This window comes from Dromaius novaehollandiae, chromosome 9 (assembly GCF_036370855.1).
Source record: "Dromaius novaehollandiae isolate bDroNov1 chromosome 9, bDroNov1.hap1, whole genome shotgun sequence".
Lineage (NCBI taxonomy): Eukaryota > Metazoa > Chordata > Aves > Casuariiformes > Dromaiidae > Dromaius > Dromaius novaehollandiae.
In genome coordinates, this window is record NC_088106.1 from 33731914 (window position 1) to 33804002 (window position 72089).

Genomic DNA, 72089 nt, shown 5'->3' on the forward strand with positions numbered 1-72089 from the left:
GGCCTGCCACTGCCCTATAGGGCACTGAGGCTTCTCTGACCTCAGAAGCCCACCCAGCAGTGGAACTGGCCTCGAACTGGCCTATCAGGCACGGAGGCTGCTGTGACCTCACAAGTACAACCAGCAGCCATGGGCATCCCACTGGCCAATGAGGCACTAAGACAAAGGTGACCTCAAAATGCAGCCAGCAGCCATGGGCCTCCCACTGGCCTATCAGGCAACAGGACTGCTGTGACCTCACCAGCACAGCCAGCAGCCAGGGCATCGCACTGGCCTATGAGGCACTGAGGCTGCTGTCACCTCACAAAAACAGCCAGCACCCAGAGGCCTGCCACTTGCCTATCAGTAACTCAGACTGCTGTGAACTCAAAAGGACAGCCAGCAGCCAGGGGCCTGCCACTGACCTATCAGGCAATAGGACTGCTGTGACCTCACAAGCACAGCCAGCAGCCAGGGCCCTGCCACTGCCCTACAAGATACTGAAGCTGATTTCACCGAACAAGTAAAGCCAGCAGCTGTGGGTATGCCACTGGCCTATGAGGCACGGAGGCTGCTGTGACCTAACAAGCACAGAAAGCAGCCAGTGGCCTGCCCTTGGCCTAGGAGGCACTGAGGCTGCTCTGACCTCACAAGCACAGCCAGCAGCCATGAGCCTGCCACTAGCCTAGGAGGCACTGAGACTGCTGTGACCGCACAAGCACAGCCAGCAGTGAAGGGCCTGCCACTGGCCTGTGAAGCACTGAGGCTGCTGTGACCTCACAAGCACAGACAGCAGCTATGGGCCTCCCACTGCCCTTTGAGGCACTGAGGCTGCTGTGACCTCACAAGCACAGCGAGGAGCCAGAGGCCTGCCATTGCCCTATAAGGTACAGAGACAAATGTGACCTCAAAAGGCAGCCAGCAGACAGGGGCCTTCCACGGGCCTATCAGGCACTGAGGCTGCTGTGACCTGACAAGCACAGCCAGCAGCTATGGGCCTGCCATTGTCCTACAGGGAATGGAGGCTGATGTGACCTCAGATGCACAGCCAGCAGCCAAGGGCCTGCCACTGTACGATCAAGCACTGCGGCTGCTGTGACCTCACCAGCACACCAAGCAGCCTTTGGCCTCCCTCTGGCCTACAGGAAAAGGAGGCTGCTGTGACCTCACAAGCACAGCGAGGAGCCACGGGCCTCCCACTGCCCTATAAGGTACAGAGACAAATGTGACCTCAAAAGGCAGCCAGCAGACAGGGGCCTGCCACAGGCCTATCAGGAAATACGACTGCTGTGACCTGAGAAGCACAGCCAGCAGCTACAGGCCTGCCCCTGGCCTATGAGGCACAGAGGCTGCTGTGACGTCACAAGCACAGCCAGCAGCTGTGGGTCTGCCACTGGCCTATGAGGCACGGAGGCTGCTGTGACCTAACAAGCACAGCCAGCAGCCATTGGCCTCCCACTGGCCTATGAGGCAATGAGGCTGCTGTGACCTCACAAGCACAGCCAGCAGCCATTGGCCTCCCACTGGCCTATGAGGCACTGAGGCTGCTGTGACGTCACAAGCAAAGCCAGCAGCTGTGGGTCTGCCACTGGCCTATCAGGCTGTAGGAGTGTTGTGACCTGACAAGCACAGCCAGCAGCCATTGGGACTGCCACCACCCTCAAGGGCAGGGAGGCTTCTCTGACCTCACAAGCACAGCCAGCAGCCAGGGGCCTGCCACTGACCTATCAGGCAATAGGACTGCTCTGACCTCACAAGCACAGCCAGCAGCTATGGGCCTGCCACTGCCCTATGAGGTACAGAGACAAATGTGACCTCAAAACGCGGCCAGCAGCCAGGGGCCTGCCACTGCCCTGTAAGACACTGAGGCTTCTCTGACCTGACAAGCACAGCCAGCAGCTGTGGGTCTGCCACTGGCCTATGAGGCACGGAGGCTGCTGTGACCTCACAAGCACAGCCAGCAGCCATTGGCCTCCCACTGGCCTATCAGGTCCTGACGCTGCTGTGACCTCACAAGCACAGCCAAGCAGACAGGGGCCTGCCACTGGCCTATCAGGCACTGAGGCTGCTGTGACCTCACAAGCACAGCCAGCAGTGAAGGGCCTGCCATGGCGCGTCAAGCACGGAGAAAGAAGGGAACACCCAAGCAGACCAGCAGCCATGGGCGTGGCAGTGCATGCCATGCATGCCATGCATGCAATGGCATGCAGGTCAAAGTGACATCATAAGACACAACCAGCAACCATGGGCCTGCCACTGCCCTTTTTGGCATGGAGACACAAGTATCCTCACAAGCCCAGTCAGGAGGCATGGCCCTGCCACTGCCCTATCAAGCACAGAGGCAGAAGCAACCTCACAAGCAGAGCAAGGACTGATGGGCCTGACTGGCCTACCAGGCCGTGAGGCAGAAGTGACATGACTATCTCATCCAGCAGTGGTGGACCTGACAATATCATTTCAGGCAGAGGGTAAAGTGATATCACAGAACACTGAAGGACCATAACAGAAAAAAAGGCACTTGGAGGCATGAGCACTGGGAAAAAAGGGCACTAGGAGGCGATGCACTGCAAAAATATGCACATGGAGGACACTATACTGGAAAAAAGGGCACTTTGGGAGCCTGCATCACAAAAATAGGCACTTGGAGGCCACTAGGCCGGAGAAAAAGGCACTTAGATGCCCCTTCACTGCAAAAAAAAGGCACTCAGACAGCAGTGCACCTCAAACAAAGGCACTCGGTGGCCCCTGAACCACAAGGAAAGGCACTCGGTGGCTCCTACAGCACAAAAAAAGGCACTCGGGGGCTGCTGCAATGTGAAAAAAGGCACTCAGAGGCCCCTGAACCACAAGAAAAGGCACTTGGTGGACCCTACAGCACAATAAAAGGCACTTGGGGGCTGCTACAATGTGAAACAGTGCACCGGAGGGCCCAGCACCACCAAAAAAGGCACTCGGAGGCTCCTGCACTGGAAATAAAGGCACTTGGAGGCCCCTGCACCACAAAAAAAGTCACTCGGAAGCCCCTACATTGCAAAAAAAGGCACTTGGAGGCTACTACACTGCAAAAAAATGCACCCTGAGGCCCCTGCACCGCAAAAAAAGGCACTTGGAGGCCCCTGCACCACAAAAAAAAGGCACATGGAGGCCCCTACACCACAAAAAAAGGCACTCGGCTGCCCCTACAGTGGAAAAAAAGGCACTCGGAGGCCCCTACACCACAAAAAAAGGCACTTCGGGGCTGCTACACTGGAAAAAAGGCACTCGGAGGCCCCTTCACCAGAAACAAAGGCACTTGGAGGGCCCTGCACCACAAAAGAAGGCACTCGGAGGCCCCTACACCACAAGAAAAGGCACTCGGAGGCCGCTGCATCACAAAAAAAGGCACTTGGAGGCTAATACACTGCAAAAAAGGCACTCGGAGGACCATGCACGGCAAAAAAAGGCACTCGGTGGCCCCGACACCACAAAAAAAGGTACTCGGGGGCTGCTACAATGCGAAAACAGGCACTCCGATGCCCCTACACCAGAAAGAAAGGCACTCAGAGGGCCCTGCAGCACAAAAAAAGGCACTCAGCTGCCCTTACACTGGAAAAACAGGCACTCGGAGGCCTCTACACCCCAGAAAAAGGCACTCAGTGGCCCCTACACTGCAAAAAAAGGCACTCGGGGGCTACTACAATGTGAAACAAGGCACTCGGAGGGCCCTGCACCACCAAAAGAAGCACTCAGAGGCTCCTGCACTGGAAAAAGAGGCACTTGCAGGCCTGTACACCGGAAAAAAAGGCACTTGGAGGCCGCTACACCACAGAGAAAGGCACTCGGAGGCACCGGCAACGGAAAAAAATGCACTCGGAGGCCCCTACACCACAAAAAAAGGCACTTGGAGGCCCCTACACTGGAAAAAAAGGCACTCGGAGGCCCCTACACCACAAAAAAAGGCACTTGGGGGCTGCTACAATGCAAAAAAAGGCACTTGGAGGCCCCTGAACCACAAGAAAAGGCTCTCGGGGCCACTACACCGCAAAAAAAAGGTACATGGAGGACCACACACCCAAAAATAACAGCACTCGGTGGCCCCTGAACCACAAGGAAAGGCACTCGGTGGCTCCTACAGCACAAAAAAAGGCACTCGGGGGCTGCTACAATGTGAAAAAAGGCACTCAGAGGCCCCTGAACCACAAGAAAAGGCACTCGGTGGCCTCTGAACCACAAGAAAAGGCACTTGGTGGACCCTACAGTACAATAAAAGGCACTCGGGGGCTGCTACAACGTGAAACAAGGCACTCAGAGGGCCCAGCACCACCACAAAAAGCACTCGGAGGCTCCTGCACCACAAAAGAAGGCACTCAGAGGCCCCTACACCACCAAGAAAGGCACTCGGTGGCCCCCACATTGCAAAAAAAGGCACTTGGAGGCTACTACACTGCAAAAAAATGCACCCTGAGGCCCATGCTCAGCAAAAAAAGGCACTCAGTAGCCCCTGCATTGCAAAAAAAGGCACTCAGAGGCCTCCACACCGCAAAAAAAGGCACTCGGAGGCCTCCACACCGCAAAAAAAGGCACTTGGAGGCCGCTACACTGCAAAAAAAAAATGCACCCAGAGGCCTCGACACCGCAAAAGAAAGGCACTCGGAGGACCACACCACAAAAAAAGGCACTCGGCTGCCCCTACACTGGAAAAAAAGGCACTCGGCTGCCCCTACACCACAAGAAAAGGCACTCAGTGGCCCCTACAGCACAAAAAAAGGCACTTGGTGGATGCTAAAATGCAAAAAAAGGCACTCGGAGGCTGCTACAACGCGGAAAAAGGCACTCAGAGGGCCCTGCACCACAAAAAAAAGCACTCGGAGGCTCCTGCACTGGGAAAAGAGGCACTAGCAGGCCTGTACACCGGATATAAAGGCACTTGGAGGCCCCTGCACCACATAAGAAGGCACTCGGAGGCCCCTACACTGCAAAAAAAAGGCACTCGGAGGCCCCTACACCACAAAAAAAGGCACTCGGCTGCCCCTACACTGGAAAAAAAGGCACTCGGAGGCCCCTACACCCCAAAAAAAGGCACTTCGAGGCTGCTACAATGCAAAAAATGGCACTTGGAGGCCCCTGCACCAGAAACAAAGGCACTTGGAGGGCCCTGCACCACAAAAGAAGGCACTCGGAGGCCCCGACCCACAAGAAAAGGCACTCGGTGGCCCCTACAGCACAATAAAAGGCACTCGGGGGCTGCTACAATGTGAAACAAGGCACTCGGAGGGCCCAGCACCACCAAAAAAGGCACTCGGAGGCCCCTGCACTGGGAAAAGAGCCACTTGCAGGCCTGTACACTGGAAATAAAGGCACTCGGAGGCCCCAGCACCACAAAAAAAGGCACTCGGAAGCCCCCACATTGCAAAAAAAGGCACTCGGTGGCCCCTGCACCGTAAAAAAAGGCACTCGGTGGCCCCTGCACCGCAAAAAAAGGCACTTGGAGGCCTCTACAACACCTTCCACTGCCCTATCAGACACAGAGGCTCATGTGACCTCACAAGGAAAGGAAGCCGCCAGGGGCCTGCCACTGGCCTGTCAGGCACTGGTACTTCTGTGAGCTCACAAGCAGAGTCAGCAGCCATGGGCATCCCACTGCCTGATGAGGCACTGAGACAAAGGTGACCTCAAAATGCAGCCAGCACGCAGAGGCCTGCCACTGGCCTATCAGGCAATAGGACTGCCATGACCTCAAAAGGACAGCCAGCAGCCAATGGCCTCGCACTGGCCTATCAGGCAATAGGACTGCTGTGACCTCACGAGCACAGCCAGCAGCTATGGGCCTCCCACTGGCTATCAGGCACTCAGACTGCTGTGACCTCACAAGCACAGCAAACAGCCAGGGGCCTGCCACTGCCCTATAGGGCACAGAGGCTGCTGTGACCTCACAAGCACAGCCAGCAGTGAAGGGCCTGCCACTGGCCTATAGGGAACGGAGGCTGATGTTACCTCACAAACACAGCCAGCAGCCATTGGCCTTCCACTGCCCAATGAGGCGCTGACACTGCTCTGACCTCACAAGCACAGCACACTGTCACGGGCCTGCCAATGCCATAAACGGCACGGAGGCTGCTGTGACCTCACAAGCACAGCCAGCAGCCAGGGGCCTGACACTGGCCTGTGAAGCACTGAGGCTGCTGTGACCTCACAAGCACAGCCAGCAGCCAGGGGCCTGCCACTGCCCGATAAGACACTGAGGCTGCTGTGACGTAACAAGCAAAGCCAGCAGCTGTGGGTCTGCCACTGGCCTACCAGGCTGTAGGAGTGTTGTGACCTGACAAGCACAGCCAGCAGCTATGGGCCTGCCACTGCCCTCAAGGGCAGGGAGGCTTCTGTAACCTCACAAGCACAGCCAGCAGCCAGGGGCCTGCCACTGGCCTGTGAAGCACTTAGGCTGCTATGACCTCACGAGCCCAGGCAGCAGCTATGGGCCTACCACTGCCCTATAGGGCAGGGAGGCTGCTGTGACCTGACAAGCACAGCGAGGAGCCAGAGGCCTGCCATTGCCCTATAAGGTACAGAGACAAATGTGACCTCAAAAGGCAGCCAGCAGACGGGGCCTTCCACGGGCCTATCAGGAAATAGGACTGCTGTGACCTTACAAGCACAGCCAGCAGCTATGGGCCTGCCACTGCCCTATAGGGCACTGAGGCTTCTCTGACCTCAGAAGCCCACCCAGCAGTCATTGGCCTCAAGCTGGCCTATCAGGCACTGAGGCTTCTGTAACCTCACAAGCAGAGCCAGCAGCAAGGGGCCTGCCACTGGCCTGTGAAGCACTGAGGCTGCTGTGACCTCACGAGCCCAGGCAGCAGCTATGGGCCTCCCACAGGCCTATGAGGCACGGAGGCTGCTGTGACCTCACAAGCACACCAAGCAGCCATTGGCCTCCCACGGGCCTATCAGGCACTGAGGCTGCTGTGACCTCACAAGCACAGCCAGCAGCCAAGGGCCTGCCACAGGCCTACCAGGCAATACGACTGCTGTGACCTCACAAGCACAGGCAGCAGCTATGGGCCTGCCACTGGCCTATAGGAAAAGGAGGCTGCTGTGACTTCACAAGCACAGGCAGCAGCTATGGGCCTGCCACTGGCCTATGAGGCCCCGAGACAAACGTGATCTCACAACGCAGCCAGCAGGCATGGGCCTGCCACTGGCCTATAGGGAACCAAGGCTTCTGTGACCTCGCAAGCACAGCCAGCAGCCATTGGTCTCCCACGGGCCTATCAGGTAATAAGGCTGCTGTGACCTCACAAGCACAGCCAGTAGACAAGGGCCTACCACTGGCCTATGAGGCAATTGGACTGCTGTGACCTCACAGGCACAGCCAGCAGCTATGGATCTGCCACTGGCCTATAGGAAACCCAGGCTGATGTAACCTGACAAACACAGCCAGCAGCCATTCGCCTACCACTGCCCGATGAGGCGCTGACGCTGCTGTCAACTGAGAAGCACAGTAACAGTCGATGCCTGCCACTGCACTAAAGGGCATAGAGGCTGCTGTGACCTCAGAAGCCCAGCGAGCAGCTATGGGCCTGCCACTGCCCTATAGGGCACTGAGGCTTCTCTGACCTCAGAAGCCCACCCAGCAGTGGAACTGGCCTCGAACTGGCCTATCAGGCACGGAGGCTGCTGTGACCTCACAAGTACAACCAGCAGCCATGGGCATCCCACTGGCCAATGAGGCACTAAGACAAAGGTGACCTCAAAATGCAGCCAGCAGCCATGGGCCTCCCACTGGCCTATCAGGCAACAGGACTGCTGTGACCTCACCAGCACAGCCAGCAGCCAGGGCATCGCACTGGCCTATGAGGCACTGAGGCTGCTGTCACCTCACAAAAACAGCCAGCACCCAGAGGCCTGCCACTTGCCTATCAGTAACTCAGACTGCTGTGAACTCAAAAGGACAGCCAGCAGCCAGGGGCCTGCCACTGACCTATCAGGCAATAGGACTGCTGTGACCTCACAAGCACAGCCAGCAGCCAGGGCCCTGCCACTGCCCTACAAGATACTGAAGCTGATTTCACTGAACAAGTAAAGCCAGCAGCTGTGGGTATGCCACTGGCCTATGAGGCACGGAGGCTGCTGTGACCTAACAAGCACAGAAAGCAGCCAGTGGCCTGCCCTTGGCCTAGGAGGCACTGAGGCTGCTCTGACCTCACAAGCACAGCCAGCAGCCATGAGCCTGCCACTAGCCTAGGAGGCACTGAGACTGCTGTGACCGCACAAGCACAGCCAGCAGTGAAGGGCCTGCCACTGGCCTGTGAAGCACTGAGGCTGCTGTGACCTCACAAGCACAGACAGCAGCTATGGGCCTCCCACTGCCCTTTGAGGCACTGAGGCTGCTGTGACCTCACAAGCACAGCGAGGAGCCAGAGGCCTGCCATTGCCCTATAAGGTACAGAGACAAATGTGACCTCAAAAGGCAGCCAGCAGACAGGGGCCTTCCACGGGCCTATCAGGCACTGAGGCTGCTGTGACCTGACAAGCACAGCCAGCAGCTATGGGCCTGCCATTGTCCTACAGGGAATGGAGGCTGATGTGACCTCAGATGCACAGCCAGCAGCCAAGGGCCTGCCACTGTACGATCAAGCACTGCGGCTGCTGTGACCTCACCAGCACACCAAGCAGCCTTTGGCCTCCCTCTGGCCTACAGGAAAAGGAGGCTGCTGTGACCTCACAAGCACAGCGAGGAGCCACGGGCCTCCCACTGCCCTATAAGGTACAGAGACAAATGTGACCTCAAAAGGCAGCCAGCAGACAGGGGCCTGCCACAGGCCTATCAGGAAATACGACTGCTGTGACCTGAGAAGCACAGCCAGCAGCTACAGGCCTGCCCCTGGCCTATGAGGCACAGAGGCTGCTGTGACGTCACAAGCACAGCCAGCAGCTGTGGGTCTGCCACTGGCCTATGAGGCACGGAGGCTGCTGTGACCTAACAAGCACAGCCAGCAGCCATTGGCCTCCCACTGGCCTATGAGGCAATGAGGCTGCTGTGACCTCACAAGCACAGCCAGCAGCCATTGGCCTCCCACTGGCCTATGAGGCACTGAGGCTGCTGTGACGTCACAAGCAAAGCCAGCAGCTGTGGGTCTGCCACTGGCCTATCAGGCTGTAGGAGTGTTGTGACCTGACAAGCACAGCCAGCAGCCATTGGGACTGCCACCACCCTCAAGGGCAGGGAGGCTTCTCTGACCTCACAAGCACAGCCAGCAGCCAGGGGCCTGCCACTGACCTATCAGGCAATAGGACTGCTCTGACCTCACAAGCACAGGCAGCAGCTATGGGCCTGCCACTGGCCTATAGGAAAAGGAGGCTGCTGTGACTTCACAAGCACAGGCAGCAGCTATGGGCCTGCCACTGGCCTATGAGGCCCCGAGACAAACGTGATCTCACAACGCAGCCAGCAGGCATGGGCCTGCCACTGGCCTATAGGGAACCAAGGCTTCTGTGACCTCGCAAGCACAGCCAGCAGCCATTGGTCTCCCACGGGCCTATCAGGTAATAAGGCTGCTGTGACCTCACAAGCACAGCCAGTAGACAAGGGCCTACCACTGGCCTATGAGGCAATTGGACTGCTGTGACCTCACAGGCACAGCCAGCAGCTATGGATCTGCCACTGGCCTATAGGAAACCCAGGCTGATGTAACCTGACAAACACAGCCAGCAGCCATTCGCCTACCACTGCCCGATGAGGCGCTGACGCTGCTGTCAACTGAGAAGCACAGTAACAGTCGATGCCTGCCACTGCACTAAAGGGCATAGAGGCTGCTGTGACCTCAGAAGCCCAGCGAGCAGCTATGGGCCTGCCACTGCCCTATAGGGCACTGAGGCTTCTCTGACCTCAGAAGCCCACCCAGCAGTGGAACTGGCCTCGAACTGGCCTATCAGGCACGGAGGCTGCTGTGACCTCACAAGTACAACCAGCAGCCATGGGCATCCCACTGGCCAATGAGGCACTAAGACAAAGGTGACCTCAAAATGCAGCCAGCAGCCATGGGCCTCCCACTGGCCTATCAGGCAACAGGACTGCTGTGACCTCACCAGCACAGCCAGCAGCCAGGGCATCGCACTGGCCTATGAGGCACTGAGGCTGCTGTCACCTCACAAAAACAGCCAGCACCCAGAGGCCTGCCACTTGCCTATCAGTAACTCAGACTGCTGTGAACTCAAAAGGACAGCCAGCAGCCAGGGGCCTGCCACTGACCTATCAGGCAATAGGACTGCTGTGACCTCACAAGCACAGCCAGCAGCCAGGGCCCTGCCACTGCCCTACAAGATACTGAAGCTGATTTCACTGAACAAGTAAAGCCAGCAGCTGTGGGTATGCCACTGGCCTATGAGGCACGGAGGCTGCTGTGACCTAACAAGCACAGAAAGCAGCCAGTGGCCTGCCCTTGGCCTAGGAGGCACTGAGGCTGCTCTGACCTCACAAGCACAGCCAGCAGCCATGAGCCTGCCACTAGCCTAGGAGGCACTGAGACTGCTGTGACCGCACAAGCACAGCCAGCAGTGAAGGGCCTGCCACTGGCCTGTGAAGCACTGAGGCTGCTGTGACCTCACAAGCACAGACAGCAGCTATGGGCCTCCCACTGCCCTTTGAGGCACTGAGGCTGCTGTGACCTCACAAGCACAGCGAGGAGCCAGAGGCCTGCCATTGCCCTATAAGGTACAGAGACAAATGTGACCTCAAAAGGCAGCCAGCAGACAGGGGCCTTCCACGGGCCTATCAGGCACTGAGGCTGCTGTGACCTGACAAGCACAGCCAGCAGCTATGGGCCTGCCATTGTCCTACAGGGAATGGAGGCTGATGTGACCTCAGATGCACAGCCAGCAGCCAAGGGCCTGCCACTGTACGATCAAGCACTGCGGCTGCTGTGACCTCACCAGCACACCAAGCAGCCTTTGGCCTCCCTCTGGCCTACAGGAAAAGGAGGCTGCTGTGACCTCACAAGCACAGCGAGGAGCCACGGGCCTCCCACTGCCCTATAAGGTACAGAGACAAATGTGACCTCAAAAGGCAGCCAGCAGACAGGGGCCTGCCACAGGCCTATCAGGAAATACGACTGCTGTGACCTGAGAAGCACAGCCAGCAGCTACAGGCCTGCCCCTGGCCTATGAGGCACAGAGGCTGCTGTGACGTCACAAGCACAGCCAGCAGCTGTGGGTCTGCCACTGGCCTATGAGGCACGGAGGCTGCTGTGACCTAACAAGCACAGCCAGCAGCCATTGGCCTCCCACTGGCCTATGAGGCAATGAGGCTGCTGTGACCTCACAAGCACAGCCAGCAGCCATTGGCCTGCCACTGCCCTATGAGGCACTGAGGCTGCTGTGACGTCACAAGCAAAGCCAGCAGCTGTGGGTCTGCCACTGGCCTATCAGGCTGTAGGAGTGTTGTGACCTGACAAGCACAGCCAGCAGCCATTGGGACTGCCACCACCCTCAAGGGCAGGGAGGCTTCTCTGACCTCACAAGCACAGCCAGCAGCCAGGGGCCTGCCACTGACCTATCAGGCAATAGGACTGCTCTGACCTCACAAGCACAGCCAGCAGCTATGGGCCTGCCACTGCCCTATGAGGTACAGAGACAAATGTGACCTCAAAACGCGGCCAGCAGCCAGGGGCCTGCCACTGCCCTGTAAGACACTGAGGCTTCTCTGACCTGACAAGCACAGCCAGCAGCTGTGGGTCTGCCACTGGCCTATGAGGCACGGAGGCTGCTGTGACCTCACAAGCACAGCCAGCAGCCATTGGCCTCCCACTGGCCTATCAGGTCCTGACGCTGCTGTGACCTCACAAGCACAGCCAAGCAGACAGGGGCCTGCCACTGGCCTATCAGGCACTGAGGCTGCTGTGACCTCACAAGCACAGCCAGCAGTGAAGGGCCTGCCATGGCGCGTCAAGCACGGAGAAAGAAGGGAACACCCAAGCAGACCAGCAGCCATGGGCGTGGCAGTGCATGCCATGCATGCCATGCATGCAATGGCATGCAGGTCAAAGTGACATCATAAGACACAACCAGCAACCATGGGCCTGCCACTGCCCTTTTTGGCATGGAGACACAAGTATCCTCACAAGCCCAGTCAGGAGGCATGGCCCTGCCACTGCCCTATCAAGCACAGAGGCAGAAGCAACCTCACAAGCAGAGCAAGGACTGATGGGCCTGACTGGCCTACCAGGCCGTGAGGCAGAAGTGACATGACTATCTCATCCAGCAGTGGTGGACCTGACAATATCATTTCAGGCAGAGGGTAAAGTGATATCACAGAACACTGAAGGACCATAACAGAAAAAAAGGCACTTGGAGGCATGAGCACTGGGAAAAAAGGGCACTAGGAGGCGATGCACTGCAAAAATATGCACATGGAGGACACTATACTGGAAAAAAGGGCACTTTGGGAGCCTGCATCACAAAAATAGGCACTTGGAGGCCACTAGGCCGGAGAAAAAGGCACTTAGATGCCCCTTCACTGCAAAAAAAAGGCACTCAGACAGCAGTGCACCTCAAACAAAGGCACTCGGTGGCCCCTGAACCACAAGGAAAGGCACTCGGTGGCTCCTACAGCACAAAAAAAGGCACTTGGGGGCTGCTACAATGTGAAACAGTGCACCGGAGGGCCCAGCACCACCAAAAAAGGCACTCGGAGGCTCCTGCACTGGAAATAAAGGCACTTGGAGGCCCCTGCACCACAAAAAAAGTCACTCGGAAGCCCCTACATTGCAAAAAAAGGCACTTGGAGGCTACTACACTGCAAAAAAATGCACCCTGAGGCCCCTGCAGCGCAAAAAAGGCACTTGGAGGCCCCTGCACCACAAAAAAAAGGCACATGGAGGCCCCTACACCACAAAAAAAGGCACTCGGCTGCCCCTACAGTGGAAAAAAAGGCACTCGGAGGCCCCTACACCACAAAAAAAGGCACTTCGGGGCTGCTACACTGGAAAAAAGGCACTCGGAGGCCCCTTCACCAGAAACAAAGGCACTTGGAGGGCCCTGCACCACAAAAGAAGGCACTCGGAGGCCCCTACACCACAAGAAAAGGCACTCGGAGGCCGCTGCATCACAAAAAAAGGCTCTTGGAGGCTAATACACTGCAAAAAAGGCACTCGGAGGACCATGCACGGCAAAAAAAGGCACTCGGTGGCCCCGACACCACAAAAAAAGGTACTCGGGGGCTGCTACAATGCGAAAACAGGCACTCCGATGCCCCTACACCAGAAAGAAAGGCACTCAGAGGGCCCTGCAGCACAAAAAAAGGCACTCAGCTGCCCTTACACTGGAAAAACAGGCACTCGGAGGCCTCTACACCCCAGAAAAAGGCACTCAGTGGCCCCTACACTGCAAAAAAAGGCACTCGGGGGCTACTACAATGTGAAACAAGGCACTCGGAGGGCCCTGCACCACCAAAAGAAGCACTCAGAGGCTCCTGCACTGGAAAAAGAGGCACTTGCAGGCCTGTACACCGGAAAAAAAGGCACTTGGAGGCCGCTACACCACAGAGAAAGGCACTCGGAGGCACCGGCAACGGAAAAAAATGCACTCGGAGGCCCCTACACCACAAAAAAAGGCACTTGGAGGCCCCTACACTGGAAAAAAAGGCACTCGGAGGCCCCTACACCACAAAAAAAGGCACTTGGGGGCTGCTACAATGCAAAAAAAGGCACTTGGAGGCCCCTGAACCACAAGAAAAGGCTCTCGGGGCCACTACACCGCAAAAAAAAGGTACATGGAGGACCACACACCCAAAAATAACAGCACTCGGTGGCCCCTGAACCACAAGGAAAGGCACTCGGTGGCTCCTACAGCACAAAAAAAGGCACTCGGGGGCTGCTACAATGTGAAAAAAGGCACTCAGAGGCCCCTGAACCACAAGAAAAGGCACTCGGTGGCCTCTGAACCACAAGAAAAGGCACTTGGTGGACCCTACAGTACAATAAAAGGCACTCGGGGGCTGCTACAACGTGAAACAAGGCACTCAGAGGGCCCAGCACCACCACAAAAAGCACTCGGAGGCTCCTGCACCACAAAAGAAGGCACTCAGAGGCCCCTACACCACCAAGAAAGGCACTCGGTGGCCCCCACATTGCAAAAAAAGGCACTTGGAGGCTACTACACTGCAAAAAAATGCACCCTGAGGCCCATGCTCAGCAAAAAAAGGCACTCAGTAGCCCCTGCATTGCAAAAAAAGGCACTCAGAGGCCTCCACACCGCAAAAAAAGGCACTCGGAGGCCTCCACACCGCAAAAAAAGGCACTTGGAGGCCGCTACACTGCAAAAAAAAAATGCACCCAGAGGCCTCGACACCGCAAAAGAAAGGCACTCGGAGGACCACACCACAAAAAAAGGCACTCGGCTGCCCCTACACTGGAAAAAAAGGCACTCGGCTGCCCCTACACCACAAGAAAAGGCACTCAGTGGCCCCTACAGCACAAAAAAAGGCACTTGGTGGATGCTAAAATGCAAAAAAAGGCACTCGGAGGCTGCTACAACGCGGAAAAAGGCACTCAGAGGGCCCTGCACCACAAAAAAAAGCACTCGGAGGCTCCTGCACTGGGAAAAGAGGCACTAGCAGGCCTGTACACCGGATATAAAGGCACTTGGAGGCCCCTGCACCACATAAGAAGGCACTCGGAGGCCCCTACACTGCAAAAAAAAGGCACTCGGAGGCCCCTACACCACAAAAAAAGGCACTCGGCTGCCCCTACACTGGAAAAAAAGGCACTCGGCTGCCCCTACACTGGAAAAAAAGGCACTCGGAGGCCCCTACACCACAAAAAAAGGCACTTCGAGGCTGCTACAATGCAAAAAATGGCACTTGGAGGCCCCTGCACCAGAAACAAAGGCACTTGGAGGGCCCTGCACCACAAAAGAAGGCACTCGGAGGCCCCTGACCCACAAGAAAAGGCACTCGGTGGCCCCTACAGCACAATAAAAGGCACTCGGGGGCTGCTACAATGTGAAACAAGGCACTCGGAGGGCCCAGCACCACCAAAAAAGGCACTCGGAGGCCCCTGCACTGGGAAAAGAGCCACTTGCAGGCCTGTACACTGGAAATAAAGGCACTCGGAGGCCCCAGCACCACAAAAAAAGGCACTCGGAAGCCCCCACATTGCAAAAAAAGGCACTCGGTGGCCCCTGCACCGTAAAAAAAGGCACTCGGTGGCCCCTGCACCGCAAAAAAAGGCACTTGGAGGCCTCTACAACACCTTCCACTGCCCTATCAGACACAGAGGCTCATGTGACCTCACAAGGAAAGGAAGCCGCCAGGGGCCTGCCACTGGCCTGTCAGGCACTGGTACTTCTGTGAGCTCACAAGCAGAGTCAGCAGCCATGGGCATCCCACTGCCTGATGAGGCACTGAGACAAAGGTGACCTCAAAATGCAGCCAGCACGCAGAGGCCTGCCACTGGCCTATCAGGCAATAGGACTGCCATGACCTCAAAAGGACAGCCAGCAGCCAATGGCCTCGCACTGGCCTATCAGGCAATAGGACTGCTGTGACCTCACGAGCACAGCCAGCAGCTATGGGCCTCCCACTGGCTATCAGGCACTCAGACTGCTGTGACCTCACAAGCACAGCAAACAGCCAGGGGCCTGCCACTGCCCTATAGGGCACAGAGGCTGCTGTGACCTCACAAGCACAGCCAGCAGTGAAGGGCCTGCCACTGGCCTATAGGGAACGGAGGCTGATGTTACCTCACAAACACAGCCAGCAGCCATTGGCCTTCCACTGCCCAATGAGGCGCTGACACTGCTCTGACCTCACAAGCACAGCACACTGTCACGGGCCTGCCAATGCCATAAACGGCACGGAGGCTGCTGTGACCTCACAAGCACAGCCAGCAGCCAGGGGCCTGACACTGGCCTGTGAAGCACTGAGGCTGCTGTGACCTCACAAGCACAGCCAGCAGCCAGGGGCCTGCCACTGCCCGATAAGACACTGAGGCTGCTGTGACGTAACAAGCAAAGCCAGCAGCTGTGGGTCTGCCACTGGCCTACCAGGCTGTAGGAGTGTTGTGACCTGACAAGCACAGCCAGCAGCTATGGGCCTGCCACTGCCCTCAAGGGCAGGGAGGCTTCTGTAACCTCACAAGCACAGCCAGCAGCCAGGGGCCTGCCACTGGCCTGTGAAGCACTTAGGCTGCTATGACCTCACGAGCCCAGGCAGCAGCTATGGGCCTACCACTGCCCTATAGGGCAGGGAGGCTGCTGTGACCTGACAAGCACAGCGAGGAGCCAGAGGCCTGCCATTGCCCTATAAGGTACAGAGACAAATGTGACCTCAAAAGGCAGCCAGCAGACGGGGCCTTCCACGGGCCTATCAGGAAATAGGACTGCTGTGACCTTACAAGCACAGCCAGCAGCTATGGGCCTGCCACTGCCCTATAGGGCACTGAGGCTTCTCTGACCTCACAAGCCCACCCAGCAGTCATTGGCCTCAAGCTGGCCTATCAGGCACTGAGGCTTCTGTAACCTCACAAGCAGAGCCAGCAGCAAGGGGCCTGCCACTGGCCTGTGAAGCACTGAGGCTGCTGTGACCTCACGAGCCCAGGCAGCAGCTACGGGCCTCCCACAGGCCTATGAGGCACGGAGGCTGCTGTGACCTCACAAGCACACCAAGCAGCCATTGGCCTCCCACGGGCCTATCAGGCACTGAGGCTGCTGTGACCTCACAAGCACAGCCAGCAGCCAAGGGCCTGCCACAGGCCTACCAGGCAATACGACTGCTGTGACCTCACAAGCACAGGCAGCAGCTATGGGCCTGCCACTGGCCTATAGGAAAAGGAGGCTGCTGTGACTTCACAAGCACAGGCAGCAGCTATGGGCCTGCCACTGGCCTATGAGGCCCCGAGACAAACGTGATCTCACAACGCAGCCAGCAGGCATGGGCCTGCCACTGGCCTATAGGGAACCAAGGCTTCTGTGACCTCGCAAGCACAGCCAGCAGCCATTGGTCTCCCACGGGCCTATCAGGTAATAAGGCTGCTGTGACCTCACAAGCACAGCCAGTAGACAAGGGCCTACCACTGGCCTATGAGGCAATTGGACTGCTGTGACCTCACAGGCACAGCCAGCAGCTATGGATCTGCCACTGGCCTATAGGAAACCCAGGCTGATGTAACCTGACAAACACAGCCAGCAGCCATTCGCCTACCACTGCCCGATGAGGCGCTGACGCTGCTGTCAACTGAGAAGCACAGTAACAGTCGATGCCTGCCACTGCACTAAAGGGCATAGAGGCTGCTGTGACCTCAGAAGCCCAGCGAGCAGCTATGGGCCTGCCACTGCCCTATAGGGCACTGAGGCTTCTCTGACCTCAGAAGCCCACCCAGCAGTGGAACTGGCCTCGAACTGGCCTATCAGGCACGGAGGCTGCTGTGACCTCACAAGTACAACCAGCAGCCATGGGCATCCCACTGGCCAATGAGGCACTAAGACAAAGGTGACCTCAAAATGCAGCCAGCAGCCATGGGCCTCCCACTGGCCTATCAGGCAACAGGACTGCTGTGACCTCACCAGCACAGCCAGCAGCCAGGGCCCTGCCACTGCCCTACAAGATACTGAAGCTGATTTCACTGAACAAGTAAAGCCAGCAGCTGTGGGTATGCCACTGGCCTATGAGGCACGGAGGCTGCTGTGACCTAACAAGCACAGAAAGCAGCCAGTGGCCTGCCCTTGGCCTAGGAGGCACTGAGGCTGCTCTGACCTCACAAGCACAGCCAGCAGCCATGAGCCTGCCACTAGCCTAGGAGGCACTGAGACTGCTGTGACCGCACAAGCACAGCCAGCAGTGAAGGGCCTGCCACTGGCCTGTGAAGCACTGAGGCTGCTGTGACCTCACAAGCACAGACAGCAGCTATGGGCCTCCCACTGCCCTTTGAGGCACTGAGGCTGCTGTGACCTCACAAGCACAGCGAGGAGCCAGAGGCCTGCCATTGCCCTATAAGGTACAGAGACAAATGTGACCTCAAAAGGCAGCCAGCAGACAGGGGCCTTCCACGGGCCTATCAGGCACTGAGGCTGCTGTGACCTGACAAGCACAGCCAGCAGCTATGGGCCTGCCATTGTCCTACAGGGAATGGAGGCTGATGTGACCTCAGATGCACAGCCAGCAGCCAAGGGCCTGCCACTGTACGATCAAGCACTGCGGCTGCTGTGACCTCACCAGCACACCAAGCAGCCTTTGGCCTCCCTCTGGCCTACAGGAAAAGGAGGCTGCTGTGACCTCACAAGCACAGCGAGGAGCCACGGGCCTCCCACTGCCCTATAAGGTACAGAGACAAATGTGACCTCAAAAGGCAGCCAGCAGACAGGGGCCTGCCACAGGCCTATCAGGAAATACGACTGCTGTGACCTGAGAAGCACAGCCAGCAGCTACAGGCCTGCCCCTGGCCTATGAGGCACAGAGGCTGCTGTGACGTCACAAGCACAGCCAGCAGCTGTGGGTCTGCCACTGGCCTATGAGGCACGGAGGCTGCTGTGACCTAACAAGCACAGCCAGCAGCCATTGGCCTCCCACTGGCCTATGAGGCAATGAGGCTGCTGTGACCTCACAAGCACAGCCAGCAGCCATTGGCCTCCCACTGGCCTATGAGGCACTGAGGCTGCTGTGACGTCACAAGCAAAGCCAGCAGCTGTGGGTCTGCCACTGGCCTATCAGGCTGTAGGAGTGTTGTGACCTGACAAGCACAGCCAGCAGCCATTGGGACTGCCACCACCCTCAAGGGCAGGGAGGCTTCTCTGACCTCACAAGCACAGCCAGCAGCCAGGGGCCTGCCACTGACCTATCAGGCAATAGGACTGCTCTGACCTCACAAGCACAGCCAGCAGCTATGGGCCTGCCACTGCCCTATGAGGTACAGAGACAAATGTGACCTCAAAACGCGGCCAGCAGCCAGGGGCCTGCCACTGCCCTGTAAGACACTGAGGCTTCTCTGACCTGACAAGCACAGCCAGCAGCTGTGGGTCTGCCACTGGCCTATGAGGCACGGAGGCTGCTGTGACCTCACAAGCACAGCCAGCAGCCATTGGCCTCCCACTGGCCTATCAGGTCCTGACGCTGCTGTGACCTCACAAGCACAGCCAAGCAGACAGGGGCCTGCCACTGGCCTATCAGGCACTGAGGCTGCTGTGACCTCACAAGCACAGCCAGCAGTGAAGGGCCTGCCATGGCGCGTCAAGCACGGAGAAAGAAGGGAACACCCAAGCAGACCAGCAGCCATGGGCGTGGCAGTGCATGCCATGCATGCCATGCATGCAATGGCATGCAGGTCAAAGTGACATCATAAGACACAACCAGCAACCATGGGCCTGCCACTGCCCTTTTTGGCATGGAGACACAAGTATCCTCACAAGCCCAGTCAGGAGGCATGGCCCTGCCACTGCCCTATCAAGCACAGAGGCAGAAGCAACCTCACAAGCAGAGCAAGGACTGATGGGCCTGACTGGCCTACCAGGCCGTGAGGCAGAAGTGACATGACTATCTCATCCAGCAGTGGTGGACCTGACAATATCATTTCAGGCAGAGGGTAAAGTGATATCACAGAACACTGAAGGACCATAACAGAAAAAAAGGCACTTGGAGGCATGAGCACTGGGAAAAAAGGGCACTAGGAGGCGATGCACTGCAAAAATATGCACATGGAGGACACTATACTGGAAAAAAGGGCACTTTGGGAGCCTGCATCACAAAAATAGGCACTTGGAGGCCACTAGGCCGGAGAAAAAGGCACTTAGATGCCCCTTCACTGCAAAAAAAAGGCACTCAGACAGCAGTGCACCTCAAACAAAGGCACTCGGTGGCCCCTGAACCACAAGGAAAGGCACTCGGTGGCTCCTACAGCACAAAAAAAGGCACTTGGGGGCTGCTACAATGTGAAACAGTGCACCGGAGGGCCCAGCACCCCCAAAAAAGGCACTCGGAGGCTCCTGCACTGGAAATAAAGGCACTTGGAGGCCCCTGCACCACAAAAAAAGTCACTCGGAAGCCCCTACATTGCAAAAAAAGGCACTTGGAGGCTACTACACTGCAAAAAAATGCACCCTGAGGCCCCTGCAGCGCAAAAAAGGCACTTGGAGGCCCCTGCACCACAAAAAAAAGGCACATGGAGGCCCCTACACCACAAAAAAAGGCACTCGGCTGCCCCTACAGTGGAAAAAAAGGCACTCGGAGGCCCCTACACCACAAAAAAAGGCACTTCGGGGCTGCTACACTGGAAAAAAGGCACTCGGAGGCCCCTTCACCAGAAACAAAGGCACTTGGAGGGCCCTGCACCACAAAAGAAGGCACTCGGAGGCCCCTACACCACAAGAAAAGGCACTCGGAGGCCGCTGCATCACAAAAAAAGGCACTTGGAGGCTAATACACTGCAAAAAAGGCACTCGGAGGACCATGCACGGCAAAAAAAGGCACTCGGTGGCCCCGACACCACAAAAAAAGGTACTCGGGGGCTGCTACAATGCGAAAACAGGCACTCCGATGCCCCTACACCAGAAAGAAAGGCACTCAGAGGGCCCTGCAGCACAAAAAAAGGCACTCAGCTGCCCTTACACTGGAAAAACAGGCACTCGGAGGCCTCTACACCCCAGAAAAAGGCACTCAGTGGCCCCTACACTGCAAAAAAAGGCACTCGGGGGCTACTACAATGTGAAACAAGGCACTCGGAGGGCCCTGCACCACCAAAAGAAGCACTCAGAGGCTCCTGCACTGGAAAAAGAGGCACTTGCAGGCCTGTACACCGGAAAAAAAGGCACTTGGAGGCCGCTACACCACAGAGAAAGGCACTCGGAGGCACCGGCAACGGAAAAAAATGCACTCGGAGGCCCCGACACCACAAAAAAAGGCACTTGGAGGCCCCTACACTGGAAAAAAAGGCACTCGGAGGCCCCTACACCACAAAAAAAGGCACTTGGGGGCTGCTACAATGCAAAAAAAGGCACTTGGAGGCCCCTGAACCACAAGAAAAGGCTCTTGGGGCCACTACACCGCAAAAAAAAGGTACATGGAGGACCACACACCCAAAAATAACAGCACTCGGTGGCCCCTGAACCACAAGAAAAGGCACTCGGTGGCCCCTACAGCACAATAAAAGGCACTCGGGGGCTGCTACAATGTGAAACAAGGCACTCGGAGGGCCCAGCACCACCAAAAAGGGCACTCGGAGGCCCCTGCACTGGGAAAAGAGCCACTTGCAGGCCTGTACACTGGAAATAAAGGCACTTGGAGGCCCCAGCACCACAAAAAAAGGCACTCGGAAGCCCCCACATTGCAAAAAAAGGCACTCGGTGGCCCCTGCACCACAAAAAAAGGCACTCGGTGGCCCCTGCACCGCAAAAAAAGGCACTCGGTGGCCCCTGCACCGCAAAAAAAGGCACTTGGAGGCCTCTACAACACCTTCCACTGCCCTATCAGACACAGAGGTTCATGTGACCTCACAAGGAAAGGAAGCCGCCAGGGGCCTGCCAGTGGCCTGTCAGGCACTGGTACTTCTGTGAGCTCACAAGCAGAGTCAGCAGCCATGGGCATCCCACTGCCTGATGAGGCACTGAGACAAAGGTGACCTCAAAATGCAGCCAGCACGCAGAGGCCTGCCACTGGCCTATCAGGCAATAGGACTGCCATGACCTCAAAAGGACAGCCAGCAGCCAATGGCCTCGCACTGGCCTATCAGGCAATAGGACTGCTGTGACCTCACGAGCACAGCCAGCAGCTATGGGCCTCCCACTGGCTATCAGGCACTCAGACTGCTGTGACCTCACAAGCACAGCAAACAGCCAGGGGCCTGCCACTGCCCTATAGGGCACAGAGGCTGCTGTGACCTCACAAGCACAGCCAGCAGTGAAGGGCCTGCCACTGGCCTATAGGGAACAGAGGCTTCTGTAACCTCACAAGCACAGCCAGCAGCCATTGGCCTTCCACTGCCCAATGAGGCGCTGACACTGCTCTGACCTCACAAGCACAGCACACTGTCACGGGCCTGCCACTGCCATAAACGGCACGGAGGCTGCTGTGACCTCACAAGCACAGCCAGCAGCCAGGGGCCTGACACTGGCCTGTGAAGCACTGAGGCTGCTGTGACCTCACAAGCACAGCCAGCAGCCAGGGGCCTGCCACTGCCCGATAAGACACTGAGGCTGCTGTGACGTAACAAGCAAAGCCAGCAGCTGTGGGTCTGCCACTGGCCTACCAGGCTGTAGGAGTGTTGTGACCTGACAAGCACAGCCAGCAGCTATGGGCCTGCCACTGCCCTCAAGGGCAGGGAGGCTTCTGTAACCTCACAAGCACAGCCAGCAGCCAGGGGCCTGCCACTGGCCTGTGAAGCACTTAGGCTGCTATGACCTCACGAGCCCAGGCAGCAGCTATGGGCCTACCACTGCCCTATAGGGCAGGGAGGCTGCTGTGACCTGACAAGCACAGCGAGGAGCCAGAGGCCTGCCATTGCCCTATAAGGTACAGAGACAAATGTGACCTCAAAAGGCAGCCAGCAGACGGGGCCTTCCACGGGCCTATCAGGAAATAGGACTGCTGTGACCTTACAAGCACAGCCAGCAGCTATGGGCCTGCCACTGCCCTATAGGGCACTGAGGCTTCTCTGACCTCAGAAGCCCACCCAGCAGTCATTGGCCTCAAGCTGGCCTATCAGGCACTGAGGCTTCTGTAACCTCACAAGCAGAGCCAGCAGCAAGGGGCCTGCCACTGGCCTGTGAAGCACTGAGGCTGCTGTGACCTCACGAGCCCAGGCAGCAGCTACGGGCCTCCCACAGGCCTATGAGGCACGGAGGCTGCTGTGACCTCACAAGCACACCAAGCAGCCATTGGCCTCCCACGGGCCTATCAGGCACTGAGGCTGCTGTGACCTCACAAGCACAGCCAGCAGCCAAGGGCCTGCCACAGGCCTATCAGGCAATACGACTGCTGTGACCTCACAAGCACAGGCAGCAGCTATGGGCCTGCCACTGGCCTATAGGAAAAGGAGGCTGCTGTGACTTCACAAGCACAGGCAGCAGCTATGGGCCTGCCACTGGCCTATGAGGCCCCGAGACAAACGTGATCTCACAACGCAGCCAGCAGGCATGGGCCTGCCACTGGCCTATAGGGAACCAAGGCTTCTGTGACCTCGCAAGCACAGCCAGCAGCCATTGGTCTCCCACGGGCCTATCAGGTAATAAGGCTGCTGTGACCTCACAAGCACAGCCAGTAGACAAGGGCCTACCACTGGCCTATGAGGCAATTGGACTGCTGTGACCTCACAGGCACAGCCAGCAGCTATGGATCTGCCACTGGCCTATAGGAAACCCAGGCTGATGTAACCTGACAAACACAGCCAGCAGCCATTCGCCTACCACTGCCCGATGAGGCGCTGACGCTGCTGTCAACTGAGAAGCACAGTAACAGTCGATGCCTGCCACTGCACTAAAGGGCATAGAGGCTGCTGTGACCTCAGAAGCCCAGCGAGCAGCTATGGGCCTGCCACTGCCCTATAGGGCACTGAGGCTTCTCTGACCTCAGAAGCCCACCCAGCAGTGGAACTGGCCTCGAACTGGCCTATCAGGCACGGAGGCTGCTGTGACCTCACAAGTACAACCAGCAGCCATGGGCATCCCACTGGCCAATGAGGCACTAAGACAAAGGTGACCTCAAAATGCAGCCAGCAGCCATGGGCCTCCCACTGGCCTATCAGGCAACAGGACTGCTGTGACCTCACCAGCACAGCCAGCAGCCAGGGCATCGCACTGGCCTATGAGGCACTGAGGCTGCTGTCACCTCACAAAAACAGCCAGCACCCAGAGGCCTGCCACTTGCCTATCAGTAACTCAGACTGCTGTGAACTCAAAAGGACAGCCAGCAGCCAGGGGCCTGCCACTGACCTATCAGGCAATAGGACTGCTGTGACCTCACAAGCACAGCCAGCAGCCAGGGCCCTGCCACTGCCCTACAAGATACTGAAGCTGATTTCACCGAACAAGTAAAGCCAGCAGCTGTGGGTATGCCACTGGCCTATGAGGCACGGAGGCTGCTGTGACCTAACAAGCACAGAAAGCAGCCAGTGGCCTGCCCTTGGCCTAGGAGGCACTGAGGCTGCTCTGACCTCACAAGCACAGCCAGCAGCCATGAGCCTGCCACTAGCCTAGGAGGCACTGAGACTGCTGTGACCGCACAAGCACAGCCAGCAGTGAAGGGCCTGCCACTGGCCTGTGAAGCACTGAGGCTGCTGTGACCTCACAAGCACAGCGAGGAGCCAGAGGCCTGCCATTGCCCTATAAGGTACAGAGACAAATGTGACCTCAAAAGGCAGCCAGCAGCCAGGGGCCTTCCACGGGCCTATCAGGCACTGAGGCTGCTGTGACCTGACAAGCACAGCCAGCAGCTATGGGCCTGCCATTGTCCTACAGGGAATGGAGGCTGATGTGACCTCAGATGCACAGCCAGCAGCCAAGGGCCTGCCACTGTACGATCAAGCACTGCGGCTGCTGTGACCTCACCAGCACACCAAGCAGCCTTTGGCCTCCCTCTGGCCTACAGGAAAAGGAGGCTGCTGTGACCTCACAAGCACAGCCAGCAGCCAGGGGCCTGACACTGGCCTGTGAAGCACTGAGGCTGCTGTGACCTCACAAGCACAGCCAGCAGCCAGGGGCCTGCCACTGCCCGATAAGACACTGAGGCTGCTGTGACGTAACAAGCAAAGCCAGCAGCTGTGGGTCTGCCACTGGCCTACCAGGCTGTAGGAGTGTTGTGACCTGACAAGCACAGCCAGCAGCTATGGGCCTGCCACTGCCCTCAAGGGCAGGGAGGCTTCTGTAACCTCACAAGCACAGCCAGCAGCCAGGGGCCTGCCACTGGCCTGTGAAGCACTTAGGCTGCTATGACCTCACGAGCCCAGGCAGCAGCTATGGGCCTACCACTGCCCTATAGGGCAGGGAGGCTGCTGTGACCTGACAAGCACAGCGAGGAGCCAGAGGCCTGCCATTGCCCTATAAGGTACAGAGACAAATGTGACCTCAAAAGGCAGCCAGCAGACGGGGCCTTCCACGGGCCTATCAGGAAATAGGACTGCTGTGACCTTACAAGCACAGCCAGCAGCTATGGGCCTGCCACTGCCCTATAGGGCACTGAGGCTTCTCTGACCTCAGAAGCCCACCCAGCAGTCATTGGCCTCAAGCTGGCCTATCAGGCACTGAGGCTTCTGTAACCTCACAAGCAGAGCCAGCAGCAAGGGGCCTGCCACTGGCCTGTGAAGCACTGAGGCTGCTGTGACCTCACGAGCCCAGGCAGCAGCTACGGGCCTCCCACAGGCCTATGAGGCACGGAGGCTGCTGTGACCTCACAAGCACACCAAGCAGCCATTGGCCTCCCACGGGCCTATCAGGCACTGAGGCTGCTGTGACCTCACAAGCACAGCCAGCAGCCAAGGGCCTGCCACAGGCCTATCAGGCAATACGACTGCTGTGACCTCACAAGCACAGGCAGCAGCTATGGGCCTGCCACTGGCCTATAGGAAAAGGAGGCTGCTGTGACTTCACAAGCACAGCCAGCAGGCATGGGCCTGCCACTGGCCTATGAGGCCCCGAGACAAACGTGATCTCACAACGCAGCCAGCAGGCATGGGCCTGCCACTGGCCTATAGGGAACCAAGGCTTCTGTGACCTCGCAAGCACAGCCAGCAGCCATTGGTCTCCCACGGGCCTATCAGGTAATAAGGCTGCTGTGACCTCACAAGCACAGCCAGTAGACAAGGGCCTACCACTGGCCTATGAGGCAATTGGACTGCTGTGACCTCACAGACACAGCCAGCAGCTATGGATCTGCCACTGGCCTATAGGAAACCCAGGCTGATGTAACCTGACAAACACAGCCAGCAGCCATTCGCCTACCACTGCCCGATGAGGCGCTGACGCTGCTGTCAACTGAGAAGCACAGTAACAGTCGATGCCTGCCACTGCACTAAAGGGCATAGAGGCTGCTGTGACCTCAGAAGCCCAGCGAGCAGCTATGGGCCTGCCACTGCCCTATAGGGCACTGAGGCTTCTCTGACCTCAGAAGCCCACCCAGCAGTGGAACTGGCCTCGAACTGGCCTATCAGGCACGGAGGCTGCTGTGACCTCACAAGTACAACCAGCAGCCATGGGCATCCCACTGGCCAATGAGGCACTAAGACAAAGGTGACCTCAAAATGCAGCCAGCAGCCATGGGCCTCCCACTGGCCTATCAGGCAACAGGACTGCTGTGACCTCACCAGCACAGCCAGCAGCCAGGGCATCGCACTGGCCTATGAGGCACTGAGGCTGCTGTCACCTCACAAAAACAGCCAGCACCCAGAGGCCTGCCACTTGCCTATCAGTAACTCAGACTGCTGTGAACTCAAAAGGACAGCCAGCAGCCAGGGGCCTGCCACTGACCTATCAGGCAATAGGACTGCTGTGACCTCACAAGCACAGCCAGCAGCCAGGGCCCTGCCACTGCCCTACAAGATACTGAAGCTGATTTCACCGAACAAGTAAAGCCAGCAGCTGTGGGTATGCCACTGGCCTATGAGGCACGGAGGCTGCTGTGACCTAACAAGCACAGAAAGCAGCCAGTGGCCTGCCCTTGGCCTAGGAGGCACTGAGGCTGCTCTGACCTCACAAGCACAGCCAGCAGCCATGAGCCTGCCACTAGCCTAGGAGGCACTGAGACTGCTGTGACCGCACAAGCACAGCCAGCAGTGAAGGGCCTGCCACTGGCCTGTGAAGCACTGAGGCTGCTGTGACCTCACAAGCACAGACAGCAGCTATGGGCCTCCCACTGCCCTTTGAGGCACTGAGGCTGCTGTGACCTCACAAGCACAGCGAGGAGCCAGAGGCCTGCCATTGCCCTATAAGGTACAGAGACAAATGTGACCTCAAAAGGCAGCCAGCAGCCAGGGGCCTTCCACGGGCCTATCAGGCACTGAGGCTGCTGTGACCTGACAAGCACAGCCAGCAGCTATGGGCCTGCCATTGTCCTACAGGGAATGGAGGCTGATGTGACCTCAGATGCACAGCCAGCAGCCAAGGGCCTGCCACTGTACGATCAAGCACTGCGGCTGCTGTGACCTCACCAGCACACCAAGCAGCCTTTGGCCTCCCTCTGGCCTACAGGAAAAGGAGGCTGCTGTGACCTCACAAGCACAGCGAGGAGCCACGGGCCTCCCACTGCCCTATAAGGTACAGAGACAAATGTGACCTCAAAAGGCAGCCAGCAGACAGGGGCCTGCCACAGGCCTATCAGGAAATACGACTGCTGTGACCTGAGAAGCACAGCCAGCAGCTACAGGCCTGCCCCTGGCCTATGAGGCACAGAGGCTGCTGTGACGTCACAAGCACAGCCAGCAGCTGTGGGTCTGCCACTGGCCTATGAGGCACGGAGGCTGCTGTGACCTAACAAGCACAGCCAGCAGCCATTGGCCTCCCACTGGCCTATGAGGCAATGAGGCTGCTGTGACCTCACAAGCACAGCCAGCAGCCATTGGCCTGCCACTGCCCTATGAGGCACTGAGGCTGCTGTGACGTCACAAGCAAAGCCAGCAGCTGTGGGTCTGCCACTGGCCTATCAGGCTGTAGGAGTGTTGTGACCTGACAAGCACAGCCAGCAGCCATTGGGACTGCCACCACCCTCAAGGGCAGGGAGGCTTCTCTGACCTCACAAGCACAGCCAGCAGCCAGGGGCCTGCCACTGACCTATCAGGCAATAGGACTGCTCTGACCTCACAAGCACAGCCAGCAGCTATGGGCCTGCCACTGCCCTATGAGGTACAGAGACAAATGTGACCTCAAAACGCGGCCAGCAGCCAGGGGCCTGCCACTGCCCTGTAAGACACTGAGGCTTCTCTGACCTGACAAGCACAGCCAGCAGCTGTGGGTCTGCCACTGGCCTATGAGGCACGGAGGCTGCTGTGACCTCACAAGCACAGCCAGCAGCCATTGGCCTCCCACTGGCCTATCAGGTCCTGACGCTGCTGTGACCTCACAAGCACAGCCAAGCAGACAGGGGCCTGCCACTGGCCTATCAGGCACTGAGGCTGCTGTGACCTCACAAGCACAGCCAGCAGTGAAGGGCCTGCCATGGCGCGTCAAGCACGGAGAAAGAAGGGAACACCCAAGCAGACCAGCAGCCATGGGCGTGGCAGTGCATGCCATGCATGCCATGCATGCAATGGCATGCAGGTCAAAGTGACATCATAAGACACAACCAGCAACCATGGGCCTGCCACTGCCCTTTTTGGCATGGAGACACAAGTATCCTCACAAGCCCAGTCAGGAGGCATGGCCCTGCCACTGCCCTATCAAGCACAGAGGCAGAAGCAACCTCACAAGCAGAGCAAGGACTGATGGGCCTGACTGGCCTACCAGGCCGTGAGGCAGAAGTGACATGACTATCTCATCCAGCAGTGGTGGACCTGACAATATCATTTCAGGCAGAGGGTAAAGTGATATCACAGAACACTGAAGGACCATAACAGAAAAAAAGGCACTTGGAGGCATGAGCACTGGGAAAAAAGGGCACTAGGAGGCGATGCACTGCAAAAATATGCACATGGAGGACACTATACTGGAAAAAAGGGCACTTTGGGAGCCTGCATCACAAAAATAGGCACTTGGAGGCCACTAGGCCGGAGAAAAAGGCACTTAGATGCCCCTTCACTGCAAAAAAAAGGCACTCAGACAGCAGTGCACCTCAAACAAAGGCACTCGGTGGCCCCTGAACCACAAGGAAAGGCACTCGGTGGCTCCTACAGCACAAAAAAAGGCACTTGGGGGCTGCTACAATGTGAAACAGTGCACCGGAGGGCCCAGCACCACCAAAAAAGGCACTCGGAGGCTCCTGCACTGGAAATAAAGGCACTTGGAGGCCCCTGCACCACAAAAAAAGTCACTCGGAAGCCCCTACATTGCAAAAAAAGGCACTTGGAGGCTACTACACTGCAAAAAAATGCACCCTGAGGCCCCTGCAGCGCAAAAAAGGCACTTGGAGGCCCCTGCACCACAAAAAAAAGGCACATGGAGGCCCCTACACCACAAAAAAAGGCACTCGGCTGCCCCTACAGTGGAAAAAAAGGCACTCGGAGGCCCCTACACCACAAAAAAAGGCACTTCGGGGCTGCTACACTGGAAAAAAGGCACTCGGAGGCCCCTTCACCAGAAACAAAGGCACTTGGAGGGCCCTGCACCACAAAAGAAGGCACTCGGAGGCCCCTACACCACAAGAAAAGGCACTCGGAGGCCGCTGCATCACAAAAAAAGGCTCTTGGAGGCTAATACACTGCAAAAAAGGCACTCGGAGGACCATGCACGGCAAAAAAAGGCACTCGGTGGGCCCGACACCACAAAAAAAGGTACTCGGGGGCTGCTACAATGCGAAAACAGGCACTCCGATGCCCCTACACCAGAAAGAAAGGCACTCAGAGGGCCCTGCAGCACAAAAAAAGGCACTCAGCTGCCCTTACACTGGAAAAACAGGCACTCGGAGGCCTCTACACCCCAGAAAAAGGCACTCAGTGGCCCCTACACTGCAAAAAAAGGCACTCGGGGGCTACTACAATGTGAAACAAGGCACTCGGAGGGCCCTGCACCACCAAAAGAAGCACTCAGAGGCTCCTGCACTGGAAAAAGAGGCACTTGCAGGCCTGTACACCGGAAAAAAAGGCACTTGGAGGCCGCTACACCACAGAGAAAGGCACTCGGAGGCACCGGCAACGGAAAAAAATGCACTCGGAGGCCCCTACACCACAAAAAAAGGCACTTGGAGGCCCCTACACTGGAAAAAAAGGCACTCGGAGGCCCCTACACCACAAAAAAAGGCACTTGGGGGCTGCTACAATGCAAAAAAAGGCACTTGGAGGCCCCTGAACCACAAGAAAAGGCTCTCGGGGCCACTACACCGCAAAAAAAAGGTACATGGAGGACCACACACCCAAAAATAACAGCACTCGGTGGCCCCTGAACCACAAGGAAAGGCACTCGGTGGCTCCTACAGCACAAAAAAAGGCACTCGGGGGCTGCTACAATGTGAAAAAAGGCACTCAGAGGCCCCTGAACCACAAGAAAAGGCACTCGGTGGCCTCTGAACCACAAGAAAAGGCACTTGGTGGACCCTACAGCACAATAAAAGGCACTCGGGGGCTGCTACAACGTGAAACAAAGCACTCAGAGGGCCCAGCACCACCACAAAAAGCACTCGGAGGCTCCTGCACCACAAAAGAAGGCACTCAGAGGCCCCTACACCACCAAGAAAGGCACTCGGTGGCCCCCACATTGCAAAAAAAGGCACTTGGAGGCTACTACACTGCAAAAAAATGCACCCTGAGGCCCCTGCTCAGCAAAAAAAGGCACTCAGTAGCCCCTGCATTGCAAAAAAAGGCACTCAGAGGCCTCCACACCGCAAAAAAAGGCACTCGGAGGCCTCCACACCACAAAAAAAGGCACTCGGAGGCCGCTACACTGCAAAAAAAAAATGCACCCAGAGGCCTCGACACCACAAAAGAAAGGCACTCGGAGGACCACACCACAAAAAAAGGCACTCGGCTGCCCCTACACTGGAAAAAAAGGCACTCGGCTGCCCCTACACCACAAGAAAAGGCACTCAGTGGCCCCTACAGCACAAAAAAAGGCACTTGGTGGATGCTAAAATGCAAAAAAAGGCACTCGGAGGCTGCTACAACGCGGAAAAAGGCACTCAGAGGGCCCTGCACCACAAAAAAAAGCACTCGGAGGCTCCTGCACTGGGAAAAGAGGCACTAGCAGGCCTATACACCGGATATAAAGGCACTTGGAGGCCCCTGCACCACATAAGAAGGCACTCGGAGGCCCCTACACTGCAAAAAAAAGGCACTCGGAGGCCCCTACACCACAAAAAAAGGCACTCGGCTGCCCCTACAGTGGAAAAAAAGGCACTCGGAGGCCCCTACACCACAAAAAAAGGCACTTGGGGGCTGCTACAATGCAAAAAATGGCACTTGGAGGCCCCTTCACCAGAAACAAAGGCACTTGGAGGGCCCTGCACCACAAAAGAAGGCACTCGGAGGCCCCTGACCCACAAGAAAAGGCACTCGGTGGCCCCTACAGCACAATAAAAGGCACTCGGGGGCTGCTACAATGTGAAACAAGGCACTCGGAGGGCCCAGCACCACCAAAAAAGGCACTCGGAGGCCCCTGCACTGGGAAAAGAGCCACTTGCAGGCCTGTACACTGGAAATAAAGGCACTTGGAGGCCCCAGCACCACAAAAAAAGGCACTCGGAAGCCCCCACATTGCAAAAAAAGGCACTCGGTGGCCCCTGCACCGCAAAAAAAGGCACTCGGTGGCCCCTGCACCGCAAAAAAAGGCACTTGGAGGCCTCTACAACACCTTCCACTGCCCTATCAGACACAGAGGTTCATGTGACCTCACAAGGGCAGGAAGCCGCCAGGGGCCTGCCACTGGCCTGTCAGGCACTGGTACTTCTGTGAGCTCACAAGCAGAGTCAGCAGCCATGGGCATCCCACTGCCTGATGAGGCACTGAGACAAAGGTGACCTCAAAATGCAGCCAGCACGCAGAGGCCTGCCACTGGCCTATCAGGCAATAGGACTGCCATGACCTCAAAAGGACAGCCAGCAGCCAATGGCCTCGCACTGGCCTATCAGGCAATAGGACTGCTGTGACCTCACGAGCACAGCCAGCAGCTATGGGCCTCCCACTGGCTATCAGGCACTCAGACTGCTGTGACCTCACAAGCACAGCAAACAGCCAGGGGCCTGCCACTGCCCTATAGGGCACAGAGGCTGCTGTGACCTCACAAGCACAGCCAGCAGTGAAGGGCCTGCCACTGGCCTATAGGGAACGGAGGCTGATGTTACCTCACAAACACAGCCAGCAGCCATTGGCCTTCCACTGCCCAATGAGGCGCTGACACTGCTCTGACCTCACAAGCACAGCACACTGTCACGGGCCTGCCAATGCCATAAACGGCACGGAGGCTGCTGTGACCTCACAAGCACAGCCAGCAGCCAGGGGCCTGACACTGGCCTGTGAAGCACTGAGGCTGCTGTGACCTCACAAGCACAGCCAGCAGCCAGGGGCCTGCCACTGCCCGATAAGACACTGAGGCTGCTGTGACGTAACAAGCAAAGCCAGCAGCTGTGGGTCTGCCACTGGCCTACCAGGCTGTAGGAGTGTTGTGACCTGACAAGCACAGCCAGCAGCTATGGGCCTGCCACTGCCCTCAAGGGCAGGGAGGCTTCTGTAACCTCACAAGCACAGCCAGCAGCCAGGGGCCTGCCACTGGCCTGTGAAGCACTTAGGCTGCTATGACCTCACGAGCCCAGGCAGCAGCTATGGGCCTACCACTGCCCTATAGGGCAGGGAGGCTGCTGTGACCTGACAAGCACAGCGAGGAGCCAGAGGCCTGCCATTGCCCTATAAGGTACAGAGACAAATGTGACCTCAAAAGGCAGCCAGCAGACGGGGCCTTCCACGGGCCTATCAGGAAATAGGACTGCTGTGACCTTACAAGCACAGCCAGCAGCTATGGGCCTGCCACTGCCCTATAGGGCACTGAGGCTTCTCTGACCTCAGAAGCCCACCCAGCAGTCATTGGCCTCAAGCTGGCCTATCAGGCACTGAGGCTTCTGTAACCTCACAAGCAGAGCCAGCAGCAAGGGGCCTGCCACTGGCCTGTGAAGCACTGAGGCTGCTGTGACCTCACGAGCCCAGGCAGCAGCTACGGGCCTCCCACAGGCCTATGAGGCACGGAGGCTGCTGTGACCTCACAAGCACACCAAGCAGCCATTGGCCTCCCACGGGCCTATCAGGCACTGAGGCTGCTGTGACCTCACAAGCACAGCCAGCAGCCAAGGGCCTGCCACAGGCCTATCAGGCAATACGACTGCTGTGACCTCACAAGCACAGGCAGCAGCTATGGGCCTGCCACTGGCCTATAGGAAAAGGAGGCTGCTGTGACTTCACAAGCACAGGCAGCAGCTATGGGCCTGCCACTGGCCTATGAGGCCCCGAGACAAACGTGATCTCACAACGCAGCCAGCAGGCATGGGCCTGCCACTGGCCTATAGGGAACCAAGGCTTCTGTGACCTCGCAAGCACAGCCAGCAGCCATTGGTCTCCCACGGGCCTATCAGGTAATAAGGCTGCTGTGACCTCACAAGCACAGCCAGTAGACAAGGGCCTACCACTGGCCTATGAGGCAATTGGACTGCTGTGACCTCACAGGCACAGCCAGCAGCTATGGATCTGCCACTGGCCTATAGGAAACCCAGGCTGATGTAACCTGACAAACACAGCCAGCAGCCATTCGCCTACCACTGCCCGATGAGGCGCTGACGCTGCTGTCAACTGAGAAGCACAGTAACAGTCGATGCCTGCCACTGCACTAAAGGGCATAGAGGCTGCTGTGACCTCAGAAGCCCAGCGAGCAGCTATGGGCCTGCCACTGCCCTATAGGGCACTGAGGCTTCTCTGACCTCAGAAGCCCACCCAGCAGTGGAACTGGCCTCGAACTGGCCTATCAGGCACGGAGGCTGCTGTGACCTCACAAGTACAACCAGCAGCCATGGGCATCCCACTGGCCAATGAGGCACTAAGACAAAGGTGACCTCAAAATGCAGCCAGCAGCCATGGGCCTCCCACTGGCCTATCAGGCAACAGGACTGCTGTGACCTCACCAGCACAGCCAGCAGCCAGGGCATCGCACTGGCCTATGAGGCACTGAGGCTGCTGTCACCTCACAAAAACAGCCAGCACCCAGAGGCCTGCCACTTGCCTATCAGTAACTCAGACTGCTGTGAACTCAAAAGGACAGCCAGCAGCCAGGGGCCTGCCACTGACCTATCAGGCAATAGGACTGCTGTGACCTCACAAGCACAGCCAGCAGCCAGGGCCCTGCCACTGCCCTACAAGATACTGAAGCTGATTTCACCGAACAAGTAAAGCCAGCAGCTGTGGGTATGCCACTGGCCTATGAGGCACGGAGGCTGCTGTGACCTAACAAGCACAGAAAGCAGCCAGTGGCCTGCCCTTGGCCTAGGAGGCACTGAGGCTGCTCTGACCTCACAAGCACAGCCAGCAGCCATGAGCCTGCCACTAGCCTAGGAGGCACTGAGACTGCTGTGACCGCACAAGCACAGCCAGCAGTGAAGGGCCTGCCACTGGCCTGTGAAGCACTGAGGCTGCTGTGACCTCACAAGCACAGACAGCAGCTATGGGCCTCCCACTGCCCTTTGAGGCACTGAGGCTGCTGTGACCTCACAAGCACAGCGAGGAGCCAGAGGCCTGCCATTGCCCTATAAGGTACAGAGACAAATGTGACCTCAAAAGGCAGCCAGCAGACAGGGGCCTTCCACGGGCCTATCAGGCACTGAGGCTGCTGTGACCTGACAAGCACAGCCAGCAGCTATGGGCCTGCCATTGTCCTACAGGGAATGGAGGCTGATGTGACCTCAGATGCACAGCCAGCAGCCAAGGGCCTGCCACTGTACGATCAAGCACTGCGGCTGCTGTGACCTCACCAGCACACCAAGCAGCCTTTGGCCTCCCTCTGGCCTACAGGAAAAGGAGGCTGCTGTGACCTCACAAGCACAGCGAGGAGCCACGGGCCTCCCACTGCCCTATAAGGTACAGAGACAAATGTGACCTCAAAAGGCAGCCAGCAGACAGGGGCCTGCCACAGGCCTATCAGGAAATACGACTGCTGTGACCTGAGAAGCACAGCCAGCAGCTACAGGCCTGCCCCTGGCCTATGAGGCACAGAGGCTGCTGTGACGTCACAAGCACAGCCAGCAGCTGTGGGTCTGCCACTGGCCTATGAGGCACGGAGGCTGCTGTGACCTAACAAGCACAGCCAGCAGCCATTGGCCTCCCACTGGCCTATGAGGCAATGAGGCTGCTGTGACCTCACAAGCACAGCCAGCAGCCATTGGCCTGCCACTGCCCTATGAGGCACTGAGGCTGCTGTGACGTCACAAGCAAAGCCAGCAGCTGTGGGTCTGCCACTGGCCTATCAGGCTGTAGGAGTGTTGTGACCTGACAAGCACAGCCAGCAGCCATTGGGACTGCCACCACCCTCAAGGGCAGGGAGGCTTCTCTGACCTCACAAGCACAGCCAGCAGCCAGGGGCCTGCCACTGACCTATCAGGCAATAGGACTGCTCTGACCTCACAAGCACAGCCAGCAGCTATGGGCCTGCCACTGCCCTATGAGGTACAGAGACAAATGTGACCTCAAAACGCGGCCAGCAGCCAGGGGCCTGCCACTGCCCTGTAAGACACTGAGGCTTCTCTGACCTGACAAGCACAGCCAGCAGCTGTGGGTCTGCCACTGGCCTATGAGGCACGGAGGCTGCTGTGACCTCACAAGCACAGCCAGCAGCCATTGGCCTCCCACTGGCCTATCAGGTCCTGACGCTGCTGTGACCTCACAAGCACAGCCAAGCAGACAGGGGCCTGCCACTGGCCTATCAGGCACTGAGGCTGCTGTGACCTCACAAGCACAGCCAGCAGTGAAGGGCCTGCCATGGCGCGTCAAGCACGGAGAAAGAAGGGAACACCCAAGCAGACCAGCAGCCATGGGCGTGGCAGTGCATGCCATGCATGCCATGCATGCAATGGCATGCAGGTCAAAGTGACATCATAAGACACAACCAGCAACCATGGGCCTGCCACTGCCCTTTTTGGCATGGAGACACAAGTATCCTCACAAGCCCAGTCAGGAGGCATGGCCCTGCCACTGCCCTATCAAGCACAGAGGCAGAAGCAACCTCACAAGCAGAGCAAGGACTGATGGGCCTGACTGGCCTACCAGGCCGTGAGGCAGAAGTGACATGACTATCTCATCCAGCAGTGGTGGACCTGACAATATCATTTCAGGCAGAGGGTAAAGTGATATCACAGAACACTGAAGGACCATAACAGAAAAAAAGGCACTTGGAGGCACGAGCACTGGGAAAAAAGGGCACTAGGAGGCGATGCACTGCAAAAATATGCACATGGAGGACACTATACTGGAAAAAAGGGCACTTTGGGAGCCTGCATCACAAAAATAGGCACTTGGAGGCCGCTAGGCCGGAGAAAAAGGCACTTAGATGCCCCTTCACTGCAAAAAAAAGGCACTCAGACAGCAGTGCACCTCAAACAAAGGCACTCGGTGGCCCCTGAACCACAAGGAAAGGCACTCGGTGGCTCCTACAGCACAAAAAAAGGCACTCGGGGGCTGCTGCAATGTGAAAAAAGGCACTCAGAGGCCCCTGAACCACAAGAAAAGGCACTTGGTGGACCCTACAGCACAATAAAAGGCACTTGGGGGCTGCTACAATGTGAAACAGTGCACCGGAGGGCCCAGCACCACCAAAAAAGGCACTCGGAGGCTCCTGCACTGGAAATAAAGGCACCTGGAGGCCCCTGCACCACAAAAAAAGTCACTCAGAAGCCCCTACATTGCAAAAAAAGGCACTTGGAGGCTACTACACTGCAAAAAAATGCACCCTGAGGCCCCTGCACCGCAAAAAAAGGCACTTGGAGGCCCCTGCACCACAAAAAAAAGGCACATGGAGGCCCCTACACCACAAAAAAAGGCACTCGGCTGCCCCTACAGTGGAAAAAAAGGCACTCGGAGGCCCCTACACCACAAAAAAAGGCACTTCGGGGCTGCTACACTGGAAAAAAGGCACTCGGAGGCCCCTTCACCAGAAACAAAGGCACTTGGAGGGCCCTGCACCACAAAAGAAGGCACTCGGAGGCCCCTACACCACAAGAAAAGGCACTCGGAGGCCGCTGCATCACAAAAAAAGGCTCTTGGAGGCTAATACACTGCAAAAAAGGCACTCGGAGGACCATGCACGGCAAAAAAAGGCACTCGGTGGGCCCGACACCACAAAAAAAGGTACTCGGGGGCTGCTACAATGCGAAAACAGGCACTCCGATGCCCCTACACCAGAAAGAAAGGCACTCAGAGGGCCCTGCAGCACAAAAAAAGGCACTCAGCTGCCCTTACACTGGAAAAACAGGCACTCGGAGGCCTCTACACCCCAGAAAAAGGCACTCAGTGGCCCCTACACTGCAAAAAAAGGCACTCGGGGGCTACTACAATGTGAAACAAGGCACTCGGAGGGCCCTGCACCACCAAAAGAAGCACTCAGAGGCTCCTGCACTGGAAAAAGAGGCACTTGCAGGCCTGTACACCGGAAAAAAAGGCACTTGGAGGCCGCTACACCACAGAGAAAGGCACTCGGAGGCACCGGCAACGGAAAAAAATGCACTCGGAGGCCCCGACACCACAAAAAAAGGCACTCGGAGGCCCCTACACTGGAAAAAAAGGCACTCGGAGGCCCCTACACCACAAAAAAAGGCACTTGGGGGCTGCTACAATGCAAAAAAAGGCACTTGGAGGCCCCTGAACCACAAGAAAAGGCTCTTGGGGCCACTACACCGCAAAAAAAAGGTACATGGAGGACCACACACCCAAAAATAACAGCACTCGGTGGCCCCTGAACCACAAGGAAAGGCACTCGGTGGCTCCTACAGCACAAAAAAAGGCACTCGGGGGCTGCTACAATGTGAAAAAAGGCACTCAGAGGCCCCTGAACCACAAGAAAAGGCACTCGGTGGCCTCTGAACCACAAGAAAAGGCACTTGGTGGACCCTACAGCACAATAAAAGGCACTCGGGGGCTGCTACAACGTGAAACAAAGCACTCAGAGGGCCCAGCACCACCACAAAAAGCACTCGGAGGCTCCTGCACCACAAAAGAAGGCACTCAGAGGCCCCTACACCACCAAGAAAGGCACTCGGTGGCCCCCACATTGCAAAAAAAGGCACTTGGAGGCTACTACACTGCAAAAAAATGCACCCTGAGGCCCCTGCTCAGCAAAAAAAGGCACTCAGTAGCCCCTGCATTGCAAAAAAAAGGCACTCAGAGGCCTCCACACCGCAAAAAAAGGCACTCGGAGGCCTCCACACCACAAAAAAAGGCACTCGGAGGCCGCTACACTGCAAAAAAAAAATGCACCCAGAGGCCTCGACACCACAAAAGAAAGGCACTCGGAGGACCACACCACAAAAAAAGGCACTCGGCTGCCCCTACACTGGAAAAAAAGGCACTCGGCTGCCCCTACACCACAAGAAAAGGCACTCAGTGGCCCCTACAGCACAAAAAAAGGCACTTGGTGGATGCTAAAATGCAAAAAAAGGCACTCGGAGGCTGCTACAACACGGAAAAAGGCACTCAGAGGGCCCTGCACCACAAAAAAAAGCACTCGGAGGCTCCTGCACTGGGAAAAGAGGCACTAGCAGGCCTATACACCGGATATAAAGGCACTTGGAGGCCCCTGCACCACATAAGAAGGCACTCGGAGGCCCCTACACTGCAAAAAAAAGGCACTCGGAGGCCCCTACACCACAAAAAAAGGCACTCGGCTGCCCCTACAGTGGAAAAAAAGGCACTCGGAGGCCCCTACACCACAAAAAAAGGCACTTGGGGGCTGCTACAATGCAAAAAATGGCACTTGGAGGCCCCTGCACCAGAAACAAAGGCACTTGGAGGGCCCTGCACCACAAAAGAAGGCACTCGGAGGCCCCTGACCCACAAGAAAAGGCACTCGGTGGCCCCTACAGCACAATAAAAGGCACTCGGGGGCTGCTACAATGTGAAACAAGGCACTCGGAGGGCCCAGCACCACCAAAAAAGGCACTCGGAGGCCCCTGCACTGGGAAAAAAGCCACTTGCAGGCCTGTACACTGGAAATAAAGGCACTTGGAGGCCCCAGCACCACAAAAAAAGGCACTCGGAAGCCCCCACATTGCAAAAAAAGGCACTCGGTGGCCCCTGCACCGCAAAAAAAGGCACTCGGTGGCCCCTGCACCGCAAAAAAAGGCACTTGGAGGCCTCTACAACACCTTCCACTGCCCTATCAGACACAGAGGTTCATGTGACCTCACAAGGGCAGGAAGCCGCCAGGGGCCTGCCACTGGCCTGTCAGGCACTGGTACTTCTGTGAGCTCACAAGCAGAGTCAGCAGCCATGGGCATCCCACTGCCTGATGAGGCACTGAGACAAAGGTGACCTCAAAATGCAGCCAGCACGCAGAGGCCTGCCACTGGCCTATCAGGCAATAGGACTGCCATGACCTCAAAAGGACAGCCAGCAGCCAATGGCCTCGCACTGGCCTATCAGGCAATAGGACTGCTGTGACCTCACGAGCACAGCCAGCAGCTATGGGCCTCCCACTGGCTATCAGGCACTCAGACTGCTGTGACCTCACAAGCACAGCAAACAGCCAGGGGCCTGCCACTGCCCTATAGGGCACAGAGGCTGCTGTGACCTCACAAGCACAGCCAGCAGTGAAGGGCCTGCCACTGCCCTATAGGGCACAGAGGCTGCTGTGACCTCACAAGCACAGCCAGCAGTGAAGGGCCTGCCACTGGCCTATAGGGAACGGAGGCTGATGTTACCTCACAAACACAGCCAGCAGCCATTGGCCTTCCACTGCCCAATGAGGCGCTGACACTGCTCTGACCTCACAAGCACAGCACACTGTCACGGGCCTGCCACTGCCATAAACGGCACGGAGGCTGCTGTGACCTCACAAGCACAGCCAGCAGCCAGGGGCCTGACACTGGCCTGTGAAGCACTGAGGCTGCTGTGACCTCACAAGCACAGCCAGCAGCCAGGGGCCTGCCACTGCCCGATAAGACACTGAGGCTGCTGTGACGTAACAAGCAAAGCCAGCAGCTGTGGGTCTGCCACTGGCCTACCAGGCTGTAGGAGTGTTGTGACCTGACAAGCACAGCCAGCAGCTATGGGCCTGCCACTGCCCTCAAGGGCAGGGAGGCTTCTGTAACCTCACAAGCACAGCCAGCAGCCAGGGGCCTGCCACTGGCCTGTGAAGCACTTAGGCTGCTATGACCTCACGAGCCCAGGCAGCAGCTATGGGCCTACCACTGCCCTATAGGGCAGGGAGGCTGCTGTGACCTGACAAGCACAGCGAGGAGCCAGAGGCCTGCCATTGCCCTATAAGGTACAGAGACAAATGTGACCTCAAAAGGCAGCCAGCAGACGGGGCCTTCCACGGGCCTATCAGGAAATAGGACTGCTGTGACCTTACAAGCACAGCCAGCAGCTATGGGCCTGCCACTGCCCTATAGGGCACTGAGGCTTCTCTGACCTCAGAAGCCCACCCAGCAGTCATTGGCCTCAAGCTGGCCTATCAGGCACTGAGGCTTCTGTAACCTCACAAGCAGAGCCAGCAGCAAGGGGCCTGCCACTGGCCTGTGAAGCACTGAGGCTGCTGTGACCTCACGAGCCCAGGCAGCAGCTACGGGCCTCCCACAGGCCTATGAGGCACGGAGGCTGCTGTGACCTCACAAGCACACCAAGCAGCCATTGGCCTCCCACGGGCCTATCAGGCACTGAGGCTGCTGTGACCTCACAAGCACAGCCAGCAGCCAAGGGCCTGCCACAGGCCTACCAGGCAATACGACTGCTGTGACCTCACAAGCACAGGCAGCAGCTATGGGCCTGCCACTGGCCTATAGGAAAAGGAGGCTGCTGTGACTTCACAAGCACAGGCAGCAGCTATGGGCCTGCCACTGGCCTATGAGGCCCCGAGACAAACGTGATCTCACAACGCAGCCAGCAGGCATGGGCCTGCCACTGGCCTATAGGGAACCAAGGCTTCTGTGACCTCGCAAGCACAGCCAGCAGCCATTGGTCTCCCACGGGCCTATCAGGTAATAAGGCTGCTGTGACCTCACAAGCACAGCCAGTAGACAAGGGCCTACCACTGGCCTATGAGGCAATTGGACTGCTGTGACCTCACAGGCACAGCCAGCAGCTATGGATCTGCCACTGGCCTATAGGAAACCCAGGCTGATGTAACCTGACAAACACAGCCAGCAGCCATTCGCCTACCACTGCCCGATGAGGCGCTGACGCTGCTGTCAACTGAGAAGCACAGTAACAGTCAATGCCTGCCACTGCACTAAAGGGCATAGAGGCTGCTGTGACCTCAGAAGCCCAGCGAGCAGCTATGGGCCTGCCACTGCCCTATAGGGCACTGAGGCTTCTCTGACCTCAGAAGCCCACCCAGCAGTGGAACTGGCCTCGAACTGGCCTATCAGGCACGGAGGCTGCTGTGACCTCACAAGTACAACCAGCAGCCATGGGCATCCCACTGGCCAATGAGGCACTAAGACAAAGGTGACCTCAAAATGCAGCCAGCAGCCATGGGCCTCCCACTGGCCTATCAGGCAACAGGACTGCTGTGACCTCACCAGCACAGCCAGCAGCCAGGGCATCGCACTGGCCTATGAGGCACTGAGGCTGCTGTCACCTCACAAAAACAGCCAGCACCCAGAGGCCTGCCACTTGCCTATCAGTAACTCAGACTGCTGTGAACTCAAAAGGACAGCCAGCAGCCAGGGGCCTGCCACTGACCTATCAGGCAATAGGACTGCTGTGACCTCACAAGCACAGCCAGCAGCCAGGGCCCTGCCACTGCCCTACAAGATACTGAAGCTGATTTCACCGAACAAGTAAAGCCAGCAGCTGTGGGTATGCCACTGGCCTATGAGGCACGGAGGCTGCTGTGACCTAACAAGCACAGAAAGCAGCCAGTGGCCTGCCCTTGGCCTAGGAGGCACTGAGGCTGCTCTGACCTCACAAGCACAGCCAGCAGCCATGAGCCTGCCACTAGCCTAGGAGGCACTGAGACTGCTGTGACCGCACAAGCACAGCCAGCAGTGAAGGGCCTGCCACTGGCCTGTGAAGCACTGAGGCTGCTGTGACCTCACAAGCACAGACAGCAGCTATGGGCCTCCCACTGCCCTTTGAGGCACTGAGGCTGCTGTGACCTCACAAGCACAGCGAGGAGCCAGAGGCCTGCCATTGCCCTATAAGGTACAGAGACAAATGTGACCTCAAAAGGCAGCCAGCAGACAGGGGCCTTCCACGGGCCTATCAGGCACTGAGGCTGCTGTGACCTGACAAGCACAGCCAGCAGCTATGGGCCTGCCATTGTCCTACAGGGAATGGAGGCTGATGTGACCTCAGATGCACAGCCAGCAGCCAAGGGCCTGCCACTGTACGATCAAGCACTGCGGCTGCTGTGACCTCACCAGCACACCAAGCAGCCTTTGGCCTCCCTCTGGCCTACAGGAAAAGGAGGCTGCTGTGACCTCACAAGCACAGCGAGGAGCCACGGGCCTCCCACTGCCCTATAAGGTACAGAGACAAATGTGACCTCAAAAGGCAGCCAGCAGACAGGGGCCTGCCACAGGCCTATCAGGAAATACGACTGCTGTGACCTGAGAAGCACAGCCAGCAGCTACAGGCCTGCCCCTGGCCTATGAGGCACAGAGGCTGCTGTGACGTCACAAGCACAGCCAGCAGCTGTGGGTCTGCCACTGGCCTATGAGGCACGGAGGCTGCTGTGACCTAACAAGCACAGCCAGCAGCCATTGGCCTCCCACTGGCCTATGAGGCAATGAGGCTGCTGTGACCTCACAAGCACAGCCAGCAGCCATTGGCCTCCCACTGGCCTATGAGGCACTGAGGCTGCTGTGACGTCACAAGCAAAGCCAGCAGCTGTGGGTCTGCCACTGGCCTATCAGGCTGTAGGAGTGTTGTGACCTGACAAGCACAGCCAGCAGCCATTTGGACTGCCACCACCCTCAAGGGCAGGGAGGCTTCTCTGACCTCACAAGCACAGCCAGCAGCCAGGGGCCTGCCACTGACCTATCAGGCAATAGGACTGCTCTGACCTCACAAGCACAGCCAGCAGCTATGGGCCTGCCACTGCCCTATGAGGTACAGAGACAAATGTGACCTCAAAACGCGGCCAGCAGCCAGGGGCCTGCCACTGCCCTGTAAGACACTGAGGCTTCTCTGACCTGACAAGCACAGCCAGCAGCTGTGGGTCTGCCACTGGCCTATGAGGCACGGAGGCTGCTGTGACCTCACAAGCACAGCCAGCAGCCATTGGCCTCGCACTGGCCTATCAGGCAATAGGACTGCTGTGACCTCACGAGCACAGCCAGCAGCTATGGGCCTCCCACTGGCTATCAGGCACTCAGACTGCTGTGACCTCACAAGCACAGCAAACAGCCAGGGGCCTGCCACTGCCCTATAGGGCACAGAGGCTGCTGTGACCTCACAAGCACAGCCAGCAGTGAAGGGCCTGCCACTGCCCTATAGGGCACAGAGGCTGCTGTGACCTCACAAGCACAGCCAGCAGTGAAGGGCCTGCCACTGGCCTATAGGGAACGGAGGCTGATGTTACCTCACAAACACAGCCAGCAGCCATTGGCCTTCCACTGCCCAATGAGGCGCTGACACTGCTCTGACCTCACAAGCACAGCACACTGTCACGGGCCTGCCACTGCCATAAACGGCACGGAGGCTGCTGTGACCTCACAAGCACAGCCAGCAGCCAGGGGCCTGACACTGGCCTGTGAAGCACTGAGGCTGCTGTGACCTCACAAGCACAGCCAGCAGCCAGGGGCCTGCCACTGCCCGATAAGACACTGAGGCTGCTGTGACGTAACAAGCAAAGCCAGCAGCTGTGGGTCTGCCACTGGCCTACCAGGCTGTAGGAGTGTTGTGACCTGACAAGCACAGCCAGCAGCTATGGGCCTGCCACTGCCCTCAAGGGCAGGGAGGCTTCTGTAACCTCACAAGCACAGCCAGCAGCCAGGGGCCTGCCACTGGCCTGTGAAGCACTTAGGCTGCTATGACCTCACGAGCCCAGGCAGCAGCTATGGGCCTACCACTGCCCTATAGGGCAGGGAGGCTGCTGTGACCTGACAAGCACAGCGAGGAGCCAGAGGCCTGCCATTGCCCTATAAGGTACAGAGACAAATGTGACCTCAAAAGGCAGCCAGCAGACGGGGCCTTCCACGGGCCTATCAGGAAATAGGACTGCTGTGACCTTACAAGCACAGCCAGCAGCTATGGGCCTGCCACTGCCCTATAGGGCACTGAGGCTTCTCTGACCTCAGAAGCCCACCCAGCAGTCATTGGCCTCAAGCTGGCCTATCAGGCACTGAGGCTTCTGTAACCTCACAAGCAGAGCCAGCAGCAAGGGGCCTGCCACTGGCCTGTGAAGCACTGAGGCTGCTGTGACCTCACGAGCCCAGGCAGCAGCTACGGGCCTCCCACAGGCCTATGAGGCACGGAGGCTGCTGTGACCTCACAAGCACACCAAGCAGCCATTGGCCTCCCACGGGCCTATCAGGCACTGAGGCTGCTGTGACCTCACAAGCACAGCCAGCAGCCAAGGGCCTGCCACAGGCCTACCAGGCAATACGACTGCTGTGACCTCACAAGCACAGGCAGCAGCTATGGGCCTGCCACTGGCCTATAGGAAAAGGAGGCTGCTGTGACTTCACAAGCACAGGCAGCAGCTATGGGCCTGCCACTGGCCTATGAGGCCCCGAGACAAACGTGATCTCACAACGCAGCCAGCAGGCATGGGCCTGCCACTGGCCTATAGGGAACCAAGGCTTCTGTGACCTCGCAAGCACAGCCAGCAGCCATTGGTCTCCCACGGGCCTATCAGGTAATAAGGCTGCTGTGACCTCACAAGCACAGCCAGTAGACAAGGGCCTACCACTGGCCTATGAGGCAATTGGACTGCTGTGACCTCACAGGCACAGCCAGCAGCTATGGATCTGCCACTGGCCTATAGGAAACCCAGGCTGATGTAACCTGACAAACACAGCCAGCAGCCATTCGCCTACCACTGCCCGATGAGGCGCTGACGCTGCTGTCAACTGAGAAGCACAGTAACAGTCAATGCCTGCCACTGCACTAAAGGGCATAGAGGCTGCTGTGACCTCAGAAGCCCAGCGAGCAGCTATGGGCCTGCCACTGCCCTATAGGGCACTGAGGCTTCTCTGACCTCAGAAGCCCACCCAGCAGTGGAACTGGCCTCGAACTGGCCTATCAGGCACGGAGGCTGCTGTGACCTCACAAGTACAACCAGCAGCCATGGGCATCCCACTGGCCAATGAGGCACTAAGACAAAGGTGACCTCAAAATGCAGCCAGCAGCCATGGGCCTCCCACTGGCCTATCAGGCAACAGGACTGCTGTGACCTCACCAGCACAGCCAGCAGCCAGGGCATCGCACTGGCCTATGAGGCACTGAGGCTGCTGTCACCTCACAAAAACAGCCAGCACCCAGAGGCCTGCCACTTGCCTATCAGTAACTCAGACTGCTGTGAACTCAAAAGGACAGCCAGCAGCCAGGGGCCTGCCACTGACCTATCAGGCAATAGGACTGCTGTGACCTCACAAGCACAGCCAGCAGCCAGGGCCCTGCCACTGCCCTACAAGATACTGAAGCTGATTTCACCGAACAAGTAAAGCCAGCAGCTGTGGGTATGCCACTGGCCTATGAGGCACGGAGGCTGCTGTGACCTAACAAGCACAGAAAGCAGCCAGTGGCCTGCCCTTGGCCTAGGAGGCACTGAGGCTGCTCTGACCTCACAAGCACAGCCAGCAGCCATGAGCCTGCCACTAGCCTAGGAGGCACTGAGACTGCTGTGACCGCACAAGCACAGCCAGCAGTGAAGGGCCTGCCACTGGCCTGTGAAGCACTGAGGCTGCTGTGACCTCACAAGCACAGACAGCAGCTATGGGCCTCCCACTGCCCTTTGAGGCACTGAGGCTGCTGTGACCTCACAAGCACAGCGAGGAGCCAGAGGCCTGCCATTGCCCTATAAGGTACAGAGACAAATGTGACCTCAAAAGGCAGCCAGCAGACAGGGGCCTTCCACGGGCCTATCAGGCACTGAGGCTGCTGTGACCTGACAAGCACAGCCAGCAGCTATGGGCCTGCCATTGTCCTACAGGGAATGGAGGCTGATGTGACCTCAGATGCACAGCCAGCAGCCAAGGGCCTGCCACTGTACGATCAAGCACTGCGGCTGCTGTGACCTCACCAGCACACCAAGCAGCCTTTGGCCTCCCTCTGGCCTACAGGAAAAGGAGGCTGCTGTGACCTCACAAGCACAGCGAGGAGCCACGGGCCTCCCACTGCCCTATAAGGTACAGAGACAAATGTGACCTCAAAAGGCAGCCAGCAGACAGGGGCCTGCCACAGGCCTATCAGGAAATACGACTGCTGTGACCTGAGAAGCACAGCCAGCAGCTACAGGCCTGCCCCTGGCCTATGAGGCACAGAGGCTGCTGTGACGTCACAAGCACAGCCAGCAGCTGTGGGTCTGCCACTGGCCTATGAGGCACGGAGGCTGCTGTGACCTAACAAGCACAGCCAGCAGCCATTGGCCTCCCACTGGCCTATGAGGCAATGAGGCTGCTGTGACCTCACAAGCACAGCCAGCAGCCATTGGCCTCCCACTGGCCTATGAGGCACTGAGGCTGCTGTGACGTCACAAGCAAAGCCAGCAGCTGTGGGTCTGCCACTGGCCTATCAGGCTGTAGGAGTGTTGTGACCTGACAAGCACAGCCAGCAGCCATTTGGACTGCCACCACCCTCAAGGGCAGGGAGGCTTCTCTGACCTCACAAGCACAGCCAGCAGCCAGGGGCCTGCCACTGACCTATCAGGCAATAGGACTGCTCTGACCTCACAAGCACAGCCAGCAGCTATGGGCCTGCCACTGCCCTATGAGGTACAGAGACAAATGTGACCTCAAAACGCGGCCAGCAGCCAGGGGCCTGCCACTGCCCTGTAAGACACTGAGGCTTCTCTGACCTGACAAGCACAGCCAGCAGCTGTGGGTCTGCCACTGGCCTATGAGGCACGGAGGCTGCTGTGACCTCACAAGCACAGCCAGCAGCCATTGGCCTCCCACTGGCCTATCAGGTCCTGACGCTGCTGTGACCTCACAAGCACAGCCAAGCAGACAGGGGCCTGCCACTGGCCTATCAGGCACTGAGGCTGCTGTGACCTCACAAGCACAGCCAGCAGTGAAGGGCCTGCCATGGCGCGTCAAGCACGGAGAAAGAAGGGAACACCCAAGCAGACCAGCAGCCATGGGCGTGGCAGTGCATGCCATGCATGCCATGCATGCAATGGCATGCAGGTCAAAGTGACATCATAAGACACAACCAGCAACCATGGGCCTGCCACTGCCCTTTTTGGCATGGAGACACAAGTATCCTCACAAGCCCAGTCAGGAGGCATGGCCCTGCCACTGCCCTATCAAGCACAGAGGCAGAAGCAACCTCACAAGCAGAGCAAGGACTGATGGGCCTGACTGGCCTACCAGGCCGTGAGGCAGAAGTGACATGACTATCTCATCCAGCAGTGGTGGACCTGACAATATCATTTCAGGCAGAGGGTAAAGTGATATCGCAGAACACTGAAGGACCATAACAGAAAAAAAGGCACTTGGAGGCACGAGCACTGGGAAAAAAGGGCACTAGGAGGCGATGCACTGCAAAAATATGCACATGGAGGACACTATACTGGAAAAAAGGGCACTTTGGGAGCCTGCATCACAAAAATAGGCACTTGGAGGCCGCTAGGCCGGAGAAAAAGGCACTTAGATGCCCCTTCACTGCAAAAAAAAGGCACTCAGACAGCAGTGCACCTCAAACAAAGGCACTCGGTGGCCCCTGAACCACAAGGAAAGGCACTCGGTGGCTCCTACAGCACAAAAAAAGGCACTCGGGGGCTGCTGCAATGTGAAAAAAGGCACTCAGAGGCCCCTGAACCACAAGAAAAGGCACTTGGTGGACCCTACAGCACAATAAAAGGCACTTGGGGGCTGCTACAATGTGAAACAGTGCACCGGAGGGCCCAGCACCACCAAAAAAGGCACTCGGAGGCTCCTGCACTGGAAATAAAGGCACTTGGAGGCCCCTGCACCACAAAAAAAGTCACTCGGAAGCCCCTACATTGCAAAAAAAGGCACTTGGAGGCTACTACACTGCAAAAAAATGCACCCTGAGGCCCCTGCACCGCAAAAAAAGGCACTTGGAGGCCCCTGCACCACAAAAAAAAGGCACATGGAGGCCCCTACACCACAAAAAAAGGCACTCGGCTGCCCCTACAGTGGAAAAAAAGGCACTCGGAGGCCCCTACACCACAAAAAAAGGCACTTCGGGGCTGCTACACTGGAAAAAAGGCACTCGGAGGCCCCTTCACCAGAAACAAAGGCACTTGGAGGGCCCTGCACCACAAAAGAAGGCACTCGGAGGCCCCTACACCACAAGAAAAGGCACTCGGAGGCCGCTGCATCACAAAAAAAGGCACTTGGAGGCTAATACACTGCAAAAAAGGCACTCGGAGGACCATGCACGGCAAAAAAAGGCACTCGGTGGCCCCGACACCACAAAAAAACGTCCTCGGGGGCTGCTACAATGCGAAAACAGGCACTCCGATGCCCCTACACCAGAAAGAAAGGCACTCAGAGGGCCCTGCAGCACAAAAAAAGGCACTCAGCTGCCCTTACACTGCAAAAACAGGCACTCGGAGGCCTCTACACCCCAGAAAAAGGCACTCAGTGGCCCCTACACTGCAAAAAAAGGCACTCGGGGGCTACTACAATGTGAAACAAGGCACTCGGAGGGCCCTGCACCACCAAAAGAAGCACTCAGAGGCTCCTGCACTGGAAAAAGAGGCACTTGCAGGCCTGTACACCGGAAAAAAAGGCACTTGGAGGCCGCTACACCACAGAGAAAGGCACTCGGAGGCACCGGCAACGGAAAAAAATGCACTCGGAGGCCCCGACACCACAAAAAAAGGCACTTGGAGGCCCCTACACTGGAAAAAAAGGCACTCGGAGGCCCCTACACCACAAAAAAAGGCACTTGGGGGCTGCTACAATGCAAAAAAAGGCACTTGGAGGCCCCTGAACCACAAGAAAAGGCTCTTGGGGCCACTACACCGCAAAAAAAAGGTACATGGAGGACCACACACCCAAAAATAACAGCACTCGGTGGCCCCTGAACCACAAGGAAAGGCACTCGGTGGCTCCTACAGCACAAAAAAAGGCACTCGGGGGCTGCTACAATGTGAAAAAAGGCACTCAGAGGCCCCTGAACCACAAGAAAAGGCACTCGGTGGCCTCTGAACCACAAGAAAAGGCACTTGGTGGACCCTACAGCACAATAAAAGGCACTCGGGGGCTGCTACAACGTGAAACAAAGCACTCAGAGGGCCCAGCACCACCACAAAAAGCACTCGGAGGCTCCTGCACCACAAAAGAAGGCACTCAGAGGCCCCTACACCACCAAGAAAGGCACTCGGTGGCCCCCACATTGCAAAAAAAGGCACTTGGAGGCTACTACACTGCAAAAAAATGCACCCTGAGGCCCCTGCTCAGCAAAAAAAGGCACTCAGTAGCCCCTGCATTGCAAAAAAAGGCACTCAGAGGCCTCCACACCGCAAAAAAAGGCACTCGGAGGCCTCCACACCACAAAAAAAGGCACTCGGAGGCCGCTACACTGCAAAAAAAAAATGCACCCAGAGGCCTCGACACCACAAAAGAAAGGCACTCGGAGGACCACACCACAAAAAAAGGCACTCGGCTGCCCCTACACTGGAAAAAAAGGCACTCGGCTGCCCCTACACCACAAGAAAAGGCACTCAGTGGCCCCTACAGCACAAAAAAAGGCACTTGGTGGATGCTAAAATGCAAAAAAAGGCACTCGGAGGCTGCTACAACGCGGAAAAAGGCACTCAGAGGGCCCTGCACCACAAAAAAAAGCACTCGGAGGCTCCTGCACTGGGAAAAGAGGCACTAGCAGGCCTATACACCGGATATAAAGGCACTTGGAGGCCCCTGCACCACATAAGAAGGCACTCGGAGGCCCCTACACTGCAAAAAAAAGGCACTCGGAGGCCCCTACACCACAAAAAAAGGCACTCGGCTGCCCCTACAGTGGAAAAAAAGGCACTCGGAGGCCCCTACACCACAAAAAAAGGCACTTGGGGGCTGCTACAATGCAAAAAATGGCACTTGGAGGCCCCTGCACCAGAAACAAAGGCACTTGGAGGGCCCTGCACCACAAAAGAAGGCACTCGGAGGCCCCTGACCCACAAGAAAAGGCACTCGGTGGCCCCTACAGCACAATAAAAGGCACTCGGGGGCTGCTACAATGTGAAACAAGGCACTCGGAGGGCCCAGCACCACCAAAAAAGGCACTCGGAGGCCCCTGCACTGGGAAAAGAGCCACTTGCAGGCCTGTACACTGGAAATAAAGGCACTTGGAGGCCCCAGCACCACAAAAAAAGGCACTCGGAAGCCCCCACATTGCAAAAAAAGGCACTCGGTGGCCCCTGCACCGCAAAAAAAGGCACTCGGTGGCCCCTGCACCGCAAAAAAAGGCACTTGGAGGCCTCTACAACACCTTCCACTGCCCTATCAGACACAGAGGTTCATGTGACCTCACAAGGGCAGGAAGCCGCCAGGGGCCTGCCAGTGGCCTGTCAGGCACTGGTACTTCTGTGAGCTCACAAGCAGAGTCAGCAGCCATGGGCATCCCACTGCCTGATGAGGCACTGAGACAAAGGTGACCTCAAAATGCAGCCAGCACGCAGAGGCCTGCCACTGGCCTATCAGGCAATAGGACTGCCATGACCTCAAAAGGACAGCCAGCAGCCAATGGCCTCGCACTGGCCTATCAGGCAATAGGACTGCTGTGACCTCACGAGCACAGCCAGCAGCTATGGGCCTCCCACTGGCTATCAGGCACTCAGACTGCTGTGACCTCACAAGCACAGCAAACAGCCAGGGGCCTGCCACTGCCCTATAGGGCACAGAGGCTGCTGTGACCTCACAAGCACAGCCAGCAGTGAAGGGCCTGCCACTGGCCTATAGGGAACGGAGGCTGATGTTACCTCACAAACACAGCCAGCAGCCATTGGCCTTCCACTGCCCAATGAGGCGCTGACACTGCTCTGACCTCACAAGCACAGCACACTGTCACGGGCCTGCCAATGCCATAAACGGCACGGAGGCTGCTGTGACCTCACAAGCACAGCCAGCAGCCAGGGGCCTGACACTGGCCTGTGAAGCACTGAGGCTGCTGTGACCTCACAAGCACAGCCAGCAGCCAGGGGCCTGCCACTGCCCGATAAGACACTGAGGCTGCTGTGACGTAACAAGCAAAGCCAGCAGCTGTGGGTCTGCCACTGGCCTACCAGGCTGTAGGAGTGTTGTGACCTGACAAGCACAGCCAGCAGCTATGGGCCTGCCACTGCCCTCAAGGGCAGGGAGGCTTCTGTAACCTCACAAGCACAGCCAGCAGCCAGGGGCCTGCCACTGGCCTGTGAAGCACTTAGGCTGCTATGACCTCACGAGCCCAGGCAGCAGCTATGGGCCTACCACTGCCCTATAGGGCAGGGAGGCTGCTGTGACCTGACAAGCACAGCGAGGAGCCAGAGGCCTGCCATTGCCCTATAAGGTACAGAGACAAATGTGACCTCAAAAGGCAGCCAGCAGACGGGGCCTTCCACGGGCCTATCAGGAAATAGGACTGCTGTGACCTTACAAGCACAGCCAGCAGCTATGGGCCTGCCACTGCCCTATAGGGCACTGAGGCTTCTCTGACCTCAGAAGCCCACCCAGCAGTCATTGGCCTCAAGCTGGCCTATCAGGCACTGAGGCTTCTGTAACCTCACAAGCAGAGCCAGCAGCAAGGGGCCTGCCACTGGCCTGTGAAGCACTGAGGCTGCTGTGACCTCACGAGCCCAGGCAGCAGCTACGGGCCTCCCACAGGCCTATGAGGCACGGAGGCTGCTGTGACCTCACAAGCACACCAAGCAGCCATTGGCCTCCCACGGGCCTATCAGGCACTGAGGCTGCTGTGACCTCACAAGCACAGCCAGCAGCCAAGGGCCTGCCACAGGCCTATCAGGCAATACGACTGCTGTGACCTCACAAGCACAGGCAGCAGCTATGGGCCTGCCACTGGCCTATAGGAAAAGGAGGCTGCTGTGACTTCACAAGCACAGGCAGCAGCTATGGGCCTGCCACTGGCCTATGAGGCCCCGAGACAAACGTGATCTCACAACGCAGCCAGCAGGCATGGGCCTGCCACTGGCCTATAGGGAACCAAGGCTTCTGTGACCTCGCAAGCACAGCCAGCAGCCATTGGTCTCCCACGGGCCTATCAGGTAATAAGGCTGCTGTGACCTCACAAGCACAGCCAGTAGACAAGGGCCTACCACTGGCCTATGAGGCAATTGGACTGCTGTGACCTCACAGGCACAGCCAGCAGCTATGGATCTGCCACTGGCCTATAGGAAACCCAGGCTGATGTAACCTGACAAACACAGCCAGCAGCCATTCGCCTACCACTGCCCGATGAGGCGCTGACGCTGCTGTCAACTGAGAAGCACAGTAACAGTCGATGCCTGCCACTGCACTAAAGGGCATAGAGGCTGCTGTGACCTCAGAAGCCCAGCGAGCAGCTATGGGCCTGCCACTGCCCTATAGGGCACTGAGGCTTCTCTGACCTCAGAAGCCCACCCAGCAGTGGAACTGGCCTCGAACTGGCCTATCAGGCACGGAGGCTGCTGTGACCTCACAAGTACAACCAGCAGCCATGGGCATCCCACTGGCCAATGAGGCACTAAGACAAAGGTGACCTCAAAATGCAGCCAGCAGCCATGGGCCTCCCACTGGCCTATCAGGCAACAGGACTGCTGTGACCTCACCAGCACAGCCAGCAGCCAGGGCATCGCACTGGCCTATGAGGCACTGAGGCTGCTGTCACCTCACAAAAACAGCCAGCACCCAGAGGCCTGCCACTTGCCTATCAGTAACTCAGACTGCTGTGAACTCAAAAGGACAGCCAGCAGCCAGGGGCCTGCCACTGACCTATCAGGCAATAGGACTGCTGTGACCTCACAAGCACAGCCAGCAGCCAGGGCCCTGCCACTGCCCTACAAGATACTGAAGCTGATTTCACCGAACAAGTAAAGCCAGCAGCTGTGGGTATGCCACTGGCCTATGAGGCACGGAGGCTGCTGTGACCTAACAAGCACAGAAAGCAGCCAGTGGCCTGCCCTTGGCCTAGGAGGCACTGAGGCTGCTCTGACCTCACAAGCACAGCCAGCAGCCATGAGCCTGCCACTAGCCTAGGAGGCACTGAGACTGCTGTGACCGCACAAGCACAGCCAGCAGTGAAGGGCCTGCCACTGGCCTGTGAAGCACTGAGGCTGCTGTGACCTCACAAGCACAGACAGCAGCTATGGGCCTCCCACTGCCCTTTGAGGCACTGAGGCTGCTGTGACCTCACAAGCACAGCGAGGAGCCAGAGGCCTGCCATTGCCCTATAAGGTACAGAGACAAATGTGACCTCAAAAGGCAGCCAGCAGACAGGGGCCTTCCACGGGCCTATCAGGCACTGAGGCTGCTGTGACCTGACAAGCACAGCCAGCAGCTATGGGCCTGCCATTGTCCTACAGGGAATGGAGGCTGATGTGACCTCAGATGCACAGCCAGCAGCCAAGGGCCTGCCACTGTACGATCAAGCACTGCGGCTGCTGTGACCTCACCAGCACACCAAGCAGCCTTTGGCCTCCCTCTGGCCTACAGGAAAAGGAGGCTGCTGTGACCTCACAAGCACAGCGAGGAGCCACGGGCCTCCCACTGCCCTATAAGGTACAGAGACAAATGTGACCTCAAAAGGCAGCCAGCAGACAGGGGCCTGCCACAGGCCTATCAGGAAATACGACTGCTGTGACCTGAGAAGCACAGCCAGCAGCTACAGGCCTGCCCCTGGCCTATGAGGCACAGAGGCTGCTGTGACGTCACAAGCACAGCCAGCAGCTGTGGGTCTGCCACTGGCCTATGAGGCACGGAGGCTGCTGTGACCTAACAAGCACAGCCAGCAGCCATTGGCCTCCCACTGGCCTATGAGGCAATGAGGCTGCTGTGACCTCACAAGCACAGCCAGCAGCCATTGGCCTCCCACTGGCCTATGAGGCACTGAGGCTGCTGTGACGTCACAAGCAAAGCCAGCAGCTGTGGGTCTGCCACTGGCCTATCAGGCTGTAGGAGTGTTGTGACCTGACAAGCACAGCCAGCAGCCATTGGGACTGCCACCACCCTCAAGGGAAAGGAGGCTTCTCTGACCTCACAAGCACAGCCAGCAGCCAGGGGCCTGCCACTGACCTATCAGGCAATAGGACTGCTCTGACCTCACAAGCACAGCCAGCAGCTATGGGCCTGCCACTGCCCTATGAGGTACAGAGACAAATGTGACCTCAAAACGCGGCCAGCAGCCAGGGGCCTGCCACTGCCCTGTAAGACACTGAGGCTTCTCTGACCTGACAAGCACAGCCAGCAGCTGTGGGTCTGCCACTGGCCTATGAGGCACGGAGGCTGCTGTGACCTCACAAGCACAGCCAGCAGCCATTGGCCTCCCACTGGCCTATCAGGTCCTGACGCTGCTGTGACCTCACAAGCACAGCCAAGCAGACAGGGGCCTGCCACTGGCCTATCAGGCACTGAGGCTGCTGTGACCTCACAAGCACAGCCAGCAGTGAAGGGCCTGCCATGGCGCGTCAAGCACGGAGAAAGAAGGGAACACCCAAGCAGACCAGCAGCCATGGGCGTGGCAGTGCATGCCATGCATGCCATGCATGCAATGGCATGCAGGTCAAAGTGACATCATAAGACACAACCAGCAACCATGGGCCTGCCACTGCCCTTTTTGGCATGGAGACACAAGTATCCTCACAAGCCCAGTCAGGAGGCATGGCCCTGCCACTGCCCTATCAAGCACAGAGGCAGAAGCAACCTCACAAGCAGAGCAAGGACTGATGGGCCTGACTGGCCTACCAGGCCGTGAGGCAGAAGTGACATGACTATCTCATCCAGCAGTGGTGGACCTGACAATATCATTTCAGGCAGAGGGTAAAGTGATATCACAGAACACTGAAGGACCATAACAGAAAAAAAGGCACTTGGAGGCATGAGCACTGGGAAAAAAGGGCACTAGGAGGCGATGCACTGCAAAAATATGCACATGGAGGACACTATACTGGAAAAAAGGGCACTTTGGGAGCCTGCATCACAAAAATAGGCACTTGGAGGCCACTAGGCCGGAGAAAAAGGCACTTAGATGCCCCTTCACTGCAAAAAAAAGGCACTCAGACAGCAGTGCACCTCAAACAAAGGCACTCGGTGGCCCCTGAACCACAAGGAAAGACACTCGGTGGCTCCTACAGCACAAAAAAAGGCACTTGGGGGCTGCTGCAATGTGAAAAAAGGCACTCAGAGGCCCCTGAACCACAAGAAAAGGCACTCGGTGGCCTCTGAACCACAAGAAAAGGCACTTGGTGGACCCTACAGCACAATAAAAGGCACTTGGGGGCTGCTACAATGTGAAACAGTGCACCGGAGGGCCCAGCACCACCAAAAAAGGCACTCGGAGGCTCCTGCACTGGAAATAAAGGCACTTGGAGGCCCCTGCACCACAAAAAAAGTCACTCGGAAGCCCCTACATTGCAAAAAAAGGCACTTGGAGGCTACTACACTGCAAAAAAATGCACCCTGAGGCCCCTGCACCGCAAAAAAAGGCACTTGGAGGCCCCTGCACCACAAAAAAAAGGCACATGGAGGCCCCTACACCACAAAAAAAGGCACTCGGCTGCCCCTACAGTGGAAAAAAAGGCACTCGGAGGCCCCTACACCACAAAAAAAGGCACTTCGGGGCTGCTACACTGGAAAAAAGGCACTCGGAGGCCCCTTCACCAGAAACAAAGGCACTTGGAGGGCCCTGCACCACAAAAGAAGGCACTCGGAGGCCCCTACACCACAAGAAAAGGCACTCGGAGGCCGCTGCATCACAAGAAAAGGCACTTGGAGGCTAATACACTGCAAAAAAGGCACTCGGAGGACCATGCATGGCAAAAAAAGGCACTCGGTGGCCCCAACACCACAAAAAAAGGTACTCGGGGGCTGCTACAATGCGAAAACAGGCACTCCGATGCCCCTACACCAGAAAGAAAGGCACTCAGAGGGCCCTGCAGCACAAAAAAAGGCACTCAGCTGCCCTTACACTGGAAAAACAGGCACTCGGAGGCCTCTACACCCCAGAAAAAGGCACTCAGTGGCCCCTACACTGCAAAAAAAGGCACTCGGGGGCTACTACAATGTGAAACAAGGCACTCAGAGGGCCCAGCACCACCACAAAAAGCACTCGGAGGCTCCTGCACCACAAAAGAAGGCACTCAGAGGTCCCTACACCACCAAGAAAGGCACTCGGTGGCCCCCACATTGCAAAAAAAGGCACTTGGAGGCTACTACACTGCAAAAAAATGCACCCTGAGGCCCATGCTCAGCAAAAAAAGGCACTCAGTAGCCCCTGCATTGCAAAAAAAGGCACTCAGAGGCCTCCACACCGCAAAAAAAGGCACTCGGAGGCCTCCACACCGCAAGAAAAGGCACTTGGAGGCCGCTACACTGCAAAAAAAAAATGCACCCAGAGGCCTCGACACCACAAAAGAAAGGCACTCGGAGGACCACACCACAAAAAAAGGCACTCGGCTGCCCCTACACTGGAAAAAAAGGCACTCGGCTGCCCCTACACCACAAGAAAAGGCACTCAGTGGCCCCTACAGCACAAAAAAAGGCACTTGGTGGATGCTAAAATGCAAAAAAAGGCACTCGGAGGCTGCTACAACGCGGAAAAAGGCACTCAGAGGGCCCTGCACCACAAAAAAAAGCACTCGGAGGCTCCTGCACTGGGAAAAGAGGCACTAGCAGGCCTGTACACCGGATATAAAGGCACTTGGAGGCCCCTGCACCACATAAGAAGGCACTCGGAGGCCCCTACACTGCAAAAAAAAGGCACTCGGAGGCCCCTACACCACAAAAAAAGGCACTCGGAGGCCCCTACACCACAAAAAAAGGCACTCGGAGGCCCCTACACCACAAAAAAAGGCACTCGGCTGCCCCTACACTGGAAAAAAAGGCACTTGGAGGCTGCTACAATGCAAAAAATGGCACTTGGAGGCCCCTACACCAGAAACAAAGGCACTTGGAGGGCCCTGCACCACAAAAGAAGGCACTCGGAGGCCCCTGACCCACAAGAAAAGGCACTCGGTGGCCCCTACAGCACAATAAAAGGCACTCGGGGGCTGCTACAATGTGAAACAAGGCACTCGGAGGGCCCAGCACCACCAAAAAAGGCACTCGGAAGCCCCCACATTGCAAAAAAAGGCACTCGGTGGCCCCTGCACCGCAAAAAAAGGCACTCGGTGGCCCCTGCATCGCAAAAAAAGGCACTTGGAGGCCTCTACAACACCTTCCACTGCCCTATCAGACACAGAGGCTCATGTGACCTCACAAGGAAAGGAAGCCGCCAGGGGCCTGCCACTGGCCTGTCAGGCACTGGTACTTCTGTGAGCTCACAAGCAGAGTCAGCAGCCATGGGCATCCCACTGCCTGATGAGGCACTGAGACAAAGGTGACCTCAAAATGCAGCCAGCACGCAGAGGCCTGCCACTGGCCTATCAGGCAATAGGACTGCCGTGACCTCAAAAGGACAGCCAGCAGCCAATGGCCTCGCACTGGCCTATCAGGCAATAGGACTGCTGTGACCTCACGAGCACAGCCAGCAGCTATGGGCCTCCCACTGGCTATCAGGCACTCAGACTGCTGTGACCTCACAAGCACAGCAAACAGCCAGGGGCCTGCCACTGCCCTATAGGGCACAGAGGCTGCTGTGACCTCACAAGCACAGCCAGCAGTGAAGGGCCTGCCACTGGCCTATAGGGAACGGAGGCTGATGTTACCTCACAAACACAGCCAGCAGCCATTGGCCTTCCACTGCCCAATGAGGCGCTGACACTGCTCTGACCTCACGGAGGCTGCTGTGACCTCACAAGCACAGCCAGCAGCCAGGGGCCTGACACTGGCCTGTGAAGCACTGAGGCTGCTGTGACCTCACAAGCACAGCCAGCAGCCAGGGGCCTGCCACTGCCCGATAAGACACTGAGGCTGCTGTGACGTAACAAGCAAAGCCAGCAGCTGTGGGTCTGCCACTGGCCTACCAGGCTGTAGGAGTGTTGTGACCTGACAAGCACAGCCAGCAGCTATGGGCCTGCCACTGCCCTCAAGGGCAGGGAGGCTTCTGTAACCTCACAAGCACAGCCAGCAGCCAGGGGCCTGCCACTGGCCTGTGAAGCACTTAGGCTGCTATGACCTCACGAGCCCAGGCAGCAGCTATGGGCCTACCACTGCCCTATAGGGCAGGGAGGCTGCTGTGACCTGACAAGCACAGCGAGGAGCCAGAGGCCTGCCATTGCCCTATAAGGTACAGAGACAAATGTGACCTCAAAAGGCAGCCAGCAGACGGGGCCTTCCACGGGCCTATCAGGAAATAGGACTGCTGTGACCTTACAAGCACAGCCAGCAGCTATGGGCCTGCCACTGCCCTATAGGGCACTGAGGCTTCTCTGACCTCAGAAGCCCACCCAGCAGTCATTGGCCTCAAGCTGGCCTATCAGGCACTGAGGCTTCTGTAACCTCACAAGCAGAGCCAGCAGCAAGGGGCCTGCCACTGGCCTGTGAAGCACTGAGGCTGCTGTGACCTCACGAGCCCAGGCAGCAGCTACGGGCCTCCCACAGGCCTATGAGGCACGGAGGCTGCTGTGACCTCACAAGCACACCAAGCAGCCATTGGCCTCCCACGGGCCTATCAGGCACTGAGGCTGCTGTGACCTCACAAGCACAGCCAGCAGCCAAGGGCCTGCCACAGGCCTATCAGGCAATACGACTGCTGTGACCTCACAAGCACAGGCAGCAGCTATGGGCCTGCCACTGGCCTATAGGAAAAGGAGGCTGCTGTGACTTCACAAGCACAGGCAGCAGCTATGGGCCTGCCACTGGCCTATGAGGCCCCGAGACAAACGTGATCTCACAACGCAGCCAGCAGGCATGGGCCTGCCACTGGCCTATAGGGAACCAAGGCTTCTGTGACCTCGCAAGCACAGCCAGCAGCCATTGGTCTCCCACGGGCCTATCAGGTAATAAGGCTGCTGTGACCTCACAAGCACAGCCAGTAGACAAGGGCCTACCACTGGCCTATGAGGCAATTGGACTGCTGTGACCTCACAGGCACAGCCAGCAGCTATGGATCTGCCACTGGCCTATAGGAAACCCAGGCTGATGTAACCTGACAAACACAGCCAGCAGCCATTCGCCTACCACTGCCCGATGAGGCGCTGACGCTGCTGTCAACTGAGAAGCACAGTAACAGTCGATGCCTGCCACTGCACTAAAGGGCATAGAGGCTGCTGTGACCTCAGAAGCCCAGCGAGCAGCTATGGGCCTGCCACTGCCCTATAGGGCACTGAGGCTTCTCTGACCTCAGAAGCCCACCCAGCAGTGGAACTGGCCTCGAACTGGCCTATCAGGCACGGAGGCTGCTGTGACCTCACAAGTACAACCAGCAGCCATGGGCATCCCACTGGCCAATGAGGCACTAAGACAAAGGTGACCTCAAAATGCAGCCAGCAGCCATGGGCCTCCCACTGGCCTATCAGGCAACAGGACTGCTGTGACCTCACCAGCACAGCCAGCAGCCAGGGCATCGCACTGGCCTATGAGGCACTGAGGCTGCTGTCACCTCACAAAAACAGCCAGCACCCAGAGGCCTGCCACTTGCCTATCAGTAACTCAGACTGCTGTGAACTCAAAAGGACAGCCAGCAGCCAGGGGCCTGCCACTGACCTATCAGGCAATAGGACTGCTGTGACCTCACAAGCACAGCCAGCAGCCAGGGGCCTGCCACTGCCCTATGAGGTACAGAGACAAATGTGACCTCAAAATGCGGCCAGCAGCCAGGGCCCTGCCACTGCCCTACAAGATACTGAAGCTGATTTCACCGAACAAGTAAAGCCAGCAGCTGTGGGTATGCCACTGGCCTATGAGGCACGGAGGCTGCTGTGACCTAACAAGCACAGAAAGCAGCCAGTGGCCTGCCCTTGGCCTAGGAGGCACTGAGGCTGCTCTGACCTCACAAGCACAGCCAGCAGCCATGAGCCTGCCACTAGCCTAGGAGGCACTGAGACTGCTGTGACCGCACAAGCACGGCCAGCGGCCATTAGTCTGCCACTGGCCTAGGAGGCATGGAGGGTGCTATGACCTCACAAGCACAGCCAGCAGCCAGAAGCCTCCCACTGCCCTTTGAGGCACTGAGGGTGCTGTGACCTCACAAGCACAGCCAGCAGCCATGAGCCTGCCACTGGCCTAGGAGGCACGGTGGCTGCTGTTACTTCACAAGCACAGCCAGCAGCCAGGAGCCTGCCACTGCCCTGTGTGGCACTGAGGCTGCTGTGACCTGACAAGCACAGCCAGCCGCTACGGGCCTCCACTGGCCTATGAGGCACGGAGGCTACTGTGACCTGACAAGCACAGTCAGCAGCCAAGGGCCTGCCACTGTCCTATGAGATACAGAGACAAATGTGACCTCAAAACGCGGCAAGCTGCCAGGGGCCTGCCACTGCCCTATAAGACACTGAGGCTGCTGTGACCTCACAAGCACAGCCAGCAGTGAAGGGCCTGCCACTGGCCTATGAGGCACGGAGGCTGCTGTGACCTGACAAGCACAGCCAGCAGCCATTGGCCTCCAACTTCCCGATCAGGTGCTGATGCTGCTGTCAACTCAGAAGCACAGTAAACAGTCAGGGGCCTGCCACTGCCCTAAAGGGCATGGAGGCTGCTGTGATATCACAAGCCCAGCCAGCAGCTATGGGCCTGCCACTGGCCTATAGGACACTGAGGCTTCTCTGACCTCACAAGCCCACCCAGCAGTCATTGGCCTCGAACTGGCCTATCAGGCAACAGGACTGCTGTGACCTCACAAGCATGGCCAGCAGGCATGGGCATCCAACTGCCCTATGAGGCCCCGAGACAAACATGACCTCATAACACAGCCAGCAGGCATGGAGCTGTCACTGGCCTATCAGGCAACAGGACTGCTGTGACCTCACAAGCACAGCCAGCAGCCAGCAGCCATGGCATCCAACCTGCCGATGAGCCACTGAGGCTGCTGTCACCTCACAAAAACAGCCAGCACCCAGAGGCCTGCCACTGGCCTATGAGGCAATGTGACTGCTGTGACCTCAGAAGGACAGCCAGCAGCCATTGGCCTGCCACTCACCTATCAGGGAATAGGACTGCTCTGACCTCACAAGCACAGCCAGCAGCCATTGGCCTCCCACTGGCCTATGAGGCACTGAGGCTGCTGTGACCTGACAAGCACAGCCAGCAGACAGGGGCCTGCCACCACCCTCAAGGGCAGGGAGGCTTCTGTAACATCACAAGCACAGCCAGCAGCCAGAGGCCTGCCACTGGCCTGTGAAGCACTGAGGCTGCTGTGACCTGACAAGCACAGCCAGCAGCTATGGGCCTGCCATTGTCCTACAGGGAATGGAGGCTGATGTGACCTCAGATGCACAGCCAGCAGCCAAGGGCCTGCCACTGTACGATCAAGCACTGAGGCTGCTGTGACCTCACCAGCACACCAAGCAGCCTTTGGCCTCCCTCTGGCCTACAGGAAAAGGAGGCTGCTGTGACCTCACAAGCACAGCGAGGAGCCACGGGCCTCCCACTGCCCTATAAGGTACAGAGACAAATGTGACCTCAAAAGGCAGCCAGCAGACAGGGGCCTGCCACAGGCCTATCAGGAAATACGACTGCTGTGACCTGAGAAGCACAGCCAGCAGCTACAGGCCTGCCCCTGGCCTATGAGGCACAGAGGCTGCTGTGACGTCACAAGCACAGCCAGCAGCTGTGGGTCTGCCACTGGCCTATGAGGCACGGAGGCTGCTGTGACCTAACAAGCACAGCCAGCAGCCATTGGCCTCCCACTGGCCTATGAGGCAATGAGGCTGCTGTGACCTAACAAGCAAAGCCAGCAGCCATTGGCCTGCCACTGGCCTATGAGGCACTGAGGCTGCTGTGACCTCACAAGCACAGCCAGCAGCCATTGGGACTGCCACCACCCTCAAGGGCAGGGAGGCTTCTCTGACCTCACAAGCACAGCCAGCAGCCAGGGGCCTGCCACTGACCTATCAGGCAATAGGACTGCTCTGACCTCACAAGCACAGCCAGCAGCTATGGGCCTGCCACTGCCCTATGAGGTACAGAGACAAATGTGACTTCAAAACGCGGCCAGCAGCCAGGGGCCTGCCACTGCCCTGTAAGACACTGAGGCTTCTCTGACCTGACAAGCACAGCCAGCAGCTGTGGGTCTGCCACTGGCCTATGAGGCACGGAGGCTGCTGTGACCTCACAAGCACAGCCAGCAGCCATTGGCCTCCCACTGGCCTATCAGGTCCTGACGCTGCTGTGACCTCACAAGCACAGCCAAGCAAACAGGGGCCTGCCACTGGCCTATCAGGCACTGAGGCTGCTGTGACCTCACAAGCACAGCCAGCAGTGAAGGGCCTGACATGAAGCGTCAAGCTCGGAGAAAGAAGGGAACACCCAAGCAGACCAGCAGCCATGGGCGTGGCAGTGCATGCCATGCATGCCATGCATGCAATGGCATGCAGGTCAAAGTGACATCATAAGACACAACCAGCAACCATGGGCCTGCCACTGCCCTTTTTGGCATGGAGACACAAGTATCCTCACAAGCCCAGTCAGGAGGCATGGCCCTGCCACTGCCCTATCAAGCACAGAGGCAGAAGCAACCTCACAAGCAGAGCAAGGACTGATGGGCCTGACTGGCCTACCAGGCCGTGAGGCAGAAGTGACATGACTATCTCATCCAGCAGTGGTGGACCTGACAATATCATTTCAGGCAGAGGGTAAAGTGATATCACAGAACACTGAAGGACCATAACAGAAAAAAAGGCACTTGGAGGCACGAGCACTGGGAAAAAAGGGCACTAGGAGGCGATGCACTGCAAAAATATGCACATGGAGGACACTATACTGGAAAAAAGGGCACTTTGGGAGCCTGCATCACAAAAATAGGCACTTGGAGGCCGCTAGGCCGGAGAAAAAGGCACTTAGATGCCCCTTCACTGCAAAAAAAAGGCACTCAGACAGCAGTGCACCTCAAACAAAGGCACTCGGTGGCCCCTGAACCACAAGGAAAGGCACTCGGTGGCTCCTACAGCACAAAAAAAGGCACTCGGGGGCTGCTGCAATGTGAAAAAAGGCACTCAGAGGCCCCTGAACCACAAGAAAAGGCACTTGGTGGACCCTACAGCACAATAAAAGGCACTTGGGGGCTGCTACAATGTGAAACAGTGCACCGGAGGGCCCAGCACCACCAAAAAAGGCACTCGGAGGCTCCTGCACTGGAAATAAAGGCACTTGGAGGCCCCTGCACCACAATAAAAGTCACTCAGAAGCCCCTACATTGCAAAAAAAGGCACTTGGAGGCTACTACACTGCAAAAAAATGCACCCTGAGGCCCCTGCACCGCAAAAAAAGGCACTTGGAGGCCCCTGCACCACAAAAAAAAGGCACATGGAGGCCCCTACACCACAAAAAAAGGCACTCGGCTGCCCCTACAGTGGAAAAAAAGGCACTCGGAGGCCCCTACACCACAAAAAAAGGCACTTCGGGGCTGCTACACTGGAAAAAAGGCACTCGGAGGCCCCTTCACCAGAAACAAAGGCACTTGGAGGGCCCTGCACCACAAAAGAAGGCACTCGGAGGCCCCTACACCACAAGAAAAGGCACTCGGAGGCCGCTGCATCACAAAAAAAGGCACTTGGAGGCTAATACACTGCAAAAAAGGCACTCGGAGGACCATGCACGGCAAAAAAAGGCACTCGGTGGCCCCGACACCACAAAAAAAGGTACTCGGGGCTGCTACACTGGAAAAAAGGCACTCGGAGGCCCCTTCACCAGAAAGAAAGGCACTCAGAGGGCCCTGCAGCACAAAAAAAGGCACTCAGCTGCCCTTACACTGGAAAAACAGGCACTCGGAGGCCTCTACACCCCAGAAAAAGGCACTCAGTGGCCCCTACACTGCAAAAAAAGGCACTCGGGGGCTACTACAATGTGAAACAAGGCACTCGGAGGGCCCTGCACCACCAAAAGAAGCACTCAGAGGCTCCTGCACTGGAAAAAGAGGCACTTGCAGGCCTGTACACCGGAAAAAAAGGCACTTGGAGGCCGCTACACCACAGAGAAAGGCACTCGGAGGCACCGGCAACGGAAAAAAATGCACTCGGAGGCCCCGACACCACAAAAAAAGGCACTTGGAGGCCCCTACACTGGAAAAAAAGGCACTCGGAGGCCCCTACACCACAAAAAAAGGCACTTGGGGGCTGCTACAATGCAAAAAAAGGCACTTGGAGGCCCCTGAACCACAAGAAAAGGCTCTCGGGGCCACTACACCGCAAAAAAAAGGTACATGGAGGACCACACACCCAAAAATAACAGCACTCGGTGGCCCCTGAACCACAAGGAAAGGCACTCGGTGGCTCCTACAGCACAAAAAAAGGCACTCGGGGGCTGCTACAATGTGAAAAAAGGCACTCAGAGGCCCCTGAACCACAAGAAAAGGCACTCGGTGGCCTCTGAACCACAAGAAAAGGCACTTGGTGGACCCTACAGTACAATAAAAGGCACTCGGGGGCTGCTACAACGTGAAACAAGGCACTCAGAGGGCCCAGCACCACCACAAAAAGCACTCGGAGGCTCCTGCACCACAAAAGAAGGCACTCAGAGGCCCCTACACCACCAAGAAAGGCACTCGGTGGCCCCCACATTGCAAAAAAAGGCTCTTGGAGGCTACTACACTGCAAAAAAATGCACCCTGAGGCCCATGCTCAGCAAAAAAAGGCACTCAGTAGCCCCTGCATTGCAAAAAAAGGCACTCAGAGGCCTCCACACCGCAAAAAAAGGCACTCGGAGGCCTCCACACCGCAAAAAAAGGCACTTGGAGGCTGCTACACTGCAAAAAAAAAATGCACCCAGAGGCCTCGACACCGCAAAAGAAAGGCACTCGGAGGACCACACCACAAAAAAAGGCACTCGGCTGCCCCTACACTGGAAAAAAAGGCACTCGGCTGCCCCTACACCACAAGAAAAGGCACTCAGTGGCCCCTACAGCACAAAAAAAGGCACTTGGTGGATGCTAAAATGCAAAAAAAGGCACTCGGAGGCTGCTACAACGCGGAAAAAGGCACTCAGAGGGCCCTGCACCACAAAAAAAAGCACTCGGAGGCTCCTGCACTGGGAAAAGAGGCACTAGCAGGCCTGTACACCGGATATAAAGGCACTTGGAGGCCCCTGCACCACATAAGAAGGCACTCGGAGGCCCCTACACTGCAAAAAAAAGGCACTCGGAGGCCCCTACACCACAAAAAAAGGCACTCGGAGGCCCCTACACCACAAAAAAAGGCACTCGGCTGCCCCTACACTGGAAAAAAAGGCACTCGGAGGCCCCTACACCACAAAAAAAGGCACTTCGAGGCTGCTACAATGCAAAAAATGGCACTTGGAGGCCCCTGCACCAGAAACAAAGGCACTTGGAGGGCCCTGCACCACAAAAGAAGGCACTCGGAGGCCCCGACCCACAAGAAAAGGCACTCGGTGGCCCCTACAGCACAATAAAAGGCACTCGGGGGCTGCTACAATGTGAAAAAAGGCACTCGGAGGGCCCAGCACCACCAAAAAAGGCACTCGGAGGCCCCTGCACTGGGAAAAGAGCCACTTGCAGGCCTGTACACTGGAAATAAAGGCACTCGGAGGCCCCAGCACCACAAAAAAAGGCACTCGGAAGCCCCCACATTGCAAAAAAAGGCACTCGGTGGCCCCTGCACCGTAAAAAAAGGCACTCGGTGGCCCCTGCACCGCAAAAAAAGGCACTTGGAGGCCTCTACAACACCTTCCACTGCCCTATCAGACACAGAGGCTCATGTGACCTCACAAGGAAAGGAAGCCGCCAGGGGCCTGCCACTGGCCTGTCAGGCACTGGTACTTCTGTGAGCTCACAAGCAGAGTCAGCAGCCATGGGCATCCCACTGCCTGATGAGGCACTGAGACAAAGGTGACCTCAAAATGCAGCCAGCACGCAGAGGCCTGCCACTGGCCTATCAGGCAATAGGACTGCCATGACCTCAAAAGGACAGCCAGCAGCCAATGGCCTCGCACTGGCCTATCAGGCAATAGGACTGCTGTGACCTCACGAGCACAGCCAGCAGCTATGGGCCTCCCACTGGCTATCAGGCACTCAGACTGCTGTGACCTCACAAGCACAGCAAACAGCCAGGGGCCTGCCACTGCCCTATAGGGCACAGAGGCTGCTGTGACCTCACAAGCACAGCCAGCAGTGAAGGGCCTGCCACTGGCCTATAGGGAACGGAGGCTGATGTTACCTCACAAACACAGCCAGCAGCCATTGGCCTTCCACTGCCCAATGAGGCGCTGACACTGCTCTGACCTCACAAGCACAGCACACTGTCACGGGCCTGCCAATGCCATAAACGGCACGGAGGCTGCTGTGACCTCACAAGCACAGCCAGCAGCCAGGGGCCTGACACTGGCCTGTGAAGCACTGAGGCTGCTGTGACCTCACAAGCACAGCCAGCAGCCAGGGGCCTGCCACTGCCCGATAAGACACTGAGGCTGCTGTGACGTAACAAGCAAAGCCAGCAGCTGTGGGTCTGCCACTGGCCTACCAGGCTGTAGGAGTGTTGTGACCTGACAAGCACAGCCAGCAGCTATGGGCCTGCCACTGGCCTGTGAAGCACTGAGGCTGCTATGACCTCACGAGCCCAGGCAGCAGCTATGGGCCTACCACTGCCCTATAGGGCAGGGAGGCTGCTGTGACCTGACAAGCACAGCGAGGAGCCAGAGGCCTGCCATTGCCCTATAAGGTACAGAGACAAATGTGACCTCAAAAGGCAGCCAGCAGACGGGGCCTTCCACGGGCCTATCAGGAAATAGGACTGCTGTGACCTGACAAGCACAGCCAGCAGCTATGGGCCTGCCACTGCCCTATAGGGCAGGGAGGCTGCTGTGACCTCACAAGCACAGCGAGCAGCCAGGGGCCTCCCACTGCCCTATAAGGTACAGAGACAAATGTGACCTCAAAAGGCAGCCAGCAGACAGGGGCCTGCCATGGGTCTATCAGGAAATAGGACTGCTATGACCTTACAAGCACAGCCAGCAGCTACGGGCCTCCCACAGGCCTGTGAGGCACAGAGGCTGCTGTGACCTCACAAGCACAGCCAGCAGCCAAGGGCCTGCCACTAGCCTATACAGCACGGAGGCTGATTTGACCTCACAAGCCAAGCCAGCAGCTATGGGCCTGCCACTGCCCTATAGGGCACTGAGGCTTCTCTGACCTCACAAGCACAGCCAGCAGCCAGCAGCCAGGGCATCCCACTGGCCTATGCGGCACTGGTACTTCTGTGACCTCACAAGCACAGACAGCAGCTATGGGCCTTCCACTGCCCTATATGGCACGGAGGCTTATGTGACCTTACAAGTACAGTCAGCAGCCATTGGCCTGCCACTGGCCTGTGAAGCACTGAGGCTGCTGTGATCTCACAAGGACAGCCAGCAGCCGGGGGCCTGCCACTGAGCTATCAGGAAAGGGTCCTTCTGTGACCTCAAAAGTACAGCAAGCAGCCATGGGCATCCCACTGGAGTATGAGGCACTGAGACAAAGCTGACCTCAAAATGCAGCCAGCAGCCATGGGCCTGCAACTGGCCTATGAGACACTGAGGCTGCTGAGACATCACAAGTACAGCCAGCAGCCAAACAAGAATAAGGAGAAAAACAGCTTGCCTCAGAAAGACGATGAGACCCAATGAGGAGCAGGAGACCCCAGACCAAAAAATTGCTATTGGTCTAACTATCGCGTGAAGGGTGGGAACTGGAAGTCGAAAAGACTATAATTACCCAGGATTTGTTTATGTTAGGGTCCCTCTTCGGAGGCACCCAGCTCGAGCTGTAATTACTGCACGCGCGTGATTAAAATTATCTAATTTGTTTTGATTTGACTCTGAACTTTACTTGGGGGAACCTAGGGTCGAGCCCTGTTATGGTGGCCGACAAGCCTATTTTCCATAACAGTTTGGCACCCCAGATGGGACCCTAGGCGACCACTGTCGGGGCCTCTCATCTCCAAACAATCATCTGGCGCCATCGGGTGAGTTCACCTGGGATCTTTGGCAACGAGAGGCACCGAGAAGGTGAGTCTTAAACTCCCGCCTAAATTCTAAAATCTAGTCTGGTAACAGTGCACTGAAGGGGTACGCGGGCTGATCACCGTAAGGCGTACCAGGTGTGTGTGTGGGGGGGGTGTACGCGGGCTGGCCACTGTAAGGCATACCAGGGGGACAGGTAGGAGTCCCATCCCCAGGGTTAGAGTGGGTTTTAAGTCCCAGCTCGGTCCGGCCGGAGGAGGGGTGTGCAGCCTGATCAGCATAAGGCGCACTGCAAAACTATAAGACCGAAATCTAGAGTCACTGTGACTGGTGTGAGTGTAAACAGTACTGTGTGTTTGCGTGTGTGTGTGTGAGTGCGTGTAGCCTGGGAACCGATTGGGGCACCCGTCGACTGAGAAGCCGCCCGCTGCGAAGGGACAGCAGTCCTAGCAGTTAAAGACTCGGGTGGTGTGAGTGTGGTTCCCAGGGAGCGAGAGAAAGAGAAAGAGAGAAATAGTGCGTGTGATCACACCAGCTACAGCATCTGGTGTTACCGGTAAGGAAGTGCACTGCCTGATTTGCTTAAGACGCACTTTTCAGGAACTCAATATGGGAAATAATTTCGGCATAGAAAAGGGGACGCCCTTAGCCGAAATTTTGGTAAACTGGAGTAAGATTGATGGTACCAAAACTTTAGGGAGAAAAAGGTTAGTCCAACTATGTCAGGAGGATTGGCTGTTCCTGACTAAGGAAGGTAATCTGGCAGAGCGATGGCCGCCCCAGGGGACCTTCGGTTACCAGGAACTAACTTTCCTGCGTCATCATTTGGAGAACAGGTTCCCCAGACAAATGGATTACTGGTATCTATGGGACAACTGGGCATTTGCTAGATGAAAAGAGGCGCCTAGGAAAGAGAGAATCTTTCCTCAGAATGCTGTAAGTACCGCAGCTGCTGAAACACTTGTGGAAACTATTCCACCCTATGCGCTACCCTCTGCTTCAGCTTCCCTATACCCCCGCTTGCCTTCTGCCCCCGCCTTTCAAGCTCCTCTGGAAGGCCTTCCTGTGCCAGGAGTGCCCCCACCCGATCTGGAAGGGGTACCTCGGGTCGCCACTACACAAGTTTACCGACCCTGGAGACCCCAAGATTTAATTATATGGAGTCAACGGCTCCCCAGACTTAGGGATGATCCAGAAAGAGTGTTACAAATCATAAGGGGAATTATGCGGGCGTATGGCCCTACCTGGGGAGATGTACAAACACGCCTTGAATCTGTGTTCACTCCAGATGAAAGGTGCTCAATTTTGGATGCAAACCGCCGTTGGGCAGCAGAGGGGGGTGTCGGGACTGCTCAAACAGCCTGGCCAGCTGTGGACCCCGGATGGAATCATAATGTAGATGCAGATTACAGGCAGTTGCAATTAGCCAGAGAGGACTTAGAAGAAGCTATACCTTTGGCAGGACAAAAGACTGCAAATTGGTCTAAAGTGAGGGAGTGTCAGCAACAGGCAGAGGAACACCCCTCGGCTTACTTTGCTAGGCTAATTAAGCAAGTCAGAATGTATGGGGGAGGACTAGACCCAGAAGCTGAGGCTAACAGGCCGCTAATGATTTCCACATTTGTAGACCAAGCAGCCCCGGACATTAAAAAGTAGTTTTCCAAACATGTCCCTGACTGGCCAGGAAAGCGAATGGATGAAATATTACATTTAGCCACATTTGTGTATAATAGTCGAGAGGAGGAGAGGGCAAAAGAAAAGAGACAGCAAAAAAGAGAGGAAGTTAGTGTGTTAGCAGCTGTGTTAAGAGATGGATTTAGAGGACCCAGGGGGAGGGGACGTGAAAGAGCCAGGAGAGATAGATGGAGTCAAAGTGAATGTGCTGTACAGTCAGGAGTTAATGATGTTTGTTATAATTGTGGGGAACAAGGACACTGGCAGCGGGAGTGCCCAGTGAGGCCCCATGTAGTTAGGCACAGAGGAACCGGCATGAGACAATCAAACACTAAGGAGGAGACCAGGCGATTCCCAGTCAATCCACAATGAGAGGAAACAGGAGACTCAGAAAATACTGTGGAAATTGGAGTAAATTTATGGGATGTAGATTTGGATTTTGAGGGTCACGTAATGGCAAATACAGAAGGTTTAGAAGTTCCCTTTCTAGTGGATACTGGAGCCACCCTTTCCCTTTTAAATTTTGAGCCTAAAGGATGCAAATCATCAGATAAAATAGTGATGCAAGGAGTGATGGGAAAGGGCAAACGAAGTTATCTAAGCCCTTATTACTCACTATTGGGGGTAAAACAGTGTGGGGACGTTTTATAATTTCCACAGACGCACCTATATGCCTTTTGGGGAGGGATCTCCTGCAAGCCTTGGATACTCAGATCTGCTTACAGCCAGAAGGGACAAAGCTAATAATTATGGGTTCGTGTGTTCTGGCTAAGACACCAGAACCAGAGTCAACTAATCTGCAAATTCCAACAGGTTTAGAATCAGTTTCTAAAAAATTATGGAGCTCTTCAGGAATGGATGTGGGACTACTGAAATCAGCCAGTCTAGTCTCGATAAAAACAAAGGGGGGATTGCCTCCTGCAGTTAAACAATATCCTATCCCGAAGGAAGCAGAGAAGAGTATCCAAAAACAAATTGATCATTATCTGAAAATGGATATCCTTAGAGTCTGTGAATCCCCATATAACACCCCAATTCTGCCAGCTAAAAAGAACAGGCAAGATGCTGATGGTGATCCAGAGTATCGCTTTGTACAAGACTTAAGGGCTATAAACCAACATGTAGTTGCTCCACATCCAGTAGTCCCCGACCCATCAACCATTTTACTACAGATACCCCATTGGGCAACTTATTTTACTGTGATTGACCTAACAGCAGCCTTTTTTAGTATACCAATAGCTGAAGATAGCCAAGATCTCTTTGCTTTCACTTGGAAGGGACAACAATTAACTTGGACAAGGCTGCCACAGGGATTTACTGGGTCTCCGACTATTTTTTCGCGTATACTTAAAAATGACCTCTCAGATATCGAACTTCCAGGACATTCTGTATTAATACAATATGTAGATGATTTGTTATTAGCAAGTAAAGATTATGAGACATGTTTGAAAGATACTGTTTCTCTATGTAACGCTCTTGCAGAAAAAGGGCATCGAGCATCTCTGTCTAAACTCCAGCTGTGTCAAAGAGAGGTAAAATATTTGGGTTTTATCTTAAGAGAAGGACACAGGTTAGTTGATCCAGAATGAGTAAAGACAATTCTTGATATGCCTCGTCCTGTAACAAAAAAACAGCTTAGGGGATTTTTAGGAGCTGTAGGATTCTGCCAACCGTGGATTCCTGGGTTAGCAGAACTTACTAAGCCTCTGGTACAGGCAACAAAAAAGGAGGAGATAGAGCCTTTGGCCTGGGGCCCAAGGCCCCAGGGAAAGGGAGAAAGCTTTTACATCTGTGAAAAAAGCGTTGGTTTCAGCCCCTGCTCTCGGGTTACCAGATTATAGCAAACTATTTGAATTATTTGTCCATGAGCGACAGGGAGTAGCAAGTGGGGTACTCACCCAAAAACTAGGCCCTCACCGTAGACCAGTGGCCTGTTACTCCACGCAACTAGATGAGGTAGCTAAAGGCACTCCAGGATGCATCAGAGCAATAGCAGCTACTGCAGCTCTTATTGAAAAAAACATGACCTGTGGTTTTGGGTCATTCATTGACTGTGTATGTGCCACATGAAGTAGAACTGTTAATGAAGCAATATGCGACTCAAGCACTATCCCCACAGAGAGCTCACCGCTATGAACTGATAATACTGCATGCAGATAATGTGACTTTCAAAAGATGCAATATTTTGAATCCAGCAACGCTATTGCCTCAACCAGAGGACAGAGAGCCACATCATTCCTGTGAGCAGGTGGTGGTCAGCTCGAGCAAGCCCCAGGAGGACCTTAAAGAAGAACCTTTGGAGAACCCGGACTTAGTTCTGTTTACAGATGGGTCATCCTATTATTTGGACGGAAGA